At 47.7% G+C, this 71,545-nt stretch overlaps 2 protein-coding genes across 2 annotated transcripts in view; one reads left to right on the plus strand and one right to left on the minus strand.

The window, feature by feature from the left end:
- The first annotated feature begins 804 nt into the window (after window positions 1–804).
- Window positions 805–29,854, plus strand: wtip (WT1 interacting protein). Its single transcript, XM_069902010.1, has 8 exons — window positions 805–2,605; window positions 16,499–16,600; window positions 24,545–24,612; window positions 25,935–25,997; window positions 26,550–26,680; window positions 26,933–26,984; window positions 27,487–27,555; window positions 28,083–29,854. Exons 1-8 carry the CDS (start codon window positions 1,180–1,182, stop codon window positions 28,224–28,226), a joined length of 2,055 nt encoding a protein of 684 aa, XP_069758111.1. The 5' UTR covers window positions 805–1,179; the 3' UTR covers window positions 28,227–29,854.
- An 8,976-nt stretch (window positions 29,855–38,830) lies between these two features.
- LOC138745005 (glucose-6-phosphate isomerase-like) overlaps window positions 38,831–71,545 on the minus strand; it is a 34,602-nt gene continuing 1,887 nt past the window's right edge. The window contains exons 2-18 of the mRNA XM_069902011.1: window positions 68,398–68,488; window positions 56,450–56,518; window positions 54,345–54,464; window positions 53,476–53,559; window positions 52,071–52,217; window positions 50,693–50,764; window positions 50,046–50,090; window positions 48,994–49,047; window positions 48,459–48,519; window positions 48,310–48,353; window positions 47,625–47,777; window positions 46,925–47,054; window positions 45,083–45,159; window positions 43,089–43,217; window positions 42,908–42,983; window positions 42,002–42,068; window positions 38,831–39,225 (exon numbers count right to left, since the gene is read on the minus strand). Of these exons, the coding sequence (XP_069758112.1) occupies window positions 39,102–39,225; window positions 42,002–42,068; window positions 42,908–42,983; window positions 43,089–43,217; window positions 45,083–45,159; window positions 46,925–47,054; window positions 47,625–47,777; window positions 48,310–48,353; window positions 48,459–48,519; window positions 48,994–49,047; window positions 50,046–50,090; window positions 50,693–50,764; window positions 52,071–52,217; window positions 53,476–53,559; window positions 54,345–54,464; window positions 56,450–56,518; window positions 68,398–68,488 (1,543 nt within the window). The 3' untranslated portion in view covers window positions 38,831–39,101. The remainder of the gene's footprint in view (window positions 39,226–42,001; window positions 42,069–42,907; window positions 42,984–43,088; window positions 43,218–45,082; window positions 45,160–46,924; window positions 47,055–47,624; window positions 47,778–48,309; window positions 48,354–48,458; window positions 48,520–48,993; window positions 49,048–50,045; window positions 50,091–50,692; window positions 50,765–52,070; window positions 52,218–53,475; window positions 53,560–54,344; window positions 54,465–56,449; window positions 56,519–68,397; window positions 68,489–71,545) is intronic.

Here is a 71,545-nt window from a genome sequence, read left to right on the forward strand (position 1 = left end):
AGCTGACCAAGAGTGCGCCCCATACACAAGGTGTGGCCTGACCAAATCCCCACATAATTGCAGTAGGACCTCCATTCTGTGTGTCCTGGCCACTTCCTCCACAGACCATTCTATGCCCCGTGGAGAGTGCTTGCCCCAAACCCATTTGCCAGCTACAAAGTGCATGTCAGGTCCCGGGTCTCAGCGGGGGCGAATCCCCAGCGCCCGCGGTTAAATAACCGGCTGGGCACAGGCCAAGGTTCACGCAATGTAAAGTGCTGAGCTCAGAGGGGCAAAGTCCGGAAGGACACAGACCAGATACAGGGGAGGTGGTCACCTGCGGCGATACACCTGTTGGAGGCCGCCTTTTCCATCCTCCCCTGGGGGGGTGAGGGGAGGGGGGGGGCACAGAATCCCAGCTCCCTCCCTGGAATTCTCTGCATTTGTCTGCGCTACTGCAGCGTCCCTGAGCGGCGTTTGAAAGTTTCCCATCCTGCTCTCCCCCCGCCCGCCGGGACTCAGGCTCGTATTGTTTGGCCTCGGAATGAAGCACATTCCTGACGGCCTCATCGCTCCTCGTTGGGCGATGGCACTGCGCGCATTCCAGCGTCGGTCAAAGAGTGCACGGAGTTGGGGGCGGGGGGGGGTAGAGAGTGGGATCCTTCTCCCTCCTTCCACGCAGCAACCCCAGCCACCTCCTCACACCCAGACCGGGGGGGTGGGGGTCACAACTTCCACGCAGGGGAGCGGGAGGGAGGGGGTGCATTCTCGGAGAGACGCAGAGAGGCAGGGAGGGGCTCCTTCTGCCATCCGGATATTGTTGCTTCTCTCTGCAGATTGTTACACGTTCGGTTGAAATTAACAAGCTCGCCTCCGCCGCGCGCGCCATTCCGCTCGGTGCTGCGGCCCCGGCTCTCAACCTGACGGAAGGGTTTTTTTTTGAGGGGGAGGAGAAAGAAAGAAAGAATGTTTGTCTTTTGTGAATTTCAAATGCAAAGAATAAAATGCAGCATGCGGGAGAGGAAGAGAGATGGTCGATCGATGCACGTTTTATAAAATAAATAATAAATTAAAGAACAAAGCGAGGCCGGAGAGCGCTTGACAATTGTGGGAAGATTATGTTTTAAACCCCGCTTTCCGACTTTTTCTCGGAGCTTGACCGCAGTTCCGCGCATTTATTTTGGATGGACGCAACAAACAATGTCTAAATACGAGGAGGACCTGGCTGTGCAGGCGAACTTTCTGCAGGATCTGTCCCTGTACGAGGCGACCAACGATGGGCTGTACGGCGCACGGAGGGAGCTGCTGGTTAGCCCCGGCCTGGAAGAAACAAAGCGGGCCTTTCTGCTGCAGATGATCCCGGGACACCAGCCCCACGTCCTGCAGCTACAAGCCTCGGAGGCGGCGGGCAGGATGAATGGGGCCGGGATCGACGTTGCCCTGCACGACCGGAGTCTGGGGGGCACTTTGTGCAAACTCTCGGCAGCCCCCCGGGGAGTGAACGGCAATCGCGGCGGGTTGGAGACGGCGGCGCACCGGGGAGAGGCGCAGCAGGCGGGCGGCGATCCTGACCCGGGGGGCTACTACTTCAAGGGCCACGGGGCTCCGGCAACGTTCAGCTACAGCGCCGAGAGCCGCAGGTACAGCGGCGGCGGGACGGTTTATGAGCCGGGCCAGGTTTGCAGCCGCCAGGGAGGTTACGCGGTGTATTCCGGCGCCAGTGGCTCGTCCGGCCGCGGCAACAATGTATCGGGGCCCAGGGAGTCACCCGGTGCGGCCGCCAGAGGCAACCATGGATCGGCCGGCCGAGGCAACCATGTGGCGGGCGCGGGGCAGCCCCAGGACGCGCGGCTCGGCACCACCAGTCCCCGCTCCAGCCTGGCCTCCTCCTCCTCCTCTTCCAACTCCACCCAGGAGCACAGCAAGCACCCGAGCCCCCGCTCCAGCCTCTACCCCAGCCCCCGCTCCAGCTTGGTGGTGGGGGGTGCGGACAAGTACTCGAGTCCCCGGACCAGCCTGATCCAGTACGATGGCGGCAGCAGCAGCGCCCTCAGCTCCCGCTCGAGTTACGCCAGCACGGCCAGCGACACGAGCAAGCACTCGAGCCCCCGGGCCAGCCTGAATGAGGGGGGCAGCGGCGGCAGCAAGCCCAGCAGCAACCGCACCAGCGGCATCAGCATGGGCTACGACCAGAGGCACGTCAGCCCGCGCTCCAGCTACTCCGACTCCCGCTTGGCGCAGCCGGACGCCGATGGGCCGAGCGCCCGCAGCAGCATCTCCAGCCACAGCTCCCGGGGCTCCATGAGCGCCGCTTACCCCGAGCTTCAGCTGTTGAGCGCCGGCCTTCCGGAGGAAGGCTACCCTGGGCCCGAGACTCTATCGCCCTGCTCGGGGGAAGCGTGTTGCCATCAGCCGGCTGGCGCAGGTCCGGAGGCCGCGCCCATCCCCGTCCATTCCTACGGCTACAGCCCGACCAAAGGGTCGGCGGCGGCGCACAAGATCCGGCTTCCGTACCAGGTGACGCCGGGCCGGGAGAGCGGGCCGAGCCAGGCCGAGAAGCGGCTGGAGGCGCTCACCCGCGAGCTGGAGAAGGAGCTGGAGCTGCACGTCAAGAAGGAGTATTTTGGTAAGGCAACAACGGCCCGTCCTCGCCCCGGGGCCCCGGCCATCCCCTCCCGCGACTCCTCGGCTGGGGACGGGCTCCGGCGACAAGCCGGGATGGGTGGGCACTTGTGTTCCCTTCCCTGCTGCAGGATCTGCGGGGAGCGGGGGATCCCAGCCTCGCCGTCAGCGGCACGGTTCTCCGACAGGTTGTGGCTGAGGAGGTCAGCAGGGTTACACCACCAGTTCCGGTGTAACAGCACTGGGGTCTGTCACTGTATAACACTGGGATACAGTACGGAGGGGACGGGTCTGTCACTGTATAACACTGGGGTACAGTACGGAGGGGACGGGTCTGTCACTGTATAACACTGGGGTACAGTACGGAGGGGACGGGTCTGTCACTGTATAACACTGGGGTACAGTACGGAGGGGACGGGTCTGTCACTGTATAACACTGGGATACAGTACGGAGGGGACGGGTCTGTCACTGTATAACACTGGGGTACAGTACGGAGGGGACGGGTCTGTCATTGTATAACACTGGGGTACAGTATGGAGGGGACGGGTCTGCCACTGTATAACACGGGTACAGTACAGAGGGGACGGGTCTGTCACTGTATAACACTGGGATACAGTACAGAGGGGACGGGTCTGTCACTGTATAACACTGGGGTTCAGTAGCGGAGGGGACGGGTCTGTCACTGTATAACACGGGTACAGTACAGAGGGGACGGGTCTGTCACTGTATAACACTGGGATACAGTACAGAGGGGACGGGTCTGTCACTGTATAACACTGGGATACAGTACGGAGGGGACGGGTCTGTCACTGCATAACACTGGGATACAGTACAGAGGGGACGGGTCTGTCACTGTATAACACTGGGGTACAGTACGGAGGGGACGGGTCTGTCACTGTATAACACTGGGGTACAGTACGGAGGGGACGGGTCTGCCACTGTATAACACTGGGGTACAGTACGGAGGGGACGGGTCTGCCACTGTATAACACTGGGATACAGTACAGAGGGGACGGGTCTGTCGCTGTATAACACTGGGGTTCAGTAGCGGAGGGGACGGGTCTGTCACTGTATAACACGGGTACAGTACAGAGGGGACGGGTTTGTCACTGTATAACACTGGGATACAGTACAGAGGGGACGGGTCTGTCACTGTATAACACTGGGATACAGTACGGAGGGGACGGGTCTGTCACTGTATAACACTGGGATACAGTACAGAGGGGACGGGTCTGTCACTGTATAACACTGGGGTACAGTACGGAGGGGACGGGTCTGTCACTGTATAACACTGGGGTACAGTACGGAGGGGACGGGTCTGCCACTGTATAACACTGGGATACAGTACAGAGGGGACGGGTCTGCCACTGTATAACACTGGGGTACAGTACGGAGGGGACGGGTCTGCCACTGTATAACACTGGGGTACAGTACGGAGGGGACGGGTCTGCCACTGTATAACACTGGGGTACAGAACAGAGGGGACGGGTCTGTCACTGTATAACACTGGGGTACAGTACGGAGGGGACGGGTCTGTCACTGTATAACACTGGGGTACAGTACGGAGGGGACGGGTCTGCCACTGTATAACACTGGGGTACAGAACAGAGGGGACGGGTCTGTCACTGTATAACACTGGGGTACAGTACGGAGGGGACGGGTCTGCCACTGTATAACACTGGGGTACAGTACGGAGGGGACGGGTCTGTCACTGTATAACACTGGGATACAGTACAGAGGGGACGGGTCTGTCGCTGTATAACACTGGGGTTCAGTAGCGGAGGGGACGGGTCTGTCACTGTATAACACGGGTACAGTACAGAGGGGACGGGTTTGTCACTGTATAACACTGGGGTACAGTACGGAGGGGACGGGTCTGCCACTGTATAACACTGGGGTACAGTACGGAGGGGACGGGTCTGTCACTGTATAACACTGGGATACAGTACAGAGGGGACGGGTCTGTCACTGTATAACACTGGGGTACAGTACGGAGGGGACGGGTCTGCCACTGTATAACACTGGGGTACAGTACGGAGGGGACGGGTCTGTCACTGTATAACACTGGGATACAGTACAGAGGGGACGGGTCTGTCGCTGTATAACACTGGGGTTCAGTAGCGGAGGGGACGGGTCTGTCACTGTATTACACGGGTACAGTACAGAGGGGACGGGTTTGTCACTGTATAACACTGGGGTACAGTACGGAGGGGACGGGTCTGTCACTGTATAACACGGGTACAGTACAGAGGGGACGGGTTTGTCACTGTATAACACTGGGGTACAGTACGGAGGGGACGGGTCTGCCACTGTATAACACTGGGGTACAGTACGGAGGGGACGGGTCTGTCACTGTATAACACTGGGATACAGTACAGAGGGGACGGGTCTGTCACTGTATAACACTGGGGTACAGTACGGAGGGGACGGGTCTGCCAATGTATAACACTGGGGTACAGTACGGAGGGGACGGGTCTGTCACTGTATAACACTGGGATACAGTACAGAGGGGACGGGTCTGTCGCTGTATAACACTGGGGTTCAGTAGCGGAGGGGACGGGTCTGTCGCTGTATTACACGGGTACAGTACAGAGGGGACGGGTTTGTCACTGTATAACACTGGGGTACAGTACGGAGGGGACGGGTCTGTCACTGTATAACACGGGTACAGTACAGAGGGGACGGGTTTGTCACTGTATAACACTGGGGTACAGTACGGAGGGGACGGGTCTGCCACTGTATAACACTGGGGTACAGTACGGAGGGGACGGGTCTGTCACTGTATAACACTGGGATACAGTACAGAGGGGACGGGTCTGTCACTGTATAACACTGGGGTACAGTACGGAGGGGACGGGTCTGCCACTGTATAACACTGGGGTACAGTACGGAGGGGACGGGTCTGTCACTGTATAACACTGGGATACAGTACAGAGGGGACGGGTCTGTCGCTGTATAACACTGGGGTTCAGTAGCGGAGGGGACGGGTCTGTCACTGTATAACACGGGTACAGTACAGAGGGGACGGGTTTGTCACTGTATAACACTGGGGTACAGTACGGAGGGGACGGGTCTGCCACTGTATAACACTGGGGTACAGTACGGAGGGGACGGGTCTGTCACTGTATAACACTGGGATACAGTACAGAGGGGACGGGTCTGTCACTGTATAACACTGGGGTACAGTACGGAGGGGACGGGTCTGCCACTGTATAACACTGGGGTACAGTACGGAGGGGACGGGTCTGTCACTGTATAACACTGGGATACAGTACAGAGGGGACGGGTCTGTCGCTGTATAACACTGGGGTTCAGTAGCGGAGGGGACGGGTCTGTCACTGTATAACACGGGTACAGTACAGAGGGGACGGGTTTGTCACTGTATAACACTGGGATACAGTACAGAGGGGACGGGTCTGTCGCTGTATAACACTGGGGTTCAGTAGCGGAGGGGACGGGTCTGTCACTGTATAACACTGGGGTACAGTACGGAGGGGACGGGTCTGTCACTGTATAACACTGGGGTACAGTACGGAGATGACGGGTCTGCCACTGTATAACACTGGGGTACAGTACGGAGGGGACGGGTCTGCCACTGTATAACACTGGGGTACAGTACGGAGGGGACGGGTCTGCCACTGTATAACACTGGGGTACAGTACGGAGGGGACGGGTCTGCCACTGTATAACACTGGGGTACAGAACAGAGGGGACGGGTCTGTCACTGTATAACACTGGGGTACAGTACGGAGGGGACGGGTCTGTCACTGTATAACACTGGGGTACAGTACGAAGGGAACAGGTCTGCCACTGTATAACACTGGGATACAGTACGGAGGGGACGGGTCTGCCACTGTATAACACTGGGGTACAGTACGGAGGGGACGGGTCTGCCACTGTATAACACTGGGGTACAGTACGGAGGGGACGGGTCTGTCACTGTATAACACTGGGGTTCAGTAGCGGAGGGGACGGGTCTGTCACTGTATAACACGGGTACAGTACAGAGGGGACGGGTTTGTCACTGTATAACACTGGGGTACAGTACGGAGGGGACAGGTCTGTCACTGTCTAACACTGGGGTACAGTAATGGAGGGGACGGGTCTGTCACTGTCTAACACTGGGGTACAGTAATGGAGGGGACGGGTTTGTCACTGTATAACACTGGGGTACAGTACGGAGGGGACGGGTCTGTCACTGTATAACACTGGGGTATGGTACCGAAGGGGACGTGTCTGTCACTGTATAACACTGGGGTACAGTACAGGAGGGGACGGGTCTGTCACTGTATAACACTGGGGTACGGTACCGGAGGGGACGGGATGGATTTGTCTGTATAACACGGGGTACTGTAGTGGTGCGGACGGGTCTGTCTATAATAACACTGGGGTATAGTATTGGAGAGCACGGATTTGTCTGAATAACACTGGGTACAGTACCAGTGGGACAGATCTGTCACTGTATAACACTGGGGTACGGTACTGGAGGGGACGGCTCTGTCTGTATAACACTGTTTTAAAGTACAGGTGGGGACGGGTCTGTCACTGTATAACACTGTTTTACAGTACTGGTGGGGACGGGTTTGTTTGTATAACACTAGGGTACAGTACCCGTGGGAACGGCTCTGTCTGTACAACACTGGGTACAGTACTGGTGAGGCTGGGTCTGTCACTGTGTAACACTGGGATACAGTACCGAAGGAGACTGGTCTGTCACTGGGTACAGTACCGGTGGAGATGCGTCTGTCTGTATAACACTGGGTACAGTACCGGTGGGGATGTGTCTGTCTGGAAAACACTGAGGTACAGCACTGGTGGAGCCGGGTCTATCGCTGTATAACACTGAGGTGAAGCACTGGTGGGTGCAGGTCTGTCGCTGTGCAGCACTGTTGGGGCGGATCTATTGCTGTGTAGCACTTGGATCCAGCACTGGTGGGGACTGTTCTGTCACTTTATAACACTGAAGTACTGTGGGGACTGGTCTATCACTGTTTAGTACTGAGGTAGAGTACTGATGGAGATAGGTCTGTCACTGTATACCACTGAGGTAGTACTGGTGGGGATGGGTCTGTCACTGTATAACACTGTGGTACAGTAACTGTAGGAGTGTGTCCCTCGCTGACTAACGCTGGGGCACAGTACCTGTGGGAGCGTGTATGTTATTGATTAACATTGGGGTACATTACCAGAGGGAGACTGATCTGTCACTGTCTAACACTGGGGTATAGTACCTGTGGTGACGGATCTGTCACTGTAAAACCAGTTTACAGGACTGAAGGAGACTGGTCTGTCAGTGTTCAACCCCTGTGGGTCGTGTCTAACATGGCATAACATTGGGGTACAGTATTGATGGAGATGAGTCTCACCATACTGTAGTACTGTAGTGAAGGGAATCAGTTTTTCTCTAAATTACTGACTTAAGCAGAGCTAAGAGGAACATGGGACTGTGCAGTGGGAGACTGTTCATCTGAGACTCCATTGCACATGAGTTTAACCCTGTAATCCTGGAGTATGTTCCAGGTGTGGGTGGATTATGGTTGTATGCAGTGTTGGAGTTGATGGAGAGTTGTTCAGTGATTTGCCTTGGTGAATGACTTCTAAGTGTTGGCCCAGGGATGTTCTACCTTGCTCTCCTGTAGTGGGGACTGACTGCTGCCATGTCACGGGGCCTCACAGCTCAATTATCGCGTGGTTTAGTTGTAGGAGGATCATGTTTCTAATTTGGTTGTAACTTTCAGGAAAAATCAAAATGTTTTGAAAGTATCGTGGTTGATGTTGTGCACGTATGATGTTGGTTCAAAAAGGTGAGATCGCATGGGATCCAGAGCAAGTTAGCAAACTGGATCCAAAATTGGCTTGAAGAAGGGTTGTTTGTCCGTGACCAGAGGTGTATCACAATAATTTGGTTCTGGGGCTCCTGTTGGTTATGTACATTCGGGTGGAGGTAGGATCAGTAAAATTGCAGGTGACGTGAAAATTGGTGCTTTGGTAATCATGAAGAGATCCTTCGGCTGCAGGATGATGCTGACCAGATGGGGAAATGGGCAGCACGACTGCAGATGGTAACCGTGTTCAGCACATTGGGAAGAGTGATAGAGGAAGGACCTATGCAATGAGTACCCAGACCTGAGGGGTGAGAAGCAGCATGGACTTTACTTTCAGAACAGGGAGCTTGTCTCATTTGCCTGTGTTTGGCACACGTCTCTTTCCTTTCGTTTACCTGTTCACATTTTCTATGAAAGTTGAAATTGTACCCGCTTCCACCATGACCTGTGAGTCTGCAGCACAGAACCAACCTTTTAGCCCATCAACACTGATCCCATTTCCCTGTACTCGGCCTTTATTCTTCTATGCTTTGCCTCATTGTGTCTGTCTGAATGGCTCTTAAATATAGGAATTGTACAGTAAAACCCCTGCAATACAGCATCTACTGGGATTGGTAGATGCCAGATGAGTGAATTTGCCGGTTGTTTGAGGTTATGTGGATTGGCAAGTTGACTGCTGGGGAGGGGGTGCCAATTTTAAACGCTCATATTTTATACGTATTTACCGGTATTTTCTGCAATTTAAAAAAAAATTTGTTGGTTGCTTGAAGCTGCCATTGGCTTGAATTCCAGTTGATGTGGATTTTACTGTATCTGATTCCATCACCTCTATAATCAATGATTTAGATGAAAACATTCATGGCATGATTGGTAAGTTTGCAGATGGCACTAAAGTGCCTGATATTGGAGACTGTGAAGACAGTTGCCAAAAAGTGTAGCAGGGAACTTTAGAAGAGAATTGGACAAATCCTTGAAGCAAAATGGTAATGGGAAAGGGTTGGGACAGTTGGACTGACTGGGACCAGCACTGCATGATGGGCAGAATGGTCTTCCTGTGCTGTTACATTCTTGGTGTGTGTGAGTCACAAGGGATCAGGACCCCCATCCTCTCCCTGGTCGCTTGTTCATTCATTCATGCCAGTTACTGAAATCATTGCATCCTTTAGGGAGGAAATGTGGCCCCACAGGATGTAAAAAGGCCCTTCAGCCCATCATTTCTATGCTGACCTCCATGCTGCCAAGCCTTCTGTGCCATGGTGATGAAGCACTAGTCAGATGTGGGACCAGTTGTCCCCATGTCTTTAGCTCCTGTGCAGGTCTCCTGCGGCTACAGAACAGCTATCATTAGTTCATCGAGGTGTGTGGATGAATCTCTGTCTTGTAGGGCACTGATCTTCAGCAGACTAATGTCTGACCTTGAGTACTTCAAGCTGGCGGGGGGGGGGGAAATCATGCATTCTCAAGGTTCAAATTTACTGTCAGATTGCATGCATGACATCAAATACAACCCTGAGGTTCTTCTTCCTGCGGGTCAGGCAGAACTTCTACCAGTAACTAAACTGTACGTGAAGAAAGAAATGTAAACAACCTGTGCAAATACAGAAATATAAATATCCAGTAATAAATAATGAGCAAAGTAAGAGTTATTGAGTGTTTGAATGGGCCTGTTGTTCAGGAGTCTGATGGTGGAGGGGTAGTTTCTGAACCTGGTGGTACGAGTCTTGTGGCACCTATACCCCCTTTGTAATGGTAGCAGTGAGAACAGAGTGTGTCCTGGATCCTTGATGATTGCTGCTGCTCTCCCGTGGCAGCGATCCGTGTAGATTTTCTTGACGGTGAGGAGAGTTTTGTCTGTGTACTGAGCTGCAGGACTTTCCACTCAGAGGTATTAATCTCTCCCCCCAATACCAGACCGTAATGCAGCCGGTCAGCACACTTTTCACTACACATCTATAGAAGTTTGCCAGTTTCCATTGTTGCACCAAATCTCTGCAAACTCCTGAGGGAAGAGAGGCGCTGACATGCTTTCTTTCCAATGGAGCTAATGTTATGGTCCAGGAAAGGTCCTCCGAGATGGTGACTCCCAGAAATTTAAATTTACTCACCCTCTCCACCTATGGTTTCCCCTCCCACAATGATCATACACCTCTGGTTTTTCCTTCCTGAAGCCAACAATCAGTTTTGGTGATATGGAGTGCGAGGAGGTGGTTGTTGTTGGTGCAACATTCAGCTAAGTTTTCATGCCCCCCCACCCCCCCATACAACCCACCACCGTAGTTTCTTCAGCAAATTTGTAGATGGTGTTGTTGTCGTACTGAGTCACATAGTCCTGGGTGTAAAGCGAGTAGAACGTCCCTTTGGTGCTGCGATCCTAATGGAAATTATGGAGGAGATTCTCCCAGCAAGGGTTTGCACATTGGACGGACTGCACCTTGTGTTCCATCTCAGCAGTGGCCAACCAGATGGCATCAGTATTGACCTCTGATTTCTAATAACCCCTTCCCTCCTATCAGAAAGCTACCCTCAATCCTTTCCCCATCGCTTCTCGATTTCTTACCCCCCCCCCCACCTGTATCTACCTGTTAGCCTGTGCTCCTTCAGCTTTTCATTCAGACGTTTGCCTGATTTTCAACGCTCCTGACGAATTGTCATCTGCCTTTTTTACTACGAGACCAGCTGAGTTTCTCCACCACTTTAGAGTACTACATTATAACCCTTGGCACTGTGGGCTGTTTGGACAGTGAAGCATGCCCTCGGTTATGGAGTCCCTCTCCGACTCTCAGCATTAGACTAGCATTGAGCTAATTGCTTTCCTCTTCTTGCCAAGCATCACTTCATCTCTCATTGAATCTGGTTCCACCAGCCCAGAGGCAGCCCATCTCCAATCACAACTCCCTGCACAGAAAATAATTTGCATCCAGCAAGTTCCTGCGTTGTTTATTGTCATATGAGATACTGCAAAAGGCTTTGTGCGTGCTGTTCAGGCAAGTCAACTGATATTTAACCAGTGTAATAATAAAACAAAAATAGTGTTACAGTAGTTCAAAGAATATAGGGTCTCATGTTACTGGGGCAAGGTGAAGAGTATAGAGAAAAGCACAGTTGATTAGTGCAAGGCCATCATCTTTTCCCAATGAGGGGTCAATTCAAGAGACTGATAACAGCATGAAAGAAAGTGTGCTTGAGTCAGGAAATTTGTATTTTCAAGCTCATGGAGTGGGGAGGGGTGGAGAGGACATTGTGCCTGAGGTGAGCTGGGTCCTTTAAATATGTGGGCAGCTTTCCCAGCACAGCAAAGAGGAGTATTATGTGCAGTTTTGGTCACCTAACTACAGGAAAGATAGGAATTAGAGAGAAAGAATACAGAGGTTTACTTGGATGTTGCCCAGGCTTCAGGAACTGAGTTCAAGGGAAAGGTTAAACAGGTTAGGACTTCATTCCTTGGAGAGTAGAAGAATAAGGGGAGATTTGATAAAGGTTTTTAAAATTGAGGGGGATGGACAGATTAAATGTAGGTCGGCTTTTTCTACTGAGGGTAAAATGAGATACAAACCAGAGGTCACGGGTTAAGCATGAAAGGGGAAATTTCAGTGGGCACGTTAGGGGAATCTTCTTCACACAGAGTGATGGGATGAGCTGCCATTTGAAATGGTGAATGCAGGCTCAATTTTAACATTTAAGAAGAATTTGATCAGGTATGGAGGGCTATGGACTAGGCTCAAGTCGTTGGAACTAGGCAGAAAAATAATTCGGCACAGACTGGAAGGACCTGAGCTGTAATGTTCTACAAGCTTTCTGAACTTTTTTTGAGGACAACTTGCATGTCAATAATGATGAGTCAGCTGCTATTTGGATTTTCATGCTTTTGTCCCCACACTCTTCTGAGACTGGCAATTAGTTGACAAGCTGGAGACGGGATGGGTGTCTGTGGCTAATCCTTGGGGCACAGCAGGGATTGAAATTTGGCCCCCAGCAGGTCACAACATGGGCCTGTTGCTTGGGAGAGGGAACAGAATGCTGGCAAAGTGAGAGGGGGATGCGAAGGGGTTTCAGTGCATGAGCAGATAGCTGGTGGGTGCAGTGGAAAGAGGTTAAGGGTGTATTTGTGCAGCATGGGCTCGAGGGCCTGTAACTATGCTGTATCTTGAAATTAAATGTGAAGTTATCCACCACAGGAAAAATAAAAAAGACAATGGTTAGTGAGAAATTGGGAAATGCGAATATACAAAGAGATTTGGGTGTATTTATACACCAGTCACCAAAAGCAAACATATGCCAGTTTGTGGAAAATGGTATGTTGACCTTCACTGCAAGAGGCTTTGAAAACAGGAGCAAACATGTTTCACCACCATCCTGCAGCATTTTGGCAAGGCCACATCTGGAGTGTTGTGTGCAGGTCTACTCTCCTTGCCTGAGACAGAGGGAGTCGGTGTGTCATGAAGTTTGACAATACAAAGTGTCCATGCCAACCAAGTCCCATTTGCCTACTGTTTCTTTGAACCTTGATCCAAGACACCTGTCTAAATGTGGTGAACATTACAGTAGACCTGACCTCTGCCTCTCCCACTGGCATCTCAGTCCACACACCCTCCACCCTCTGGAAGAAGTTGCCTTTCTTTTAAATCTTTCCCCTCTTACCTTAAACCAGTGGTTCACAACTTTTTTCTTTCCACTCACATACCACTTTAAGTAATCCCTATGCCATCGGTGCTGTGTGATTAGTAAGGGATTGTTTAAGGTGTTATTTGAGTGGGAAGGGAAGGTTGAGAATCACTGCTCTCGACCTAGTTGTTACGGAATTATTTTGCTACAGAAAAATAGTAATTGGCCCATTTTCTTTGGAGGTATGAAACCATGCACATAACGAGTCAATGAGGTACGATTAAAACTGGTTTTCAAACTAATTCTTTCCACCCACATACCACCTTAAGCAATCCCTTACTAATCATGGAGCACCACTGGCATAGGGATTACTTAAAGTGGTATGTGAGTGGAAAGAAAAAGGTTGAGAACCACTGCCTTAAACCTATGCATCTAGTTTTAGACTCCCCATCTTGGTGGGGAGTGGTGGAAGAAAGCCTGTGACTTTTTAACTAATCCAGACCCCTCATGATCTCTATAAGGAACCCCCTTCCTTCACACTTGAGAGGGGTGTACAAATCGTTCACTGGATCTTGCTATGCCTGTTCTTGAGAATCTGCCTTCACCACTCCAGTACTGCCAGAGAACTGATCTGGCTCTCCTGAACACCCCACTCCTCCCAAATCCCATCTGATCTTGAAGTGAGTGGGGCACCTCATGAGAGGGGGGGGGGGCATTGGAGTGAGGAGGACATCCTGGAGGGGTGGAAAACCTGGGGCAGGAAAGGAGATGGATCACTGATGCTTTCTGAGGTTACATTGCACATGCACAGACTGGTTGGTGTGACATGTTTAGCTGCTGCACCAACAATAGAGGGATGAGACCAGACCCTCCAGTTAATCTGTGCCAGTTTGGAGAGGAAGATGAGTGGCGTCTGCTGTGGAACCTTTACTTGCTGGGTACAGGGAAATCAGTGGTGGCAAACAAAGTGTTAACCTCGCTCTCTGCACCCTCTGCATCTTGACGTTAACAAAATGCTTCATTCCAGATCCCCTGCAGGAAGTGAGTTGTCCCTGAGGAATGTGCCTTCTGCAGGCATGACTAAAGCACCTTGGGACACCAAGCACAGTTAGGCCATGATCCAATGAATGGAGGAGCAGGTTTCAGGGATCAATGGCCTCCTGCATCTATTTTCTTGTGTTCCTTCCAGATGATTAAAAACTGGGAGGTGTAGATAATGAGGAAGAGATCCCGTCACTGAACGCATCTTCACCTACCCATTCTACTTTCCACAGGGACCACTTCCTCGTCCTTTCTCACCAGTTTCCACCTCGGTACCTGCCCCAGTGTCTGCAGGAAATGCTACCTACCACCCACACCAACTCCCTCACCACTGCGGGACCCCAAATAGTCCTTCCAAGTGAAGCAACATTTTACTGCAGGGGTCCCCTACTGCATCCAGTGCTCCCGTTGTGAACTCGTCTACATCGGGGAGACTGAACGCAGACTGGGAACGTGTCCTGTGGGGATGGATGTCTCCTTAAGTATATCGGCTGCCTTTCAGGGAGACTGGGAAGGAGAGATGGATTTCGTGGGGAAGGAAGGTTGTGAGTTTGGAGTTTCTCCAATGGTTGGTTTTATGGCTCCAGCATCTCAAGTCTTTTCGATCTCCATTTAAAGATCTCCAGGGCTCCTTTGAATTTGGTGTCATATGTATTTAAAATGCAGTGATATTTTTGTTTCGCAAGTAGACGAGTTCACAACGGGAGCACTTGATGCAGTAGGGGACCCCTGCAGTAAAATGTTGCTTCACTTGGAAGGACTATTTGGGGTCCTGCACAGTAGTAAGGGAGGAGGTTTGGGTGGTAGGTAGCATTTCCTGCAGACACTGAGACATCTCGAGTGTGGTACAAACAAGACAGCCCAGAAGTGCAGAGAGAGTTCAGTTAGCACAGAGGAAAGGCATAATTTTACTTTACTTTATGGGGTTCATTCAGGAGGGAAAGAAACTGTCTTTGAATCTGGTGGGTGACATCTCTCACTTGTGAATTCTCCTGACGGCAGGGCAGTGAAGAGAGTGTTGCGGGGTGAAATGAGTCTTTAACATGTTTGGTGCTTTTCTGAGACAGGGGAGGTAGAGGTAGAGTGAAACATGAACGTCTGCAGATGCTGTGATTGTTGTCAAAACACAGAAATGCTGGAGGAACTTGGCCAGTCTCGCAGTGTCCAAAGGAGGTAAAGATGTTATTGGCATTTTGGGCCTGAGCCCTTCCTATAGTGGAGACTAACCACTTCCACAATATGCCAAGAGTAGATGGATGGATGGTGATGTGGGCTGACTTCTTGAGTCAGTGCCTCACATAGGGGTGTGTGCAGTGGACTGGCGGTGGGTGCCCAGGATGGATGTGACTTGGTTTGCCACTTTCTACAGCCTTCTGTGTTCCTGGCAGTGGAGTTTCCAAACCACGGTCTGGTGCAGTCAGTCCGTATACTTTCCCAGAGCACCTGTAGGTTTGATGGAGTATTCCGCGATGTACCAAATCTCCTCTGAAAGTAAAGGTGTTGATATGCCTTCTTCACGATTCTCTCAATGTGTTAGCAATGTGGAGGAGGGGTCCTCCAATCTGTGGACTCCCTAAAACTGGAAGGAGCTAACCATCTCCATCACTGTCCTGTTAATGAAGACTGGTGCGTAGTCCCTCAGCTTCCCCTCCCTAAAGTCCATGATAAGGACAGTATACCATGCATATGACAAAAACCTCAATGTATACGTGCATAAAAACTCTTATTTGGTGAAGCTCAACAGATACTTGGTAAGGAAAAAAAAAATGCAAAAAAGACAGCTGCAATCGAATAATAATTGAATGAAGCTCCTCATTCTAGTAGATGCTGAGAGCAAGATTATTCTGGTGCTTCTAAACCAGATACAAGCAGGGCATAGGGTGCTGGTGCTGGTGGGGTGGGGGCGGGGGGGAGGAGGATGGGAGGGGAGACATTAATGTGTGCCTCCTCTGCTTCCAGGTGGATGTCAGGAATCCACAGAGTTTGGAGATAATAAGTAATATTATTGGCTATTGTGCCTCTAGCATCCCAAGTGCGATTGCTGGCTGTCAATTCTTTGGGGTGTCCTGCGCCTGGGGAAGATGTTATAGAAATGTTGGTGCCCCAGTATCCTCTCTCTGGCCCTTCCCACTCCCCTTGGGAATGTTGGGGTGTGCTCAGACATGGGTAGGATATGCTGAATGTGTAGTGATGGGAATTGTGAGTAAGGGAGTTGCACTGGTAGAATGGGTTCAAGGGTCTGACGGCCTCTGAATGATCAAGGACTATTTTGGGATTGACTGCAGATCTGTGTGGCCTTTGTTTGCTTGAGTCTGAGGGTGGGGTTGTAGGGATTTGAACCACTTGTGCATTGCAGCTGGATTGAAAGGTCGGGCTCCAAGCCACTCGTGCAGTAAACGAGCTGATGTTTTTGTTTCCTGCTCCACAGGTATCTGTGTAAAGTGCAGGAAAGGCGTGTATGGAGCGAGTCAAGCTTGTCAAGCCATGGGCAATCTGTACCACACCAACTGCTTCATCTGCTGCTCCTGTGGTGAGTTGGGTACCCTGCCGCTGACCATTTTCTCTGCACCTGGTTTTCCCCTGTTGCTCCCTCTAACTACGTTCATCCCGAGTTGGCAATCACATTGTGGGGCTTAGCACTACCTGATCAACTGTGGGGGAGGGCAGAGCACGCTGACTGCGATTATTACATCAACCTGCTTTGAATTTGAGATGAAAGGGCTGGTCCAAGTTATGGCCAGGGTCAGAATGGGCTGTGTCCGTTGGAGGTATGGTGATGTCCCCACGGGACGTATGGTGGTGACACGATCAGGGCTGTGCTCATGGGACATACAGTGGTGACATGGTCAAGGTTAGACCAGGCTGTGCCCGTGGAACGTATGGTGGCCAGGGTCAGACTGGGTTGTGCCCCTGGGAGGTATAGTGATGTAGCCAGTCAGACCTGGCTGTGCCCATGGAACGTACGGTGGTGACACGGCCAGGGTCAGACTGGGCTGTGTCTGTGGGAGTTATGGTGATGTAGCCAGGGTCAGACTGGGCTGTGCCCATAGGAGGTATAGTGATGTAGCCAGGGTCAGACCTGGCTGTGCCCATGGGACGTACGGTGATGACATGGCCAGGGTCAGACTGGGCTGTGTCTGTGGGAGATATGGTGATGTAGCCAGGGTCAGACTGGGCTGTGCCCGTAGGAGGTATAGTGATGTAGTCAGGGTCAGACTGGGCTGTGCCCGTAGGAGGTATGGTGATGTAGCCAGGGTCAGACTGGACTGTGCCCATGGGACGTACGGTGGTGACACGGCCAGGGTCAGACTGGGCTGTGTCTGTGGGAGATATGGTGATGTAGTCAGGGTCAGACTGGGCTGTGCCCGTAGGAGGCATGGTGATGTAGCCAGGGTCAGACTGGACTGTGCCCATGGGACATACGGTGATGACATGGCCAGGGTCAGACAAGGCTGAGCCCGTGGAAGGCACAGTGACACGGCTGTTATGCTTGTGTTTAACACTTAACCGACTTTATTTTCCTTGAATGCTTCAACCAACTTCTAACCGACTACTCCTGTCATGCGTCACTTCCTGTTTCTGCCCAACTGCTTGCATTGCATGCTGGGAATTGTAGTTTTAAAAACATGCATAATAACACTATTCCCTTTTTTTTAATAAAAGCAAAATCACAATACCATGTCTACATAACAAAGTATCTCATTCCGTGGCCAGTCTTTTTCCACTAATTGTATCTGATGACTTCTGGCTTCATGAAGTTGTTCAAGTTCATTCAGGGCATCTGCAAGATTCAGCTGAAGTTCAGAAATCCGTGAAGAGGTTTTTTTCCTGCTCTTCCTTTACCTGCTTATCAGCAAGTTCACGAACAGTCACCGTTATGATACGTCACCAGATGTTGCGAAATCACTTCAGAGGAATTGCGTATGTCAACAGAACTAACTTCATCTTCACGTAAAATATGATTTCCTCGCGCATCTTCCAGTTCCATCAAAAGCTCCCTATTCTGTGAAAGATCTGATACTTGTATCTCTGATTCTCCATGTTGAGTAATGAAGCTTATTCGCCTCATCTGTGCATTTTTGTAAACAGCGAACTTCCCTCATGGTATCTTCTAATTTAGCTGAGAGATTTGCCACAGATTTTTGCACTCGTTCATATTCTTTACACTGGCGTTTCAGAAGCGGAGCTTTCCACTCCACTTCTTTCACAATTTCATCCAAACGTTTACTCACTCTCTGCTTCCAGGTGGATGTGAGGAATCCTGTTTTGCCAATAGCAATTGATCCTGGGATTTAACATGTCCATTATGCAACTGTGAATTTCATTCCAGGCTTCCTGCTGCAGTGGGCGTTGTAATTGCCAGTTCCTCTTCAGATAGTGTGGTGGCTCCTTTAAACTTTGTAGTTGAAAGAAGATGTTTACATTTTCCATTTCCTTATCAAGTTGTTTTCTTAAGACTTCAGATTCTTTAAATGATATACTCTTATCCTCTAATACAGCCATTCTTTCTTTTTGATGCGACTGAAGTCACTTATTAAAGTCAAGCTGAGTCTCTAAATGTCTCCAACGTTCTTCTCTGCTGCCATAATGCTCTTCAGCCTTTATCAGAGCTGCAATTAGCTGGGCAGGTTCAGCTTCTACTTCTGGTAATGTTTCTGCTCACTTCATTGTTTGCTGCAGTTTCTATTCAGCAAGTTCCAGTAACTCTATTTTTATCTTCTAGCTGGCATAAGAAGGCATCCTTATTTGCCAACTCCTTTTCCAGTTTGTCACTCATGTCATGTAATGAGGTCGATTCTCTCTGTACATTAAGGCATCGCTTCTCCAATGTATTTATCTTTCCTTCCGTGAGTGTTCTTTGCTTATCTTTGGTCTGTGAAGCCATTATGAAAACTCTTTTCACCAGGTTGAGCTCTTCACATCTTCTCAGATCTGATGTTGGCTGTACTGTCTACAATTAGTAGCTGTAACTTTAGGTGCTGCTCTTTATGTTTGAAGGTCACCATGCACCCCCTTTTACTGGAACGTTCCCTCCAGTCACTTTTAATTTCACAGGATAAATCTTGCTCTTTATGGTGAGGCTCTTGTAATCGTCCATAGGTGTTAAATTCACCCGGGCTCCGGTGTCAAGCTTAAATGGAATTACTGTCTCATTCACAGTCGCTGGAACGATCCATTCTGTTTTGCCAGTAGCAGTCTGTAGTGAATCCATGAAGAATTCCTCCATTTCTTCGACCACTGTATACACCTTTCACTTGGTATCCCCTGTTTTGCAGCATTTTGCAAAATGATTCTTCCCACATTTATAGCAGGACTTTTCATAGGCAGGACACACCTTTGGAATATGTCTGCCTCTGCACCTGCTGCATTTGATGCTTTAGCTTTACTTTATTGTTGCTCTGGGAAGCTCCCGGTGCACCTTTGTGTCTATCCTGTGCAGCTCCTTAGCTTGTCTCTACTGCCCTACACATATTCACAGCCATTTCCAGAGTCCATTCTTTTTCACGTAACCATCTTTCTCTAAGTCCATTATCTGGGATTCTACAAACTATTCTGTCCTTAATGAGTGAATTTTTCAAATCTCTAAATTCACAGGACTTACTCAGTGTGTGAAGCTCAGCTGAGTATTGGTCAAAGGTGAAACCTCGTTTCTGGTCACAGGAGAAAAACTTGAGTCTTTTCAAATGTGACTTTTTTTTATTTTTAATTTTTTTATTTTTCACACCATAAATCACATTAGCCATGATATACACAATTTCTTTTTCACACATATACAGTGACTTTTTCTCCCCCCCCCCCCTTTCCTCCCAAACCACCCCCCCACCCCCCCCCCCCCCTCATCCATTTTAGGTATACAATCTAGGTTGCATTAAGCCAGTCAGACAATGTTGTCATTCAACAAAATTACACCAGAAATTCTACTGAGTCCATTCTTTTCTTTCCTTCTCCTTCCATCAACTTAGGTAATGTTTGTCCCCGGTAGGTTTTCGCTATTGTATTTAATGTAAGGCTCCTATACTTGTTCGAATATTTCAATATTATTTCTTAACCAATATGTTATTTTTTCTAATGGAATACATTTATTCATTTAAATTTGGTAGTTTATTCCTTTTAATTTGGTTATGTATTCCATTAATATTTAAAGACATATAGTTCAGCGTAGCCCTTTTATATTTTGTTTATCTTCTCTTTCCGTTTTTCCATCATTACCTTTCCTCCTTTTCCATTTCTGTTTTCTTATTTTCAACTCTTTATAAGACAACATTCCTACAACATCCAACATTTTCCTTATTCTCCTATTTCTATCTTATTTATCCCCAATCTCCCCTTCACCTCCTGAGTTGTCCTTTATCCCTTGTCGGACAACCACATCTCCCCTCTCCATTTGGATTTGCGAATCCACTCGCAAGCGTCAACTGATTTTGCAGTGACCGCTATTTCCCCCCACCCCGCCTCCCCCAGAAAAGATTTCACTTTTCATATGTCACAAAGGTCACTCTTTTAATTCCCTCCTTATTCTCTCTATTCCATTACCTTCCCTTATTAATTCTTGTCTATACTATCTATATTTTCCTCTAAGTACAGATACATTCATGTATGCTCCTTGTCTCTATTCACTCTTATACCTCTTTACCCGCATACATATCAATCGTGATCATTTTTACTCTCATTACCCGTCTTCATCCCTCAGTCTATTTTTGTCTTTACCCACATACATATCAATTGTGATCATTTTAACTCTCATTACCCGTCTTCCTCCCTCAGTCTATTTTTGTAATTGTTCTGCAAATTTTCGTGTTTCTTCTGGATCCGAGAATAGTCTGTTTTGTTGTCCTGGAATAAATATTTTCAATACCGCTGGATGCTTTAGTATAAATTTATACCCTTTCTTCCATAAAATTGCCTTTGCTGTATTGAACTCTTTTCTCTTCTTTAGGAGTTCAAAACTTATATCTGGATAAATGAAGATTTTTTGCCCTTTATACTCCAGTGGTTTGTTGCCCTCTCTTACTTTTTCCATTGTCTTCTCCAGTACCTTTTCTCTTGTAGTATATCTTAGGAATTTTACTACAATAGATCTTGGTTTTTGTTGTGGTTGTGGTTTAGAGGCCAATACTCTATGTGCCCTTTCTATTTCCAATTCTTGCTGTAGTTCTGGACATCCTAGGGTCTTAGGGATCCACTCTTTTATAAACTCCCTCATATTCTTGCCTTCTTCATCTTCCTTAAGGCCCACTATCTTTATGTTATTTCTTCTGTTATGGTTTTCCATTGTATCTATTTTTTGAGCTAGTAGTTCTTGTGTCTCTTTAGTTTTTTTATTAGATTTCTCCAATTTCTTTTTTAAGTCTTCTACCTCCATTTCTGCTGCTACTGCCCGCTCTTCCATCTTGTCCATTTTTTTTCCCATTTCTGTTAAGGTCATCTCCATTTTATTTATTTTCTCTTCTGTGTTGTTTATTCTTTTTCTTAAATCCTTAAATTCCTGTGTTTGCCATTCTTTAAATGACTCCATGTATCCTTTAATAAGAGCAAGTATATCCTTTACCTTGCCTTTCTTTTCTTCTTCTATTTCACCATACTCTTCCTCTTCTTCTTCCTCTGGGTTGACCATCTGTTGTTTCTTTGTTGCCCTTTCCTCCTCTTCTTTCTTGTTTCTATTGTCTTCTGTGGTCTCTTCTTGCTGCAGGTGTTCTGCAGCTGTCGTTGCCGGCTGTGGAGATCGACTCCCCAGCTGGTCCCCCCTCCCGTCGGTGTGTTTTTTTTTCATTCGCATCGCGCATGCGCGAAACTTCGCGCATGCGCGGTTGCGCACTTTTACTCGGCTCTGCGAGCCATTTTTGTAGTCCATTATTTACCGACCTGAGGGAGCGGGTTTCTCTCTCCGCAGCGGGCCTCTTCGGACAGGTAAGGCCTTCACCTTTTTCCTCCTTTGTCTTCTCTTCCTCTCTTCTTACCGTTGCTTTCGATTTTTCTTTTTTTGTCGCCATCTTCTTTCCACCTTTATACTCACTTTTCTGTAACTTTTATTTCTGTGCCTTTGTGTTTTCTCTTGTTTTTCCCGACTTTTCTGGAGAGGGCTGGAGTTCACCGTCCGGCCACTACTCCATCCTTTTCAAATGTGACTTGGAACAAAATACTCCTCAAATTTTGTCATCAGAGTGTCCAACGTGAAAGCTGTCTCATCAGTTTGAAAACTGTTATAGATGTCCAAGGCATCTTCACCCATCACATTCAGAAACATCTTCCACCGGTCTCTCCCATTCCACCGGTCTCTCCCATTCCACCGGTCTCTCCCATTCCACCGGTCTCTCCCATTCCACCGGTCTCTCCCATTCCACCGGTCTCTCCCATTCCACCGGTCTCTCCCATTCCACCGGTCTCTCCCATTCCACCGGTCTCTCCCATTCCACCGGTCTCTCCCATTCCACCGGTCTCTCCCATTCCACCGGTCTCTCCCATTCCACCGGTCTCTCCCATTCCACCGGTCTCTCCCATTCCACCGGTCTCTCCCATTCCACCGGTCTCTCCCATTCCACCGGTCTCTCCCATTCCACCGGTCTCTCCCATTCCACCGGTCTCTCCCATTCCACCGGTCTCTCCCATTCCACCGGTCTCTCCCATTCCACCGGTCTCTCCCATTCCACCGGTCTCTCCCATTCCACCGGTCTCTCCCATTCCACCGGTCTCTCCCATTCCACCGGTCTCTCCCATTCCACCGGTCTCTCCCATTCCACCGGTCTCTCCCATTCCACCGGTCTCTCCCATTCCACCGGTCTCTCCCATTCCACCGGTCTCTCCCATTCCACCGGTCTCTCCCATTCCACCGGTCTCTCCCATTCCACCGGTCTCTCCCATTCCACCGGTCTCTCCCATTCCACCGGTCTCTCCCATTCCACCGGTCTCTCCCATTCCACCGGTCTCTCCCATTCCACCGGTCTCTCCCATTCCACCGGTCTCTCCCATTCCACCGGTCTCTCCCATTCCACCGGTCTCTCCCATTCCACCGGTCTCTCCCATTCCACCGGTCTCTCCCATTCCACCGGTCTCTCCCATTCCACCGGTCTCTCCCATTCCACCGGTCTCTCCCATTCCACCGGTCTCTCCCATTCCACCGGTCTCTCCCATTCCACCGGTCTCTCCCATTCCACCGGTCTCTCCCATTCCACCGGTCTCTCCCATTCCACCGGTCTCTCCCATTCCACCGGTCTCTCCCATTCCACCGGTCTCTCCCATTCCACCGGTCTCTCCCATTCCACCGGTCTCTCCCATTCCACCGGTCTCTCCCATTCCACCGGTCTCTCCCATTCCACCGGTCTCTCCCATTCCACCGGTCTCTCCCATTCCACCGGTCTCTCCCATTCCACCGGTCTCTCCCATTCCACCGGTCTCTCCCATTCCACCGGTCTCTCCCATTCCACCGGTCTCTCCCATTCCACCAGCTTCTAAGTAAATGGTGAATCATTTCCAAATATCAGTTAGATTGCCGGTAATCTGCATCAGTGTGGGAGGACTTAACTTATTCATGCTTACAAACTATTGTCTCCTCTTACTCAGACACTCCTGATACCATGTTATGCTTGTTCTTTCAGAAAAAAACAACTTTATGTGGATTTAACATTTAACTGACTTCATTTTCTTTGAGCTACTTCAACTGACTCCCCTCCCCACCCTCGTCATATGCATCTTCCGGTTTCTGGTCAACCACGCGCATTGCATGCTGGAAAATGTAGTTCTTATTTACATACATAATAACACATTGACCAGGGTCAGACTGGGCTGTGCACGTGGGAAGTACAGTGACGAGGCCAGGGTCAGACTGGACTGTGCATGCGGGAGATACAGTGACGTGGCCAGGGTCAGACTGGGCTGTGCACGCGGGAAGTACAGTGACGAGGCCAGGGTCAGACTGGGCTGTGCACATGGGACACACAGTGACGTGGCCAGGGTCAGACTGGGCTGTGCACATGGGACACACAGTGACGTGGCCAGGGTCAGACTGGGCTGTGCATGCGGGAGGTAGAGTGATATGGCTAGGGTCAGACATTTTCTCTGCCCATGTCTGTACAGACCCTGGGAGATGAGGAATTCTCGAGCTCTAGCCTCTAGCTGCTGTGTGAAGAATTGTACCTGGCAGAGAGGGTGAGATTAGACAGCTCCACTGTTCCGGTACTACGTGAGAATGTGTGCGCATGACTGAGGGTTCAGTGATTGTGTAGAGATACATCAGAGAAACAGGCCCTTCAGCCCATCAAATCTGTGCTGAACATCAGACATCTAGTTACACTGCCTCATACTTTCATCAGTCCCCTCAGACCCTCCCACTCACCCACATGCTGAGGGACAACGTAGTGGTCACCTGACCCACTGATCAGAGCTCCTGGGGGCAGGGGGTGGATGAGACACCTTTTCTCCCCCTTGAAATGTGTTCGTGAAGCAATGCCCCTAACTGTCTGCTTCTACCCACCCACAGGTCGGAGGTTACGGGGAAAGGCGTTCTACAACGTGAATGGGAAGGTATACTGTGAGGAAGACTTTCTGGTGAGTTTGCCAGCACGATGCCTGTGCGAATTCTCTACAATCTGTTTCTCCAGGGACCCCAACTTTGTATATTGTACCATGTGAGAGAGTGAGGAGGTGTCTCTCCACCTCCACTCCCCCTCTGTCACACTGCCCCCACCCTATCTCCACTTCCCTTCCGACAACACTACCACTTACGCCACCCCTTCTGTTAGCCTTGTCCCCACCCCCTCCATCCTCTCTGTCGGCCCTGTCCCCCTCTCCATTCCCACTGCTGGCCCTGTTCCTCCACCCCCCTCATCCTTTCACCCCTGTCCCCCCCATCCCATCGACCCTGCCCCCCATCCCCTCTGTCAACCCTGCCCCCCACCGCTCTCTCTCATCACACTGCCCTCCACCTCCACTCACATCAACACTACCATTTCCCCCATCCCCTCCATCAACCCTTCCCCTTTGCCACCTCCACTCCCTGTCCGTCAACCCTTCCACCTCTGCACTCCTTTTGCTAGCACTTCTACTGCCTGACCCCCTCTGAGCTGCGCTCCCCCTCCCCCCCTTAGTGCCCTCTCAAACTCCGCTCCATTCTCTTTCCCTCCTTGCAACCCTGCCTTCATTAGGCTCTGGAATTCCATCCTTAAATGCTGTGGTCCATGGCAGCTGCCTTGTGAGTGCCTAAACTCTCCAAGATTGGGGGCGGGGGTGGGGGGGGGGGGGAGGGGGGGGGGGGGGAGGTGGAGGAGGGATCTGCCCACAGTTGCTGGGATAAAATATCCCTGAACACCTTTTGAATATCAGTCATATCCAGTCAGGTGACCAGATTGCTCCCAGGGCAGAGTATCAGGTGGTCACACCCTGCCAGGGGCAGCTGTGTGGTGCATCTGCAGAACTGGAGCTCTGCACTTGAGTTGGGAAAGGGTGTTGACCTGGGTAGGTGCAGTGAGCCCCAAGGGTGGTCAGGGTCTTGGGACAGAGGGTGAGTTCGTGGAGGTCTTGGTGCACCAATATATAATTTAACTTAAAATCTAATTTAAATTTAGACATACAGCACGATAACAGGCTCTTTTGGCCCACAAACATGTGCTGCCCAGTTAGACCCAATTGACCCACAGCCCCTGGTACGTTTTGAATGGTGGGAGGAAACTGGAGCTCCTGGGGAAAACCCATACAGACACAGGGAGAAAGTACAAACTCCTTACAGACAGCGTGGTATTTGTACCTGGGTCGCTGGCACTGTGCTAACCCTGCTACCCCAAACTGTGCCACCCCACCCCAGCTTGTTTTGAGTTGAACTTGTGCCCAATGGTAATGCAGAATTTCTGAAGGGAACCTTTGTGTTTTGACAGTACTCTGGCTTCCAGCAGACGGCAGACAAGTGCTTTGTATGTGGACATCTGATAATGGAGATGGTAAGGAATGTAGGAATTCCCAGGAGGAAGAACTCCATCTGATGGAATCCTGAGCCTTGCATGGGCTTTCCTCAGCTCTGGAATGGCCTGGGCCAGTCAGTATACCTGTCAAAGGGCCTGGTCCTGGTTATCCATCTATTAATAGAAAGAGCCTTAGAAAGTAGCAGTTGAGACAAGGACTTAAGAAAGGAAAGAGTGGATCTTTCACAATTTATAAAATAATGAAAGTTATGCATAAAGTGGGCAAGGTTTAAGGTGAGAGGAGAGTGATTTAAGAGGGACGTGAAGGGAATCTTCACTCAGGATAGTAGGTATCTGGAACAAGCTGTAAGAGTGGGCACAGTTACAATGTTGCAAGGTATTTGGACAGATATAGGGACAGGAAGAAGAAAGGGGCTTTGAAGTTTTAATGACTAAAGTGGTGGCTGTGAGGGGAAGAACTGATGGGTGGGAGAAGGGGCTGGTGGGAAGCGCTGGGAAGGGGAGGGGTGTTTGGTTTGGCAGCTCTGAGCAGTGCATGGAGAAGACTAACCCTCTGGATTGACTGTATAGATCCTGCAGGCCCTGGGCAAGTCCTATCACCCGAGCTGCTTCCGCTGTGTGGTGTGTAACGAGTGTCTGGATGGTGTTCCATTCACTGTGGACCTAGAGAACAACATCTACTGTGTGAAAGACTACCACACGTAAGTAGCTCCCCTCTTCTACCCCATCCAACTGGGCGCGCAGAGCTGGGGGCTGGGACCACAGATGCGTGCCTAAGGTTAGGGGGGTGGGGCTGAGACTGCAGGTATGCGAAGGGCGTGGTGGGATCATGGACGGATTTGGGTGGGAGATGGGATCATGAGCACATGCAGAGAGGAGGTGGACTTGGGCGGGGAGGGGGGTTATCTTCTCGGGGTCTGTCATGTCTAACGTGCAGCAACTTTCTGTTCTAGGGTGTTTGCACCAAAGTGCGCATCCTGCGGACATCCCATTCTGCCGGCACAGGTACTGTCAGAACTCCACCCTCTCCTCTCCCCCACCGTCAGCCCTCTCCTCTCGCCTGCTGTCCGCCATCTCCCCTCCCCCGCCGTCCGCCCTCTCCCCTCCCCCGCCGTCCGCCCTCTCCCCTCCCCCGCCGTCCGCCCTCTCCCCTCCCCCGCCGTCCGCCCTCTCCCCTCCCCCGCCGTCCGCCCTCTCCCCTCCCCCGCCGCCCGCCCTCTCCCCTCTCCCGCCGTCCGTCCTCTCCCCTCCTGCCGTCCGCCCTCTCCCCTCCCCCGCCGTCCGCCCTCTCCCCTCCCCCGCCGTCCGCCCTCTCCCCTCCCCCGCCGTCCGCCCTCTCCCCTCCTCCGCCGTCCGCCCTCTCCCCTCCCCCCTGTCCGCCCTCTCCCCCTCTCCTCTCCCCATCCCCCCCCCCCACCCCGTTCAGCCGCCTTCTCCCTGAAGAGAGTGCATGGGAGGGAAGGTGTGGTGGTCTTGCGGGGCTTCCTCACTGTTGGTCTGATTTTAGGGTTCGGAGGAGACAATCCGGGTGGTGTCGATGGACAAGGATTACCATGTGGAGTGTTACCACTGCGAGGTCAGTCTCACACAGCCTTCCCTTGGGTAACTGGGGTTGAGGAGGGGCTCTGACTGAGGAGGTGTTGGGGATGAGGGGGCGTCATTGTGTGGTGGAATTGGGGTTGGGTGGGTGGGTGTCAATGATTTGGGGGGAATGGTCCTAGTGTAGGAGGGGTTTGCCTGAGCCCACCCTCTGACCCATCACTTCCTTCATTGTGATATCCACAGCCAGATTCCTGTCCCTGAGAGTGACCACAGCTCCTCGTGGACAGCAGGGAGGTCCCAATTGGAGCCAGGAACACGCATTGGAAAAGTGGATTAAACCCCTGAGAGAAGGGTGGGTGGTTCACAGTGCTCCCTATCTGGCCCTCCCTCTCCTTGCAGTGAGGGGCTGGGTGGGAGGAGGGTACACCAGGTTTTGGTGGTGGGGGGGGGGGGCGGAATGAGTGATAGCGGATAGATGGGGCTAATGGTTTTGGAGTTTGAAGTGAGCTCAAGTTCTCTCTCTACCTCCTGGATTAACCTTTTGCTTTCTCGGCCCCCCAGGACTGTGGTCTGCAGCTGAACGATGAGGAAGGCTGTCGATGTTACCCCCTGGAGGGGCACCTGCTGTGCCACAGCTGCCACATGCGTCGGATCTGCGTCCCACAGCCGGCACCCAGCTTCCAGCTGCATGTCACTGAGCTGTGACTGGCGGGCGGAACCCTATGTTGACCAGAGAGGAGCGGGCGTGCCAGGGAGACAGCCGAAGCACCCTGGACTGTGAGCTCTCCGACCCCCGCCCCACCCACCCCCTATCTAACCGCAACCCAAGAAACTCGCTGGCATCTTTTCCCCTTTCCCCCCCCACCCCCAGAACCCTGAGGACTACAATGTCCACCAGCCGGGACCTCGGAACATCACGAGTAGCTGCGGGTTTGGCAGAGAGAAGATTCACTGTGAGCGTGCCCCGGCTCGGGGCACTGGCCAATGCCATCCAGTGATGCTCACATTTCATGGGTGGCAGCCGGACCACCCAGCACCAATTGTGGCTCGTCAGTTTTGTCAGCCGATAGTCAGAGATTTCCGAACGAGGACCTATTGAATTTGGTATCTCCTGAGTGACCAAAGCCTGGTTGCCCCTATGGTAAGAAGGGGCTTCTGTGAGATACTTGTTTGCACAGCTTCCCTGTGCTCGCTCTTACCTAACATAGAAAGCCTTGAAACTTGACCTCTGTGTGATGGGGACCATGCACTTATTAACATGCCATCCAGCTGTTCTAATTAATCCTTTCTGTACAAGTCACAACATCCAGGCACATAGACTATGCAAAAAATCACAAGCATTTTATATTAAAAACTGCCCATCAGTGGCAGCGTACAGTGGGGCCAACTTTGTAATTTTGTAATAGTTTTTTAAATGTACGTCTTATTTTCTAATTCGGTACATTTTCTTGTACTGATAATTCAACAGGCTCGGATCTATCCCCTCCTCTCACCCTGACCCACCCCCACGAACTTTTCCATTTCCTAATTTTGTCCGAAGATCGAGGTTGTTGGCTGCCAGGTTTGCGATGGTCTCCGTCTTCTAAAGGGGAAGGCTTGTCTCACTCCACAAGGACCCTGTGGCTGCTGTGGACCAGTCAAGCGACTGAGGCTGGTCACCTCTCGCGATCGATCTCTCATCTCTCAAAACCTCCCTCCACCTTTTATTTATTTTTCCCACCCCGTCCCACCTCCGAGTCTGCCCCCATCCCTCCCTGGATGTCCTGCCCATGACCAGCTCTTCATGTTGCTTGGAGGTGAGGCTGTGGTCCTGGACTGACCTCAGCACCTACCTCCTTGTTGAGCTGCTTCCTCCTCTCCCCCCACCCCAGCCAGGCCCAGGTGCTCCTTGACTTGGCTGTTGATGGGTGTCTCTGTGAGGCCATCTCCCAACCCTGGATGCTGCCTTCTCTGACCCCTCCCACGGCTTCCCTTTGTGGTGGGTGGGGTGGGCCTCACACTTGTCCCTTGGACTCTGGCCCTGCTGGTCATCTGCACCCATGGAGCCAGCAGGAGTTGGTGCCCTTGGGTGGGAGGGGAGTGATGGGATCAGGAGGAAGTTTCCCAGAAAATTCTGGGCCATTCATTCCTGGTTCCGGAGCCTCCAGCTGGGGCTGGAGTGTGCTGAAGTTGGGTGGGATGAAGCTAAAGAGGGAGATGTAGAGTTATTTATCTTAAAAGTAAAGCCACATAATATCAACCTAAATTATTAAACCTGTAAATGTCAAAGGTCACTTAACCTTAGATATAATCTGCCTTTTTTTTCCAAATAAAAATTTTTTTTTGTAAGTTAACTTTGACCTTGAGTTTTCTGTGATTGGATGAAGGTGACATCAAATGTCTGAGGGAGAGGGGAAAGGAAAGTGGCCATTCGGCCCCTCCAGACTATTCCCTCTCAGGTATTGGCTGATCTGTCTTTAACTTTGAGCCCCTGCCTGGGAGTCCAAAGCTCATTCTCTTGGGCTGAAGGATGTATGAAGACTCACTCCTTCAGTGAGGGTGTGCTTTCCTTGCCTTTTTGGGTCTACATGTGACTCCAGGCCCACAGCAGATGTGAGGCAGGGTGCTTTGGTGAGAGGTTGGAAAGGTGTTCTTGTCGAGAACACGGATGAAGACAGAATTTGTAAACAACTGCTGGTAAACAAGTCTTCAGAGGCTGGAGAACAGGACCAATATACAAAAGTACTGGAGGAACTCAGCAGGTCACGCAGCACCCAGCAATGGGTACTTCTGAATCACTGAATGGCTGTTGCTTTCCATGGATGCTGTGTGGCCTGCTGGGTTTCTTCAGCACTGTGTGTATTGTACAAAGCAGAGGTAGCCTGGGGACTTGTTGGGGGCAGATTCTCTGCAATGGATAATGGGAAGATGATTTGACTTGTCCAATCAGCAAAGTTTGGGAGCTGTACACCATAGGGCTTTTAAGGCCCATTATTTCTATGCCAACTAATCCCATCCTTACTTCAAAAAAAAACACTAGAGCACAGTAGAAGCCTTTTCCAGGCTAGGAGCCTTGTGTATCCCAATTAACTGACCAACCCCATACGTTTTTGGAATGTGGGTGGAGCATCTAGAGGAAACCCATGCAGACAGGAGGAGAACATACAAACTCCTTGCAGATAGCAAAGGATTCGAACCTGGGTGTAACAGTGTCATGCTACACTAAACATGAAACCCTGCAGATTCCACATTTGTTTATATTTATCTCTTGTTTATATGTCTTCCTTCAGTCTGGTTTTTTTTTGAATGATCATTAAATAGATATTCTGCTGGGGCTGCAGGAAAAAGAATCTCAGGGTTGTATGAGATATGTATGTTCTGCTAATATTTTTGAATTTGGAACAGTGGTGGCATTTCCAGTTAACCCACTGACCTTTGTGTCTGGTCTGTGGAAGCCCATGTGGTCACAGAGAGAACAGGAAACCTCTGCACATGTACTGTTTCCAGCAGGTGGAGAGTAGGATCAGAGGCCACAGTATCTGAATGGAAGTTTCTTCAGCCAGAGGATGGTGAATCGATGGAATTCATTGCCACAGACTACTGAAGGTTAACAGGTTCTTGATTAATAAGGGAATAAAGGTTATAGGGAGAAGGCAGGAGAATGGGGTTGAGAGTAGAAATACATCAGTCATGATCTGAATGGCCTAATTCTCCATTGAAGCTCTGAGCCAACACTGCCTCCCTATTAACAGCATCCACGAAAAGGGCTGGATTGGCATTCAAGCTCCTCCACCATGGGTGTACCATGGCTGCACAGTGGATCTGTGTTCCCTCCATGTCAGGGACTGCTGTGGGTCCTGAGCAATAAGGTATTCAACATATTGCAGCAGTCCATCATCCTCATGGGTTTTAAGGCAGCTACCTTCTATCATCCCAGTACTAAAGAGGGTGACAGTAGAAGGCCTCAATGTCTACTGCCCAATGGCACTGGCCTCCACCATTATGAAATGCTTCGAGCATCTAGTGATGGATCAAATAAAAATGTACCTCCCAGAGACGCTGGACTCATTCAATTCACCTTCAGATAACCATTCTGACAATATCGTCCTGACCCACCTGGAGAACGACACCTTCAGTTCAGAGTTTAATACAATCATACCCCAGAAGCTGGTGGAGAAGCTGTCCTTGCTGGGACTCCACACCCCTCACTGTTACAGGATTCTGGACTTCCCAGCAGAAAGACGAGGATCAGAGTTGGCAGCAGAACGTCGAGCACCATCACGCTGAGCACTGGCGCACCTCAGGGCTGTGACCTCAGCTGGCTCCTGTTCATGCTGCTGACCCATGGCTGCATCGCCAAAGGCAGCTCCCACAACGTCACCAAGTTTGTAGATGACAAAACAGTCGTTGGCCTCATCAGCAACAACAGTTGCTCTAGAGAGTAGAGGTGGAAAATCCTGTGGAATGGTGCAAGATTAACAACCTGAGTCTCAAATGTGAACAAAACAAAGGAGATGATTGTAGACTTCAGGAGTGACCACTACACTTTAATAGCTAGATAGTGGAGAGCACCATGTTCCTCAGAAATGGCCTATCCTGGACACACATCTTGCCTGGTCTTGCAGCATCCATAAGAGGTAAAGGTATATAACTGAAGTTTTCGGCCTGAGTCCTTCAAGGTTTGAGAAGAAAACACACAGGAAACTGAAAAGGCTGTTGAGAAGTAAAGTAAGTGGAGTAGCACAGACCAACAGACAGAAGATGTTAATTGGATATGGATAATGATAGGAGAGAAGAAGCTGAGTGAAGAGCTGGGGAAAGGAGAGACACAGTGAGAAGAGAGGAGACATGGGGATAGATTGGGGGGGGGGGGGGGATGGGATGAGTCTAACAGAATTCAGAGAAGTTGATGTCATCTGGTTGGAGGGTGCCCAGACTAAAGGTGAGGTGTCGTTTTTCCAATTTTCTGATTGTCTGAGTCTGGCAGTGCATAAGATCATGGAAAGACATGTTGGCAAGAGTCTGGGGTGGGGAATTAAAATGGGTGGCCTCTGGCAGATCCCCGCTATTGCAGCACGACAAAGTGCACGATGTCGAGGAGACCACAGCAGGAGCACTGGATGCATTAGGTGACCCCTGCAGATTCACAGGTGATGTGTTGCTTCACTTGCAAGGACTGTTTGGAGCCCTGAATGGTGGTGAGGGAGGGGGGTGTGGGTGTGTGCAACACCTGTGATCACAGGGGGAGGTGCCAAGGGGGTCGATTGGTGGGAAGAGGGGAGTGGTCCCTGCGGAGTTGGAAGGGGAGGATGTATCCACTACTGGCACAGTACATAGCATCTCACTTGTCAGGAAGGTGCAACAGTGACTACACTTCCTTGGAGGGTTGAGGCGAGAAAGGCCACTGGCCACCGTGTTGTCAACCCCCACCCCCCACCCCCCATCAAACAATTAAAGATATGTATTTAAAGCATAGGATCAGTGTGTTATGTCTGTACAGATTTTGTGATTGCACTGTTTTTGCACCATGGAGTGGGGAATGCTGTTTCGTCGGGTTGTATTAGTTCATCTAGATGATAAATAAACTTGGTAAGTGCTTACTTTGAAAACGACATATCTGACCTGTAAATCAGGACCATAAATCAGGAGTGAGCTGGGAAATGAAGCTCCATCTGCACAGTCATGTCATGGACTCGCCAGATAGGGGCAGCACCGGGCTGATTGAGAGCTGGTGTCGGCTGGTTACTGCCACTGGTGTGGGAGCGAAGCTGAGAATCAAGGAGAGCAACTGTTTCCCATCTACTGGCCAAGAGGAGAAAGGACATCGTCTGATACCCAAGGTTGGTGTCGATGCTGATGGCTGTTGGGAGAGGCTGGGAGACATTGCGAGTGGGGTCTCAGGAGGCTGTTTTTGCTACTTGTCACAGAGAGAAGGGTTCTTCTGCAAGCAGTGTTACGGGCCAACTCTAACATTCATATAAATATATATCTGTATAAAGTAGAAGAACACAATTTCTAGAGCACGAAGTTGAAATGAAAACATTAATTATCAAAGAAGATGAAGCAGGACCTTGGGAACATTAACTGGAAACCAGTGTTTTCAGGGAAATGCACAGCTAAAATGTGGAGGATGCTTAGGGACCATTGGTGCAGGGTTCTAGATAGTTTTGACCCATTGAGTCAGGGAATGGAGGGGACAGTAAAGGAATCATGGTTGACAAGAGATGGAACAGTTACTCAAAAGGAACCATACACGAGGTTTAGGAAGCAAAAATCAGGACTGGGGTCTTGTGAATTACAAGATAGCCAGGAAGGAGATGAAGAAGGGACTTGGGAGAGCTAGAAGAGGACATAAGGATTAAGCGAGTAGGAGGTTGAATTGGGAAAATTTAAATAGGTTCTCCAGGAAAAGTACAGAAGCAATGTGGAAGATGTTTAGGGACCACTTGCATGGGTTCTGGATAAGTTTGTCCCGCTGAGACAGGGAAAAGAGGGTAGGATAAGAGAGCTGTGGTTGACAAAAGAGATGAGGCAGTTAAGGGGAAGAAGGAAGCATACACAGGGTCTAGGAAGCAAAAGTCAGGAAAGGCTCATTGAGAATTATATGGTAACCAGGAAGGAACTTAAGAAAGGACTTGGGGGAGCTAGAAATGGGCATGGGAAGGCAAGTAGGATTAGGGGAAACCCCAAGGTATTCTATACATACGTGAAGAACAGATGATTAGAATTAAAGGTAGGGCCACAAGGATAAAGGAGGGAATGTGTTTGGAGGTAGGGAAGGTTCTTGATGAATACTTGGCTTCAGTGTTCACCAGGGTGAGGGACTTTGATGAATGTGAGGTCCATGTAAAACAGGCTAATGCAAGGAGCATGTTGAGGTTAAGAAAGAATTCATGAAGGGACTTCTTTAAAATATTTGGATAAATTAGTGCCTCAGCCAGGGGAGAGTGGGAGGAATATACCCCATGTTACTACAGGAAGAGATTGCTGGAGCTTTGACAATGATATTTGTGTCCGATGCATGTATCAAATGTCTTAAATGTTGTCATTGTCCCCGCCTCTACCACTGCCACCCTTGGGAGAAAAAGTTGCCCTCCGATCTCTTTTAATTCATTTCCCTCTCACCTTAAACCTAGCCTGAGGGAAATCACTATCTACCTGTCAATCCCCTCAGTAAAACTTTCTGTGCACTGGGGAACCACAACTAAGTTCATCAAGATGGACGTGTATCCTGACAGTGGCAATGAGAAGGAGCAAGGTATGGGGTACTGCTTGTGGTCAATGGTGGAGTGTGCAAACTGTCATCACTGGGCCAAATGATTCTGACATGTACTGGGGAGATCTTGTAGCACAAATACTATGCAAATATAACTATTCTACAAAAAGGCATAGGCAGGCTAAAGGGTGTGGTGAGAGTGCGAAAATGATGATAATGAGTTTATTGTGATAGACACTGAACAGCAGTGGTTGAACTATCCCCTAAACTCACATTCCACTTTAAGTAATCCCTATGCCATCGATACTCTGTGATTGGTAAGGGATTGCTTAAGGTGGTATGCGAGTGGAAAGAAAAGGTTTGAAAACCCCTGCTGTACAGGGTACAACGGACTAAATTATGACTTGCAGCAGATGAGCGGGTACTTGGAAAGAAAAGCTATGGTATTAAACTAATTAAATTGAATTAAAAAGGCAATAAATGCATAACAGATATATTCACAGAGATGCTAGTGTAAAAAAGTGACTTGCAATATTGCAAACAGTATTTTTGTGGTGTCAGAGGACATGATGATGTGTGAACCAAGGGAAGGTTCAAGAGCTTGATAGGTATTGGAAAGAAACTGTTCTGGAACAGACGTGAGAAGAGGTTGTGACCAGGGTGATGGGGATCCTTTATGATGCTGGCTGCGTTCTTGAGGCAGTGCAATGGATGTGAGGTCAGAGCCTGTGATGGACCTACCTTCTGTGTTACTGGGCATTCAAGATTCCAACTTGATGCAGCTGGACTTCAGTTGAAGTTTAATGGACATGCCAAATCTCCCTGACTTGGGGAAAAAAAAGAGGCCTTCATAGTTGCCTCAATGTGCTGGATCCAACAAAAGTCTTCTGAGATATGGACTCCCAGGAACTAGAAGGTCCTAACTCTCTCCACCTCTATCTCATCAATCTGGACAGTTATGTGGTTTCTTGTTCTCTCCTTCTTAAAAGCAACATTAAGCTCTTGTGCTTGGCCGAGATGGTTGTTCTGGCACCATCGAACCAGGGTTGTGATCGCCATTCTGTATTCTGACTCAATTCCTGTTATTCATCTAACTACGGTGGTGACATTAGCAAATTTATAGTTGGAACTGAACTTAGCTATGCAGTTGGTGTACAGGGAGAAAGGTTGTGGACAGCCTTGGAGTGCCTGTAGTGATGGTCAATGAGAAGTTGGCGAACTGCACTGATTGAGGTCTGCCAATGAGAAAGTCAAGGATCCAGTTACAGAATCCTAGATCCTTTAGTTTGCTTGTGAGTTTTTCTGGTGCGATGGTGTTGAACGTTGAGTTGTAGTCAGTGAATAACTGCCTGACATTGAAAGGTTTCCATTAGAGCAGTGACTGCTGAACTTAAATGTCCAGATGAAAGCAGACACCCTGTTGTCTGCTTGTTTGGACTCAACTGACCTTTACCCTCCCTTCCCCACACTGGGATACAGTTAAACTGACTAACACCACATTCCTGGCTCCACCAAGGCCCTGTATGACTGTATCAAGACATCCTTGCTCTCATACTCAATAAGCTCTTGCAATGATGGGTGATGTATCATTTGCCACATTAAACAAAAACTTGTTCCAAATCAGTCTGAGTATAAATTCAGCTGCACAGTCCCATCCATTTGGATAAGCTCTCCCCTTCTGCTCACCCAGCAGTCTGAGTGCCTTTTAATTATTTTAACACCATTCTCCTACCACAGTCTGTGAGCACCTTTTAATTATTTTAACACCATTCTCCTACCTCAGCGTCTCACAGGAAGTACTACTGCTCTGGAAACAGGGCTACATCACACAGGGAATGGCTAAAGGCTCTGTACTGCTTAGAGTTGTACATGAACAGGGAAGGTCCCTCAAGTAGCAGTGGGCAAGGGGGAAAGGGAACAGAAGATGGAATTGAACCTGGACAAATAAGAGTTAAATTCCATTTATACCTTTGATTGAGGAGTAAAAAAGGATAAACCAGGAAATATCCATACAATAAGCCTCATATTAATGCTAGGGAAGCTACCACCATGACTACCAGCCCCCCCACATCTCCATCGGGCACACAAAACTCAAAACGGTCAACCAGTTTACCTATCTCGGCTGCACCATTTCATCAGATGCAAGGATCGACAATGAGATAGACAACAGACTCGCCAAGGCAAATAGCGCCTTTGGAAGACTACACAAAAGAGTCTGGAAAAACAACCAACTGAAAAACCTCACAAAGATAAGCGTATACAGAGCCGTTGTCATACCCACACTCCTGTTCGGCTCCGAATCATGGGTCATCTACCGGCACCACCTACGGCTCCTAGAACGCTTCCACCAGCGTTGTCTCCGCTCCATCCTCAACATCCATTGGAGCGCTTACACCCCTAACGTCGAAGTACTCGAGATGGCAGAGGTCGACAGCATCGAGTCCACGCTGCTGAAGATCCAGCTGCGCTGGATGGGTCACATCTCCAGAATGGAGGACCATCGCCTTCCCAAGATCCTGTTATATGGCGAGCTCTCCACTGGCCACCGTGACAGAGGTGCACCAAAGAAAAGGTACAAGGACTGCCTAAAGAAATCTCTTGGTGCCTGCCACATTGACCACCGCCAGTGGGCTGATAACGCCTCAAACCGTGCATCTTGGCGCCTCACAGTTTGGCGGGCAGCAACCTCCTTTGAAGAAGACCGCAGAGCCCACCTCACGAACAAAAGGCAAAGGAGGAAAAACCCAACACCCAACCCCAACCAACCAATTTTCCCTTGCAACCGCTGCAATCGTGTCTGCCTGTCCCGCATCGGACTTGTCAGCCACAAACGAGCCTGCAGCTGACGTGGACTTTTTACCCCCTCCATAAATCTTCGTCCGCGAAGCCAAGCCAAAGAAATGCTAGGGAAGCTATTGGAATAGATACTTGGATTTGGAGTGTAGGGACAGATCAGGGGCGGTAGTTAATTTGGATTTGTGAGGGGCAGAGATCTCTTCCCAATATGAGTGTTTTTTCTGAAGTGGTGACAAAGATTGTTGATGAGGGAGAATTGTTCACATGGACTTTAGTAAGATGTTTGTCAAGGCTCCTCATGGTAGGCTGATTCAGAAAGTGTAGATGCACTGGATCTGTAGTGTTGTATGCAATTGTGGTGCAAGGACGTTATTCAGACTAGAGGTCTGTGACCAGTGGGGTTCAACAGGTGCTGGAACTCCTGTTGTTTGTGATTTACAAGGACTTTTCTGAAAATTTAGTTGGTGGGTTAATAAATTTGCAGACAACACCAAGGCTGGCAGAGTCATGGACCATGTAGAGGGGTATCAAATACAACTGGATGTAGACCAGTTACCGATATGGACCGAGAAATAGCACCTGGAGTTTAATCTGGACAGGTGTGAGGCACTGAACTTTTGGGAGGTCAAAGATCTTCAGATGCCGGAATCACATTTTTCTATCATAGGGACAGTGGGCAAACGCAGGAAAATAGGACCAGCATTAGTTCAATTTGGCTGGCATGGATGAGTTGGGCCAAAGGGCCTCTCTCTTCAATGACCTTACCCAAAGAGCAGCACCTTAGCTCACCTGTCAGAACAGCATTGCAGGGAAAACCTACCCATCCCAACTAAAATGTCCCACCCACCTGATAACCTATGCCATAGGTGTTCTGTGGTTAGTAAGGTGATTTGTGTGTAAAAAGATTGAAAACCTCTGGTCTAAACGAATCCTATCCATAGATCTATCCAAATGTTGCTTAAGCATTACAATTGTACCAGCCTCAACCCCCCCCTCCTCCACTCTCTGTAAAAACGTTCCATCAAGTTCCTGTTAAATATTGTCCCCTCACCTTCAATCTCTGTCCTCTGGTTACTGATACCCCAATCCTGCGCAAGACTCTGTGTTCACCCAATCTATTCCTCGTGATTTTGTTCAATTCTATGAGACACCCCCTCATCCTCTTGCACTCCTCAGCCTGCTTGGCCTTTCCCTGTTGGGTTAGGGTCTGGTCCCACCACAGACCATCCCTGTGCTGAATGAGGGGCAACAGAGTCAGGGCATCAGCCTTGGAAAGGAGCAGGGAGGAGAAACCAGCAAAAAAAAAACCCAGCAGAGATATGATATGAAGTTTTATTTTAAACTGGTTTGTTTCTACATTGTGTGCTCAGGTGCAGAACCTAGCAGTAAATGAACAGCAGACAGACAGACTGTACCTTCATTGCGACTCACAGACTGACATGTCAGTGTGGTCAGCAATAGGTAATGTAAAGTGACCTTGGACACGACGGGCGAGTTAAACATAGGGTACAAAGCTGCACCAGGCAGCAGGAGTCTTCCTGCAGGAAGGGCCTGGTGTCAGGTCCATTTGGGTCTGAGCAGGTTAGAGTTCAGGTACGGTGCTTCTTGATGAAGGTGATGAGCCCATTCGTGGAACTGTCGTGTGAGGTCACAGGGTCAGCGGTGCTGAGTTCTGGCTCAATTACCTTGGCCAACTGTTTGCCCAGCTCCACGCTGCAAACAACCAGAGTTAGTTAATGACTGGGCAGAGAAGCCACTCTTCCTATTTCTACCTCATTTGCATCTAGCAGTTGATGTGTTAAAAGTCCAACGGTTCCTGGGAGTCAGTTATACTGCAAGGAAATAGGCTCTTTGGCCAAATGCACCCTTGTGGACCAAGCTAGTCCTCCCATTTCCTGCTGTTGAATAAAGACCATGGGGTACAAGTCCATGGTCCCCTAAATGTAGGATCAGTGGTGGTGGAAGTGTATGGCATGCTGACCTTCATTGGCTGACACAGTGAGTATAAGAGTTGGGACATCATGTTATATAAAAAAAGTATTGTGTACAGTTCTGGACATCCCACTTGATGGATAATAACAGGCCAGAGGGATAATGATGCTGCGTGGAGTGGTGGGCTTGAGTTATCAGAGAGATTGGACAAAGCTGGGACTATTTCGCTTTGAGTGGAGGTTGCTGGGTGACCTGATGAGTGATACAATGTTTGTGACAGATAGTGTTGCAGGCCAGTGTCTGCTTTTCGTGGAAAGGATGTTCAAACCGAAAGAGTACAGGTTGAGAGGGAGGATGTTCACAGGGGGATCTGATGGGTAAGTTTTTTCACTTTGGTACAATTCTGATTGCCCCATTACAGGAAAAATGTGGAGTCTTTGGAAAGGCTACAGAAGAGGTTTACCAGGATTAGAAGGTAATGAGTTATGGGGGAGAGTTTGGACAAACTTGGGGTGTTTTCTCTGGAGCATTGGAGACCAAGGGGAGACCTGATAGAGGTGTATAAAATGACGAGTAGCATTGATAGGGTGGACTGTCAGAGTCTTCCTCCTCAGGTAAAAATGACAAATACTACAGAACGCGCATTTAAGATGTAAAGGGGGTCGGGGAGATGAAGATGTGCAGGGTGTGTTTTTACACGAAGTGGTGGGTGCCTGAAAGGGGCTGCAAGGAGTGCTGGAAGCAGATAGAATTATCGTGTTTAAGAGGCTTTCAGATAGACATATGGATATGAAGCACACGGTGGGAAACAATCACATGGAGATAGTTTTTATTGAACTGGTACCATGCTCAGTGCAGGTATTGTGGGTTAGAGGGCCTGTTCTTGTGCTGTATTGTTCTGTGTTCACACAACAGGAATGAGCTTGCAGAGGTGGTGAAAGCAGGAACAATAATCCCAGTTACAAGCCCATTCTGCCCATGGGCATAACAGGGCTTGCAGCAACCTGCCTCAATATTGGCAGCCCTTCCAAAACATGCCTCTGCAAACTTAGAAAGTGATACTTTGCAAGTCACCGATAACTGAAGCCAGCACCGATCATGGTGGAACACCGTACTCCAAAGTGTGAACAGCTGGAGACATGCAGCATCTACAGCAACCTTTTCCCTTCCACTCACATCCCACTTTAAGTAATCGCTATGCCATAGGTGCTCTGTGATTATAAGGGATTGCTTAAGGTGGGATGTGAGTGGGAAGGGAAGGCTGAGAATCAGTGCTCTAGACCCAATTGTTACTGAAATATTTTGCTTGAGAAAAATTGTCATTGGCCCATTTCTTTTGGAGTTCTGAAACAGTGCACATAACAAGTCAATGAGGTACATTTCAAACAGTGGTTTTCAAACTTTTCCTTTCCACCCACATACCACCTTGAACAATCCCTTACTAATCACAGAGCACCAATGGCATAGGGAATACTTAAAAGTGTAATGAGAGTGGAAAGAAAAAAGTTGAGAACCACTGATCTATAGGAAGTAAAAGGCAGTCTATGTTTTGGGCCTGAGCTCTTCATCAGGAAGGAATAGGCTCAGAACTGAAAAGTTGGCTCCCCTTTACTTCCTATGTATACCATGTGAGTTGCTGAGTTTCCGCACATTTGTACACTGCAGTCGACCTCAGTGTTCGTAGACTTGGTCAGCGTGGTGGGCAAATACCAAAGGGCCAGTTTCCATGCCGTATGATTCCGTAACTATAAATTTGAATTTTAACCTGCCTGCTACCCAACAAACAATTCTAAACCTTGACCCCTTACTGGATACACTCAGTCTTCCCCACTAAACTACTATTTGGAACCCCTAAACACATTGACATTTAGTGCTCCAGCCCATTCACCCTTCGTTTCCACTTGCTGTTTGAAATCTACACTAACCAGTCTCTCTCCCTCCCTCCTTCGGCAGAGATTCTATTAAAACCCCTGATATCCAGCACCTACTGGTGAATTTTCTAGTTGCTTGAGATTGTGTGTTGCATGGATTTGCAAACTAACAGTGAGGAGCTATTTTTAAACTTCCGTAATTTTTTTAACCAATTAATTTTCCTTGATTTTTTTTTTTGCCAGTTGCTTGAATTCTGGATAAGAGGTTTTACTGTACTTTCTTGGGCATCTGGACAGGTACTTGAATGAAGCAGCGAGATGCAGGTAAGTGGGATTATTGAAGAAATGTATGGTGGTGGCACAGCCACAGCAGGCAAAGGGGCTTCTTTGATACTGCACCACTCTGTGGCTTTATGATGTTAAGCTCTCCTTGTTCCCTGGACTGTTCTAAATTTCTACCAATATTCCCTCTGTGCATTTATTAACCAGTGTAAGTGGACTCCTAATATCTCCACTCTAGATTCTTTTAAAATGCTCAGCTGTCTGGACCAAGGACTTTATCCTCTTTTGTAACTAATCTCATGTTATTCTTTCTCCTTGGTCTGTGCTGAGCGAGTGGCATTGCCTGGACACCTAACACTCCCATTTCTACAGCTCCAGAGTACATTCAGGCTGATTGTCCTCACCCCCACTGGTCGTAGCTGTTGATGTCCCAGATGACTCCCTGCACAAAGATCTTGTGCTCGTACATTGCTGCCAAGAGAAAAACCACATTGTCAGAGGCAAGAACAAACACCCCTCCATAGGCAAGAACACAACACCCCTCCACACCCCCACTAATGCCACACTCTCAAAATACACCCAGTCCAACAACCACAGTCTCAATGAAGACCAACTGCAATCATGCAGTTGAAATAGCAGAAGCAGTGTTTTCACCTCAAAAGCTTCATAGAACACGACAGCAGAGAAACGAACCCTTTGGACTATCTAGTCCATGTCGAACTATTATTCTGCCTAGCTCCATTGACCTGGACCATAGACCTCCATTCCCCTCTCGTCTATGTAACTGTCCAAATCTTTCTTAAATGTCAAAATTGAACCCCACATTCTCCACTTTAGCTGGCAGTTCATTCCATACCCTCACCACACTCTGTGGGAAGTTCTCCCTAATATTCCCTTTAAACATCACACCTTTCACCCCGATCCTTTGCATCTCGTGGTTGAAGCAAGCCCCAAACCTTGCCACTCAACTCTCTCAGTTACTTGGGCAAAATGGGTGTGCAGAGGAGGCCAAGGGTCTTGGCTTTGCACGACCTGGGAGCAGTTGGAAAAACACCGGCAGAATGCCAGACTGCAACCCTCGACCCGATTGCAGAGAATCACCACCCACATCTTCCACCGCCTCTTTAATAGAGGGTCACTGGGAAAGCCAGCATTGACTGCTCATCTCCAGATGCCCCTTGATGAGGTGCGGGAAAGCTCCATGGAATCCCTGCCATCTTCTGGTGGAGGTCTTGGATCATGCTTTTGGGGAGGGGATTCTGGCATATGGACCCAGCTATAACAAAGGCCCTGCAAGAGACTCCACTCACCAATTAGGGCTCCCAGCATGAATGGTGTCAACTTCTTGAAGACAATGGAATTGGTGGGACGATTCCCCTCAAACACCTGCAGAGAGCAGTGGAGGGATTAAAAGGGCACAGTATTGGAGGAAGGAGGGGGACAGAGAGGACAGTCTCCCAGTGTGGGACTGGATTGGGCACCCTACCTTACCTTATGAGGAAGTAGCTTCTCCAGAGTCTCCCCACTGAGCCCAGCTGCTTGCAGCTCCTTACGAGCCTCTTCTGATGTCTTCCCCTTCATCAGCGCCTCTGTCTGAGCCAGGAAGTTGGCCAGAAGAATCTGAGAAATGACAGGAGACGTGTTGGAAGCTGAATTTTGACAGCGCCCATCTCCACCCTGGCTGGACCTGAGACACTCCCACACCATGGTGCCTGATCAACCCCAGGCTTAGAGATCCATTGAGAGTCTCAGGTGAAAGGCAGGTCATGTAGGGGCAGTAGCAGCTAACCTGGGGGTGAGCCAAGGGGAGCACCATGGGGTGAAGAGCATCACTGTGGTTGGTGAGCCAGCATTAACCCGAGTGGTACCATACTCTCTACCAATTGGTTTGGCAATAAAGGGACATTTTTCCCAGCCAATCAGATAATCCCTTTACCCCTAGTAAATCATGAAAATCTGTAGAAGTAAAAACACAAAATGCTGGAGTAACTTAGTTGGTCAAACAGTATCCTTTATGTCGCAAAACTCTCACCCGGATTGGTTGGTGTCCTCTCCTCCTGGAGACCATTTTTTGTTCTAGTTTTTAAAGACAGTGCTCAAAAGTATTGGAGTCTAGAATCTTTTGAGATGTGGAAAACACCTCAGACGTGGGTGCTGAGGAAATAAACAACCCCTGCATCAGTGAAGAAGGGCAATCTTCCCCCTCGCCTGTAAACCACCCACTGGGGCCAAGGTGTCCATGCAGAGGTTACACTGGAGACCTGGGATAGGAGCTGGTCATCTCTCTCACCGAGTGACAGTGTGAAGCAATGTCCTTTGGGAAGTCATAGACACTGTAGACAAACACCAAAATTCTTATTTGCTGCAATTAGGTACTTTGCAAAAAAATGTACTGTATACATGACTGAATTAAAAAGAAACAAGATAGTATTCGTTATCTGACAGTAAGAAAAAGGTGACAAAAACAGTGAAGATGGTCCTTTTGTGGTGTTGGAGCAGTTAATTAGTGTAACAAAGCAAACCAAACTATTAGGGCTATGAAAATAGAAGGCAGAAGGGGCTACACATCTTGTTGGCAGGGCAAAAGAGGAGCAAGGCAGACACGGTGACATGCAATTTGGGCATGTGAGAAAGTGAAAAAATTTTGGGAAGATCTAAACCAGATATTAAATAAAATCACAAAAAGCAATATACCAAAAAACCCAGAGATCTTCCTTCTAAGTAATATAAGAAATAAAGAATTTGGACTCGATTTGGATGGAGCACAAAAAAGATTTGTTAGGATAGCCCTAGCTGTAGCAAAAAAATGTATTATGTCAACCTGGAAATTAGAAGACAACTTGAGAATACAACAATGGTATATAGAAATGTATAAATGTATTCCATTAGAAAAAATAACATATAATTTAAGAAATAACATTACAATATTCGAACAAATATGGGAGCCATACATGAAACACATTAGAGAAATCCTACCACGGACCTCCACCACCTACAATGACAGAAGGAGAAGACAACGAAATGAACTGACTCAGTATATAAAAGATAAAATTTCTTTTTTTTTTATTAAGTGATGGCATTGTTTAATGGTTTTAATGTATCTTATAGATTGAACTTTGAATAAATGGGAAGTGGGATGAGGGAGGGAGGGAAAGGAGGGGGGAAAAAGGGGAGAAAATTACACTGTATATATTCAAGAGAAAAATGTCTGTGTATTTTGGTCAGTATGGTTTACAGTGTGAAATATTAAGAAAAAAAAGATCTTGGTTACAGAAAGAGATCAACAGTGATCCCAGGAAAGCAAGGGGAAAACTGCAGGGACTGGAGTGGGTCAGGCAGCATCCATGAAGATGGTCAGTCAACACTCTGGCCCGGGACTCTTTGTGTTTCTCACTGTTGTGCTTCCTCGTCACCCTCGGTTTTGGGCACAACTCTGCGGTTAATCCCTCCCTATCGCACCAACTGGTGAGCACTCAGATACCTACCTTGTGATGCAACCCATTCCTGATTGGGTTCTGTGTCTGGACAGGGATGAGGAAGTCAGCAGGAATCATCCGTGTTCCTGTGGAGAGTTGAAAAGAGGAACATGGTGGTGTGATCAGAGCTCGACAGTGAGTTCAGACCCAGCTATCCCACGTCCCCCCAAACACAGCAATCATCTCACCCCTCCCAACCGAACACAGCCCAATGTTGTGAGCCTCTGGGCAGTGAAAGAGCAGATCGGAGCTCTCCAGAGCAAGTTCTGTCATAGAATACAGAAACGGGCCCTTCAGCCCAACTCCATGCTAACCATTTACATTTTGAGCTTATTTTCCCCCATCAGTCTGCCCCAGATTCTGTCACTCACCTATACAAAGGCTATTAACCTACCAAGCCTATCTGACCCCTCCACAGTGGTTAATGCTGCTGCCTCCCAGATGGATGAGCTGGTAGAAGGCATGTTGCCCATTGGTGCCAGGCTCACCCCACACCATGGGCCCAGTGTTGTAGTTTGTCCGTGTCCCGCTGCTCGTGATGTACTTGCCATTGGATTCCATTGTAACCTTTGGTGCTGACTGTGTGGAGTTTTCAGTTCTCCCTGGGCTTCCCCCTTGGCAATCTGGCTTTTGCCCGTATCCCAAAAACGTGTGGGTCAATAGGTTAATCAACCTCACTAAATTGTCCTTAGTGTGTGGATCATTGGCAAAAGGATTCAAAGGGGTGACGATAAGTTGAAGGAGTGCAGGCCCCGTGGGGGGCGAAGGCTTTGCTGGGAGGCAGACTGGGGCTGGTGGTCAGAATGGCCTCATACCACTGACATGGGTAAACACTGCAGGTCTCCACAGGATGATTTAGGTCAGAGGATCCAAAGCCAGATGGAGGTGGAGTGCCCAAAAAAGATTTGTTAAGATAGCTCTAGCCGTAGCAAAAAAATATATTATGTCAACCTGGAAATTGGAAGATAACTTGAGAATACAACAATGGTATATAGAAATGAATAAATGTATTCCATTAGAAAAAATAACATAATTTAAGAAATAATATTGACATATTTGAACAAATATGGGAGCCATACATGAAACACAATAGAGAAAACCTACCGGGGACATTTACCACCTAAAATGACAGAAGGAGAAGGAAATGAAAAGAATTGACTCAGTGGAATTTCTTGTTTATTTTTATTGAATGACAACATTGTTTGACTGGTTTAATGTGTCTTAGATTTTGTACTTTAAATGAATGGGGGGGGAGGTAGGGAGGGTGGGATGGGAGGAGGGAGGGGGGGAAGAAAATTACACTGTATATATTTGAAAAGGAAAATGTATGTATCTTGGTCAGTGGTTTATGGTGTGAAAAACAAAAAATTTAAAAAAAGAAAAAAAAAGAGGTGGAGTGCCCGAATCAGGAGGCAACTCCAGGGAGGGAATCCCCAAGTTGGTGGGGGAGGGTGGGGGGGGAAGAGGCAGGCAGCTGATGACCAGCCAGGGACCTCAGGTTTCCAGAGATTGGTGGTGGGGGTGATTAAATTGTCTCTACACTCTGAGATCAGTCTGTGCACGAGTGGTGGAAGTGAACCAGAACCTTGGCCACCCAGTAAGGAAGTTCCATGGACTCAGCAGTACCAACTGGATTAAACCTGTGAATGATTCCTCTCTCCAACTCACTTTGGGAAACTCCTGTTGAATCCATGCCTGGTCCTCCCCACACCCCAGGGCATGAAATCCTTCCCTCCTCACCCTATGTCACCCTTCTGCCAGTTAATGCTGCCCCCACCTTCTGCTCTCTCCCTCACCTACCTCTCTCTCCTCCCCTACCCCCAACCCGAGGGCATCCTGGGCAAGACATACCCTGGTGGATGAGCTGGTAGAAGGCATGTTGCCCATTGGTGCCAGGCTCACCCCACACAATGGGCCCAGTGTTGTAGTTTGTCCGTGTCCCGCTGCTCGTGATGTACTTGCCATTGGATTCCATGTCACCCTGTCAACCAAGAGAACAGCAGGGAGTGGGTGAGGATCAACCAATTACAGCAATAGTGGATACAGATGGGTGCCCATAGAGTCAGGTCAGTGAAGCAACACTCTCATGTGGCACTGACAGGCACCATTGTTGTGGTTTTCTGGCAAAGTGACATCAGAGCGCAACAGCTGTGTACAACCCATTCTGGTGCACGGGACAATAAACAATTCACTTCAGACTGCACCAGACCCAACACTAACCCTCCCTTAAAAAGTGTCATTCATAGTCAACTGTCCTGTCTCCCTCACCCCCCCCCTTAGTCACCTCACACTCCAGATTTTCATTCTGATGGCACTGGTACACCAGGAGGGGGTTTAACCAGTATCGGCAGTTCTTCCTCCCTTCACCACCTGCTCAATGCACTGCAAGCTACATCACACCCCCAACCCTGCAGTCAAGCTGGGAAAGCAGCAGGAAAATTCCCCGACCACTGATAAAGGGCACCAGTCCATTTACAGACACACAATGTTGGTGACACACACATGGGGGCGTGCGCTGGAGGGGAGCCAAGCTGAGCTGGAGCTACTATACCTGCTGGAAGTAAGCAGTGAATCGATGCATGTATTGATCGTAGGGCAGGAGAGCGTGGGTCTCCATGTTGTAGAAGTTGATGTACCAAATCCCCAGCAGAGCCAAGAGAACAGGGGCATTCTGCTCCAGAGGTGTGTGCTGGAAGTGTTGGTCCTTCAGGGAAAGAGTCAGACCATCAGCAGTGATCAGCAAACATCAATAACAGTGTTACAGAAACGGGCTGGCCAGCAGGGCAAGTTGGGCCAAAAGGTCGGTTTCTTTAGAGATACGACATGGTAACAGGCCTTTCTGGCCCATAAAGCTGCGCTGCCCAATTACATCCGTGTGACCAATTAACTCACCAATGCCATATGGCTTAAGAACATGGGATGAAACCAGAGCACCCAGGAACACGGGCAGAATATACAAGCCCCTTATAGAAAGGTCAGGCTTCAAATGCAGGTCACTGACATGGTTATAGTGTTGCGCTAACCGTGTTGTATGACTGAGGCAGAAACACCAGCCTGCCCTCCAATCAGTGGGATTGAGGCCCACTTGGGACCTTCAGATCAAGCTGAGACCACCCGTATCAGACACTTTGGACCAGCCCTAGGCACAGAGAGGGTTCCCCTCAAGGGTAGGTGGGAATGGGGAAATGCCCCACTGTCCTGAGAGAGAAAAGGATGGAAAATCTATCACTACTTACCATCCAATGGGCTCCATTCAATAACTGGGAAAAGTTCTCAAATCCTGGAAGACAGAGGCAAGGATTACTGTGCCAGGAGTTTCCCAGGACAGGGGTTGGGGAAGAATATACCAAATACTAGCACGGCTGTGAGAAATAGCTGTGCCTACCTATGTGTAATGCAATGGACAGTCCGATGGCTGACCAGAGAGAGAACCGTCCGCCAACCCACTGCAAAAAGAAAAAAACAAATGTGAGTGGCCACATTCGCTCCAGTCCCAATCCAGCATCAACGGCTAGAACTGAACCCTGATAGAGCCTATGGTGGAGAAGAAGGGTGCAAGTGAGAGGGCAAAGAAGGACATGGGTGTCTGGGAGCAGAGCAGCCCGTCTCCCTGGCGTTACAATGCTCAATGCCAAGCACCTTTCCGGAAAGGTAGGTGATAAGAAGAGGAAGCAAGGAACGTAGCATCCCTCCCCCTGCCCCGGATCTACCTTCTCTCCCCATCACACCCCCCCCAACCCTCGGCATTGGGCAGAATGCCAGAAAGCTGGCGTCAATGGTGACCATCGATGGACAATTCCCAACTCCACCCAACGGGATACGCATTCCAGGCAGAGCACCCTGGACCACCCTTCCCCAGGCTTGCTCCTCCTTGCAACATTGAGCATTCAGCTCCAACACCAGCAATGTCACGTACTTACATCCCAGAACACAAACATGTTGTTTGGGTCAATTCCAAATGCCTTTACTTTGGCCTGTGGAACAAGCAAAGGTCCAGTCAGCAAAGGGAGACAATTAGAGGTAAAGGACAGCATCTCCAGAATCCTCTCCCTGGAGTGGGGCTCCCAGATTTTGGCAAAAGCAGCCACCCTTTACTGTCACCAGAAGGTGAATTTGAGCCATCTTCTGGAGCACTGCAAGACTGGTGAAGGAACTGCTACAGTTAGAGGACTTTGGCCCATTGACAAAGAACCATCAACGTTTCCAAGAGAAGAAATGGTCTAAGGCTTGTAGGGGAAACCACGGTTGGTGGGGATAGTGTGTGTATAACTGGTGTTCGACCGGAGAGTAGACAGGTTCGGGGGGTGAGGTAGGAGTGGGCTGGGGAAACACCTGTAGTGCATTCACTTGGACAGTCCAGACTGTAGCCCCTGTGAATGTTCAGGAATGGGTGTGGATTATTCCCAGTGCTGAGGTTACTGAACCGGGTTGGGGGAAACTGTCCTCACTCAGGTTCCAGCCCCAATTCAACCCTGTCATCTTCTGGCTGAGTCATAAACTGAGACCTGGATCCATACCAGGGTATGGCGCAAACAGAGAGGAAGGCCTTCAGGAGTCGTGCTTAGTCTCAGGATGTTAGGCAGCAAACTGTGGGGGGAAGACACTTTCATGTAACTCCCTTTGCTGGAAATGGGGCCACCAGAATTGGCGAGCCAGCACCTGTCTGAGACTGCCAGTTAGTGTGGCCAGCTGGCAGAGGGTCATTGAAACTGGAGACTCGTGGTGAACATGGCAGACCACTCCCCCTCCAACAAATTCATGGGGGACGGAGAGATCTCCTCGACACCGATCACTGTTGACATCTCTGTGAATGAGGATATGAAGCCCCTGCTGTGGGAGAGGGGATTAACTAGGCTTAGGGGTGCTGTTACCTAGCCAGGTTGCTGGGGGAACGTGGGGGGTTGGGGCGCAGAGGTCACAGACGCCAGGTGAGGGGGGCAGCGAGGAGAGAGTTGGGTTGATGACTACTCACTGTGTTGGTTGACAGGGCCACGAAGTGCTTGGCCACGGCAGCTGGCTGTGAAGAAAGAAGGAAACATAGACCTGTGCTCCCACTGGACTCAAAGTCGGGAGGGGGAGGCACCCAGGAATCTCACCACCCCCTGGACAACACTCCCAGCTGTACCCCAGACAAACCTCACTGGCACGTAAAAACTGTCTCCATCTTAGAGGTCTACAGCTCAGAAACAGGCCCTTTGGCCCATCCTATTCATGGTGTCAGAGCTAGCCTCATTTACCTATGACTGGCCCCATTCGACACTTTTCTGGTTGATACGTATGACCAGTGATATGCCAGGCAGTGTGATCATTTGATATGTCACATCAGGTCACAACCCCCTGCACATGTTGTGCTGGCCTGGACTGCAGCCAGGATGCCTGGTCCTGAACAGAAGTGCCCCAGTGTTCCTGGGACCTCTGGAGATCAACACTTTGGGTCCATCATCCATAACTCTCCTCGTCTCCAAAACCCTTTGTTCCACTTCCAACCCCTCCTCATAGCTGTCACGTCTCCCCCTCCCCTTTCTTCTAACCCCACTAGCTGTCTTGTCTCCCCTGCCCACTCCCATTTAACCCCACCCCTGCCTCATCTCCCCCTCCTCTCCCACGTGAGTTACTCACATCCTTCGCTGCCTGCAGGAACCACTCTTTAGCTGATTCTGCATTGGTGATGGTCTCCTGGGTGGTGAAAGTCTGAAACACAGAGACAGTCATCAGTAGCTAGATCCACCCCAACTCCCACACAGCCTGGGGTGGCCATTTCCAAAAAGGAGGACATGCAGGATCAGCATCAGAACAAGTTTTATGGTGACATTAGGGTGACTGCAGGGTCGGTGGGGGGGGGGGGGGGGGTGGTGGGCACAAACGGATCTTCCAACTCTCTAGCAAGGAGGGCTGTGCTTATATTGAGTTCTGACATTAGTGACACTAGTGCTGCGGGTGGGTGGGGGACACAATAACTCATGGGGGGGGGGGCAATGCTCGCAAATGGCCTCCCCATGGCACTGGTCTGGAGGACATGGTCATGGGTTACTATCTATCTATACATCTATATAAAATTTAAACCATATTGCAAAAACAACAAATGCAAACAGATGATCACCTTAATTATTTTATTAAATAAAAATTCTAACAGGAATCCTTTTTTTTGCTTGTATAAATCCAGCTAAAGCCTAGCTATTTCAACATAGATCAGTGATTTTCTGCTAGAGCCCTTTTTCCTATTCAGTGATTTATCATTCTGTATATTATGTACAATACATGCATCATACAGTAGAAATAAAAAACTGAAAGAAATTAATATTGAGCTCCTTCAAAGACCGTCACTACTCCACTCAATGGCGGCAGGCTAGCGCTGGCGAAGATCACATCAGAACTATATACCTGTACTAAAATTTCCAAAACTCCCCGTCTGCAGGCCCACCGTGCTCATGCTAACCGGCCCCAGTACACTAACCCACTGGGCATGCAGCGGCCAGCCGGCACTCACGCATGTGCGCAAGAATAAATATGGCCGCGCATGGCCTACAGACCCGGGACACCACATCTAACAAGTGACCCCTTCCTTGCCCTTTCTTCCCCTTAATTTGTCCTCCATTGGGGGGGGGGGGGGGTTGTAAGGCCTACATTTCAAAATAGAGGATAAATTAACTCCCGCTCAAGGTGGCGCTGGACGGAGGTCAGAGTTCTCAAAAGCCAGACTGTCCAGCCCAAAACCGGACATCTGGCCACCCTAACACAATCCCTCACCCCAACCCCAGAGACTCTCACTCCTCTGAGACCATAACACCCTCTACTGCACAGCCCATCCTCCTTTCCTGACACTCAACCGACCACCAATGATCCTTGGTGACCACAGGGTAGGTCCCATACCCTGGTGTTCACTGGTGCAGTAGGTGGTGAGAATGGTGACCACTGACCCCGGAAGCAGCAGGAAAAACACGAGGTGGGGGTGGAGGGAAGAAGAAAAATGCAAGGTGGGGGGGGGCCACACACCCACCTTAGAGGCAATAATGAAGAGTGTGGTCTCTGCGTTCAGCTCAGCCAAGGTCTTTGCCATGTGAGTGCCATCAATGTTAGACACAAACCAAGCCTTGGGGCCACCCTTGGCGTAAGGTTTCAGAGCTTCAGTGACCATCAGGGGACCCTAAGACAAAGAGCACAGATTGGTCAAGCAGAGAGGGGTGAGGGGTCTATAAATCACTCAGACCCATTCACCACACAATAAGCATACTCCCCGTGTCAAAGAGGAAAGCAAAGTAACCCTCCCCAGCAGACCCATCTCTATTAGTACTGTACTCTAGTGTAATGCAGTGACAGATCTGTACTGTACCCCAGTGTTGTGCAGCGACAGACTCGTCTCTACCAGTATTGTACCCAGTGTTGTGCAGCGACAGCCTCATCCCTACCAGTACCGTACCCAGTGTTGTGCAGCGACAGACTCGTCCCTACCAGTAAGGTACCCAGTGTTGTGCAGCGACAGCCTCGTCCCTACCAGTACTGTACCCAGTGTTGTGCAGCGACAGCCTCGTCCCTACCAGTAAGGTACCCAGTGTTGTGCAGCGACAGCCTCATCCCTACCAGTACCGTACCCAGTGTTGTGCAGCGACAGCCTCGTCCCTACCAGTACCGTATCCAGTGTTGTGCAGCGACAGATCCATCCCCACCAGTACTCTACCCGTGCTGTACAGTGACAGACTTGTCCCCATCGGGTACTGTACCCCATTGTTGTATAGTGACAGACCCGTCCCCACCGGGTATTGTACCTCACGGTTGTATAGTAATAGACCGTCCCCACCAGCACTGTACTTCACTGTTGTACAGTATTAGATCCGTCCCCACCAGTCTGGACCTCAGTGTTGTACAGTATTAGATCTGTCCCCACCAGTCTGGACCTCACTGTTGTACAGCATTAGATCCGTCCCCACCAGTCTGGACCTCAGTGTTGTACAGTATTAGATCCGTCCCCACCAGTCTGGACCTCAGTGTTGTATAGTATTAGATCTGTCCCCACCAGTCTGGACCTCAGTGTTGTATAGTATTAGATCTGTCCCCACCAGTCTGGACCTCAGTGTTGTACAGTATTAGATCCGTCCCCACCAATCTGGGCCTCAGTGTTGTATAGTATTAGATCCGTCCCCACCAGTCTGGACCTCAGTGTTGTACAGTATTAGATCTGTCCCCACCAGTCTGGACCTCAGTGTTGTACAGAATTAGATCTGTCCCCACCAGTCTGGACCTCAGTGTTGTACAGTATTAGACCGGTCCCCACCAATACTTTTCCCCAGTGTTATACATCACGTTTGCTCCCCTGGATCAACTGATAACCTGACCAGGGGTTGTCTTCAGCCTCCCTTGTGCTATCACTGCTGATTGAAATCTTCAGTGAATGAAGATGTGCTCACCAGATCTGACCCTCCGATGCCAATATTGACAATATCAGTGATGGCTTTGCCCGTGAATCCCTTCCACTCTCCGCTCCGCACTTTCTGAAACAGATACATCTTGGTAGGTATCATTGCACTGATTCACCCCCTCCCCCACCGAGCACCAATCACCCTCCAGCCTGGTCGGAACTGACCAATCAGATTCTTACCTGGAGAGGATGTGACAGCATTGTCTATCACACACACCCCACTGGATGATGCCGAGTGCCAGCTCCCTCACCCAGGCAGACTCAGCAGTCAGAGGAGAGGAGAGGAGAGTCGCGCCTTATTGCAGAGCCTGCCTAACATAGGGTGAAGAGCAGTGAACTCTGACCCTGCAGAAGATCGTCGTACCCCAACGGAAGTCCATCCATCCCCAGACAATGCTGATGGAATCACTGCCCTTTGGAAGGGAAGGAGTGGGGGTTGGAGGGCATCGGTGGAAATTTAGGGATCCCAATTTCCCCTACATTAAATGTCACTGCCCCCTCTCCCCAACCAATTGTCACAGAACCCTGCTCCCCCACCAATGAGAATGGTTATAAAGTGAAGTCTCTTGAGTGCATCCATACTGGCTTCCCTGTTGAGTCTGAGCCAGACAGAAACAAGGGAGCTGACGGGAAAGAGAGAACCCTTCACCTGTCAAACTACTGCTAAAAGACCCCAATGACCACTCAGAGCGTCCTGGGAACTCAACGTCTTCCGATGAGGACTGAGAGCTTTCACCAGTAAGGAACAGGTGATAGGGAAGGAGGATCACCAGAATTGGTCATAGGGAATGAATGCATCAAGCCTGGGTTCTGGTGCTCGTGAGTCACACCGGGTTCCTCTCTGCCATGGGACGTTACCTTGCAGAATTCCTTCATCTTCTCCAGCACAGCAGTCACCTCCGGCATCACATCCTTGCCCTCGACCAGGATCGGAATGTTGGGACGGTTCCTCAGAGCAACGTGAAGGACAGCCCGATTCTGTGGGGGAGAAGCAAACAGAAGATAAAAATCCAGCAGGGACACCATACCTGGAACGAGCTGCCAGAGGAAACTGTAGAAGTGGGTGCAATGTTGACATTCAGAAGTCATGTGGACAGCTACATGGCTAGAATGGGCTTAGATGGGCCAAATGCAGGCAGATAGGGCTAGCCCAGAACTCCAGGCATGGGCAAGTTGGGCCAAAGGGCCTGTTCTGTGTTGTCCACGTCTATGACCAGGAATGGGTAATAAATATCACCTCCCATCACATTGGAATGCAGGAGGAAACAAGACCACCCAGAGGAAACCCACGTGGCCACATGGAGAATGAACAGACTCCTTAGAGAGCGCCCAATTCTCTAGGATAACTGGCGATATAATAGCATGGCATTAACCACTACGATAACCGTGGCACCTAGCTCTCGTATCTGTCCACCTCGGCCTTCAAATTCTCACAACTGGATCCTAGCTCAAGGATCTGCCTTGGTCTGGGATTTCCCTCAAGCCTGGCACTTCCTACTCTTTGGCAAGGCTCCATGTGGTCCCAAGTTTCCCTGCACTCCACTCCTAGTGAGAGGTGAGCTGGTGGCTCACTGAGACGGTCAACCCCTCCAGTGTTGTAGTGAGGGAGAGCTGCACTGCTGGAGAATCGTGCTGAGGTCGCATCACTGGAGATGTCTGAGGGCTGCCAGACCACTGCAATGTTGCCTCTCTGCAACCATGCAGGGTGACTCGTGTGATACCATGTGGTGAAGTTGCCCTGTCCAATATCTACTCATTACTATCAGAAAGATGATTTGGTCACTGTTTGGAATCTTGCTGTGCAGCCCGCTGCAGGGGCTGGACTGCAGAGTGAACTTCACTGGTTGGGTGATGTGGAACTGCCCAATCCAACTCCCCCAAGACCTGGATGGAGCGGTGTGTAAACGGAGCAGACAGTCCACCCCAGGGTGCCAACTACTCCACTCCCTCACAGTTCTGGTCAGTGATGTAATGGTCAATCTACACACAGCAAGATCGCACAGGTTTACTGCTGCAGATACAGGCTCAACACCTGGTCTCATGGCACCCCACAGCTCCCTCATGGGATACCGTGTGTGGCATCACTCAGCTCTATGCTTCCCCTCGCCTGGGGGAAATGGATTGCAGGGCATCCTGGGAGGTACAGGAAGACCTATGCAGGCTGATCCTCTCACACGTTTGCCCTCTCGAGCACCCACATGGCTGATCCATGGCTGGAGCCTCCCATTTAATCTTGTACCATCTGGCATTGTACAACTATAATGTCACAACCTCTGGTTCCCCACACTGCGGTCTCGGGGGGGGGGGAGAGCTTTCAACAGCAGCAGAACGGGTGACTGCAAGTTCCTCCCCAGCCCCCAAACACAAAGTAGCTCCCCTCTTTGTGAGAGCCAGGCAGGGAACACCAGTGAGCTGTTCATTTGGGGAAGATGTTGCAGCTGCCTTTGATCTGGGTCCCAGCAGCAGGTCAGCACACAGCAGGAAGTCAAGCCCTCTCTCTCTTGAGCTGGGTTACCCCATCATAGCTCCAGGCAGACTGCAGCCTACAGAACTCAAGATTTAGCCCACTTTGAAAGAGCAGAACAGAAAATCCCCCTCCCCCACCCCCCATTTGCCCTGAAAGAGGGAGTGGGAAAGAGAGGACACAGTTCTGTGACATGAATATGGGGCTGGACAGATTGAGAGAGCCAGTGACTGCAAAGAACAAAGTTCAGGTGCCTGCTACATTTTGGTTATATGTTGTTGAAGGGCTCAAGCGCGAAATGTTGGTTATGTATCTTTATCTTAGCTATATAAAGTACACAGTTTGACCCGCTGAGTTTCTCCAGCATTGTGTTTTTACACAATAAATGCTGTCCTTGCCAGCCAAGGGTGTAATCACAATAAAGGAATCCAACAATCAATGACACACGGGCACATTTCAGGTTTTTACAAAATTCTCAGTGAGATGAGATGCCACCTACCTCCGTAAAGTTGATCTTCTCTCCAGTGAACATGCGTCTTCTGGCTTCCTCCACACCCCTGGACTTTGCCTTAGAGGGGAGAAGAGCACAGCAAGATTTAAATATCTCTGGTTTGTCAGTACTGCTTCACTTTTTTAAATATTTTTTTAATTTTTCACACTGTGAACCATATCAACCAAAATATATAAACATTTCTCATTAAATATACACAGTGGCATTTTCTCCCTTTCCCCCCCCCCACCCTCCTTCCCACCCACCCCTCTAAAACCAATAAATATTCAACATATACAATAAAACCATTAAACAATGTCATCACACAATGAAAAATAAACAAGAAAAATGTGTCATCTACTTTTACATACTGGATCAAGTCGTTTTGTCTTCTTATCATTTTAGGGATGGAGGTCATCGGCAAGCCCTCTCTGTTATGTTCCATGTATGGTTCCCAAATTTGTTCAAATAATGTGACTTTACTTTTTAAATTATGTTATTTTTTCAATGTACCATTATTCATTTCCATGTACCATTGCTGTATTCTCAGGCTCTCCTCCATTTTCCAAGTTGACATTATACATTTTTTTGCTACTGCTAAGGCTATCATAATGAATCTTTTTTGAGCTTTATCCAATTTGAGGCCTAATTCTCTACTTCTTATATTACTTAGAAGAAAGATCTCTGGATTTTTTGGTATGTTATTTTTTGTGATTTTATTTAATATCTGATTTAGATCTTCCCAAAACATTTTCACTTTCGAACATGCCCAAGTTGCATGTAATGTTGTTCCCATTTCCTTCTTACAGTGAAAACATCTATCCAATAATGTTGGATCCCATTCTTTTAATTTTTGAGGAGTGAAATATACCCGGTGTAAGTTCATTGTTCCAGAACATAACTTTTCCCATACTTCATTTTTATCTTTATGTTTAAATTCTTTTCCCACTTTTGCTTATTTCATCATTTTCCTTATCTTGCAGCTTAATGTACATGTTCGTTATAAATCTTTTAATTATCATTGTGTCTGTAATCACAATTTTTTTTAAACAAGAAAATATTTATTTATTTTTATAGATATATTACTTGTCCAGCATATGTATTATTTGTCCGTATGTGTTAACATAACATAACAATTACAGCACGGAAACAGGCCATTAGGCCCTTCTAGTCCGCACCGAACCAAACACCCTTTCTAGTCCCACCTCCCTGCACAATGCCCATAACCCTCCATCTTCTTCTCATCCATATACCTGTCCAACCTTTTCTTAAATAATACAATTGACTCCGCCGCCATTATTTCTCCTGGAAGCTCATTCCACACGGCTACCACTCTCTGAGTAAAGAAGTTCCCCCTCATGTTACCTCTAAACCTCTGCCCCTTAATTCTTAACTCATGTCCTCTTGTTTTAATCTTTCCTCCTCTTAACGGAAATAGTCTATCCACATCCACTCTGTCTATCCCTTTCATAATCTTAAATACTTCTATCAAATCCCCTCTCAACCTTCTACGCTCCAAAGAATAAAGACCTAATCTGTCCAATCTCTCCCTATACTCTAGATGCTTAAACCCAGGTAACATTCTGGTAAACCTTCTCTGCACTCTCTCCACTCTGTTTATATCCTTCCTATAATTAGGCGACCAGAACTGCACACAGAACTCCAAATGAGGCCGCACCAACGTCTTATACAATCTCAACATCACCTCCCAACTCCTATATTCCATGCAATGATTGATAAAGGCCAGCATACTAAAAGCCTTCTTCACCACCCTATTCACGTGAGTTTCTACCTTCAGGGAACGATGTACCGTCACTCCTAAATCTTTCTGCTCTTCTGTATTCCTCAATGCTCTCCCATTTACCACATATGTCCTATTCTGATTCTTCTTACCAAAATGAAGCACCTCACACTTATCAGCATTAAATTCCATCTGCCATTTTTCAGCCCACTTTTCTAAGCAGCCCAAATCCCTCTGCAATCCTTGAAAACCTTCTTCATTATCCACTATTCCACCTATCTTAGTATCGTCTGCATATTTACTAATCCAATTTATCACCCCATCATCTAGATCATTAATGTATATAACGAACAACAATGGGCCCAATACAGATCCTTGAGGCACACCACTGGTCACCGGCCTCCAACCTGACAGACAATTATCCACTACCACTCTCTGGCCTCTCCCTTTCAGCCAATGTTCAATCCATTTGACTATCTTAAAATTTATACCTAAAGACTCCACCTTCCTAACTAACCTTCCATGTGGTACCTTATCGAAGGCCTTACTGAAGTCCATATAGACAACATCCACTGCGCTGCCCTCACCCACATTCCTAGTCACCTCTTCAAAAAATTCAATCAGATTGGTCAAACATGACCTTCTTCCCACAAATCCATGTTGAGTGCTCCTGATCAGACCCTGTCTATCCAGATGTTTATAAGTACTATCTCTAAGAATTTTCTCCATTAATTTACCTACCACAGACGTCAAACTTACAGGCCGATAGTTGCCAGGCTTCCTCCTTGAACCCTTTTTAAATAACGGAACCACATGCGCAATGCGCCAATCCTCCGGCACTATCCCCATATCTAATGACATTTGGAAAATTACCGCCAGAGCCTCTGCTATTTCCTCCTTCACTTCTCTCAATGTCCTGGGGAAGATCCCGTCTGGTCCCGGATACTTATCCACCTTTATATTCTTCAAAAGCCTTAAAACTACACCTTTTGTAATCTCTATATTCCCCATATTTACCCAACTTGCTTTTTTTTATCTCACATCTCCCAATATCCTTCTCCTTAGTGAATACCGAAGAAAAGAAACTGTTCAATATCTCCCCCATTTCTCTAGGCTCCACACACAGTTTTCCGCTCTGATTTTCTAAGGGACCAATTTTGTCTCTAGCTGATTGTACATCTTTTTTAATTTTTTACACTATGAACCATATTGACCAAAATACACACAAACATTTCCCTCTTGAATATACAGTGTCCTTTCCCTCCCCCCCTCACTAAACGTTCAACATATACAATACATTAAACCCATTAAACAATGTCATCACACAATGAAAATAAACAAGAAAATTGTCTCATCTACTTTTACACACTGGGTCAGTTCATTTTGTTTTCTTCTCATTCTGTCATTTTAGGGGGTGGAGGTCTGCGGTAGGACCTCTCTGTTGTGTTCCATGTACGGTTCTCAAATTTGTTCGAATACTGTGATGTTATTTCTTAAATTATATGTTATTTTTTCCAATGGAATACATTTATTCATTTCTATGTACCATTGCTATATTCTCAGGTTATCTTTTGATTTCCAGGTTGACATTATACATTTTTTTGCTACAGCAAAGGCTATCATAATAAATCTTTTTTGTGCTTCATCCAAATCGAGGCCAAGTTCTTTACTTCTTATATTACTTAGAAGAAAGATCTCTGGATTTTTTGGTATGTAATTTTTTTTTGTGATTTTATTTAATACCTGATTTAGTTCTTCCTAAAACTTTTCCACTTTCTCACATGCCCAAATTGCATGTTCTGTTGTTCCTGTTTCCTTCTTACAGCAAAACACCTATCTGATACTGTTGGGTCCCATTTAACTTTTGGGGCGTGGTGCATAGCCTGTGTAACCAATTATATTGTATCTTGCGTAACCTCGTGTTTATTGTATTTCTCATTGTTCCGGAGCATAGCTTTTCCCATGATTCCTTCTTTATCTTTATGTTTAGATCTTGTTTCCACTTTTGTTTGGGTTTACAGCTTATTTCATCTTTCTCTTTCTCTTGCAGTTTGATGTACATGTTTGTTATAAATCTTTTAATTATCATTGTCTGTAATCACATATTCAAAACTGCTTCCTTCTGGTAACCTCAGCCTGTTTCCCAATTTGTCCTTCAAGTAGGTTTTCAGTTGGTGGTATGCAAACATTGTACCATGAATTATACCACATTTGTACTTCATTTGTTCAAAAGATAATAAATTATTTCCCAAAAAACAATTTTCTATTCTTTTGATCCCTTTTCTCTCCCATTCTCTAAAGGAAAGGTTATCTATTATGAAAGGGATTAGTTGATTTTGCATCAATATTAATTTTGGTAGTTGGTAATTTGTTTTTTTCCTTTCTACGTGAATCTTCTTCCAAATGTTGAGCAAATGGTGCAGTACTGGTGAATTCCTATGTTGTAGCAGCTTTTCATCCCACTTATATAGTCTATGTTCAGGTACCTTCTCCCCTATTTTATCTAGCTCAAATCTGGTCCAATCTGGTTTTTCCCTTGTTTGATAAAAATCTGATAGGTATCTTAATTGTGCTGCTCTATAATAATTCTTAAAGTTTGGTAGCTGTAAGCCCCCTTGTTTGTACCATTCTGTTAATTTATCTAGCTCTATTCTCGGTTTCCCTTCTTTGCAGAAGAATTTCCATAATATTTTCTTTAGCTCATTGAAGAATTTCTCTGTTAAGTGAATTGGTAACGATTGAAATAGGTATTGTATCCTTGGGAAGATATTCATCTTAATGCAATTTACCCTTCCTATCAGTGTTAGTGGTAAATCTTTCCAATGTTTTAAGACATCTTGCAATTTCTTCATTAATGGCTGATAATTTAATTTGTATAGATGGCCTAGATTATTATCTAGTTGAATACCTAGGTATCAGATTGCTTGTGTTTGCCATTTAAATGGCGATTCTTTCTTAAACTTTGTGAAATCCACATTATTCATTGGCATTGCTTCACTTTTATTTGTGTTGATCTTGTACCCCGATATTTCTCCATATTCCTTCAATTTCTTATGTAATTCTTTTATTGATAATTCTAGTTCTGTTAAGTATACTATGACATCATCTGCAAATAGACTGATTTTATATTCCTTCTCTTTTATTTTTATCCCTCTTACTTTATTTTCTGTTCTTATCAGTTCTGTCAAGGGTTCTATAGCTAACGCGAACAGTGAGGAAGATAGTGGACATCCCTGCCTAGTTGACCTGCTTAATTTAAATTGGTTTGATATATATCCATTTACTGTCACCTTCACCAATGGTTCCTTATATAATGCTTTAATTTCTCTGGTAGGTTGAACCTCTGTAGTACTTTGAATAAATAATTCCATTCTACTCTGTCAAAGGCTTTCTCTGCGTCTAAGGCAACCGCCACTGTTGGCGTCTTGTTTCCTTGTATTGCATGGATTAAGTTAATGAACTTACAGATATTGTCCGTTTGTCTTCTCTTAATAAATCCAGTTTGATCTAGTTTTACTATTTTTGGTACACAGTCGGCCAATCTGTTTGCTAATAGTTTAGGTATTATGCAATCACATATTCAAAGCTGCTTCCTTCTGGTAATCTCACTCTGTTTCCCAATTTATCCTTTAAATAAGTTTTCAGTTGATGATATGCAAACATTGTATCATGAGTTATTCCATATTTGTACTTCAACTGTTCAAATGTTAATAAATTATTTCCCAAAAAACAATTATCTATTCTTTTGATTCCTTTTCTCTCCCATTCTCTAAAGGAAAGGTTGTCTATTGTAAAATGGATTAGGTGGGTTTTGCGTCAATAGTAATTTTGGTATTTGGTAATTTGTTTTTTTTCCTTTCTAAGTGGATCTTCTTCCATATATGAAGTAAATGATGCAATACTGGTGAGCTTTTATATTGCACCAGCTTTTCATCCCACTTATATTTATTGCTACCCTCGGTTTCCCCCCTTTCCACAAGAATTTCCTGATTATTCTCTTTAGTTCATTAAAGAATTTCTCTGTTAAAGGAATTGGTAACGATTGAAATAAGTATTGTATCCTTGGGAACATGTTCATTCTAATGCAGTTTACCCTCCCTATCAACGTTAGCGGCAATTCTTTCCAATGTTCTAACTCTTCCTGCAATTTCTTTATTAGTGACTGATAATTTAGTTTGTACAGGTGGCTTAAGTTATTATCTAACCTGATACCTAGGTATCGGATTGCTTGTGTTTGCCATTTAAATGGTGATTCTTTTTTAAAATTCTGTATAATCCGCGTTACTCATTGGCATCACTTCACCTTTATTTGCGTTGATCTTGTACCCTGATATTTCTCCATACTCCTTCAATTTCTTATGTAATTCTTTTTTTGATATTTCTGGTTCTGTTAAGTATACTATGATGTCATCTGCAAATAAGCTGATTTTATACCCCTCCTTTATTTTTATCCCTTTTGTTTTACTTTCTGTTCTTATCAGTTCTGCCAATGGTTCTATTCCTAAAGTGAACAATGAGGGGGATAATGGACATCCCTGCCTAGTTGACCTACTTAATTTAAATTGGTTCGATACATATCCATTTACTGTTACCTTCGCCAACGGTCCATTATATAATGCTTTAATCCAATTTATATATTTTTCTGGTAGATTGAACCTCTGTAATACTTTAAATAAATAGTTCCGTTCTACTCTGTCAAAGGCTTTTTCTGCATCTAAAGCAACAGCCACTGTTGGCTTCTTATTTCCTTGAACTGCATGAATTAGATTAATAAGTTTACAGACATTATCTGCTGCTCGTCTTTTCTTAATAAATCCAGTTTGATCGGCCAATCTGTATGCTAATAATTTTGCTATTATTTTATAATCTGAGTTAAGTAGAGATATTTGTCTATATGATGTTGGTGTTAATGGATCCTTCCCATTACTGAAATTATTGCTGTCTTACATGAATCTGGCAAGTTTTGTGTTTCTTCTGTCTGGTTCATTACTTCCAGTAGAGGAGGAATTAATAATTATTTAAATATTTTATAGAATTCTATTGGGAATCCATCGTCTCCTGGCGTTTTATTGTTTGGCAGCTTCCTCTATTTCAAATGATTTTATCAGTTCGTTTTGTTCCTCTTCTTCCAATTTCGGCAGTTCAATTTTAGTTAAAAACTCTTCTTTTTTTAATCATCTTTCCCCTCGTTCTCAGTTTGGTATAATTGTTCATAAAATTCCTTAAAGTTCTCATTAATCTCTATTGGGTTATATGTAATTTGATTGTCCTTTTTCCTTGATGCCAATACAGTTCTTTTAGCTTGTTCTGTTTTAAGTTGCCAGGCTAATATTTTATGTGTTTTTTCTCCAAGTTCGTAATACTTTTGCTTTATTTTCATTATGTTCTTCTCAACCTTGTACGTTTGTAATGTTTCGTATTTTATTTTTTTGTCCGCCAATTCTGTCCTTTTCGTTATATCATCCCTTTTTACTAGTTCCTTTTCTGTACTTACTATCTCCGTTTCCAATAGCTCTATTTCCCCATTGTAGTCCTTTTTCATCTTAGTTACATAACTTATTATCTGCCCTCTAATTAAGGCTTTCATAAAACATACTCAAGGATTGATATGTTTTTGTTGTTGGCCCATATTCAAGGGAGAGTCAGGAAAACAAAATATAAAGCTAGATTGTTATCTGATCATTCATCCCTGTTATTAGCAATAGAACTGGAGGACATCCCACTAAGAACATATAGATGGAGGTTAAACTCCACGTTACTTAAAAGGCAGGAATTTAGAGAGTTTATTGAATGCCAAATTAAAACATATTTTGAAATAAACATGGAGTCAGTGAAAGACAAATTTATATTATCTTTGGCTTGGCTTCGCGGACGAAGATTTATGGAGGGGGTAAAAAGTCCACGTCAGCTGCAGGCTCGTTTGTGGCTGACAAGTCCGATGCGGGACAGGCAGACACGATTGCAGCGGTTGCAAGGGAAAATTGGTTGGTTGGGGTTGGGTGTTGGGTTTTTCCTCCTTTGCCTTTTGTCAGTGAGGTGGGCTCTGCGGTCTTCTTCAAAGGAGGTTGCTGCCCGCCAAACTGTGAGGCGCCAAGATGCACGGTTTGAGGCGTTATCAGCCCACTGGCGGTGGTCAATGTGGCAGGCAACAAGAGATTTCTTTAGGCAGTCCTTGTACCTTTTCTTTGGTGCACCTCTGTCACGGTGGCCAGTGGAGAGCTCGCCATATAACACGATCTTGGGAAGGCGATGGTCCTCCATTCTGGAGACGTGACCCATCCAGCGCAGCTGGATCTTCAGCAGCGTGGACTCGATGCTGTCGACCTCTGCCATCTCGAGTACTTCGACGTTAGGGGTGTAAGCGCTCCAATGGATGTTGAGGATGGAGCGGAGACAACGCTGGTGGAAGCGTTCTAGGAGCCGTAGGTGGTGCCGGTAGAGGACCCATGATTCGGAGCCGAACAGGAGTGTGGGTATGACAACGGCTCTGTATACGCTTATCTTTGTGAGGTTTTTCAGTTGGTTGTTTTTCCAGACTCTTTTGTGTAGTCTTCCAAAGGCGCTATTTGCCTTGGCGAGTCTGTTGTCTATCTCATTGTCGATCCTTGCATCTGATGAAATGGTGCAGCCGAGATAGGTAAACTGGTTGACCGTTTTGAGTTTTGTGTGCCCGATGGAGATGTGGGGGGGCTGGTAGTCATGGTGGGGAGCTGGCTTGAATATGAATATTCCTTCTCTCTTGGGTGCTACCTCCTCCATATATCTATAAGTTTCATTTCCTGCATTGATTTAACCATAAATTTGGCACTTTATTCTTTTTGCTTGTGTTTAGTCCAGTTTTATCCAACATTGGATCCAAATTAAAATCCCCACCTATCAATATTTCCTTGTGTATCTTGTATAAACTTTTAATCCTCTTCATTAGGTGCATATATATTGAGCAAATTCCAAAATTCTGAATATATCTGACACTTTATCATTACATACCTGCCTGCTGGATCTATTATTTCCTCCTCTATTTTGATTGGAATATTTTTATTAATTAATATAGATACACCTCTAGCTTTTGAATTATATGATGCTGCCACTACTTGTCCTACCCAGTCTCTCTTTAATTTGTTATGTTCTACTTCAGTTAGATGCGATTCCTGCACAAATGCTATATCTGTTTTTTTTTCAGTAAATTTAATAGCCTCTTCCTTTTAATTTGGTTATGTATTCCATTAATGTTTATAGTCATATAGTTCAACATGGCCATCTCATATCCTGTTTACACCTCATTTCTGCTTCCTCACCACCACCATCCTCCTTTTCCCCATTTTCATCTCTCAGTTTTCCCTTTTTAAACTCAATGTATGACAACACATTTAAAACATAAAATACTCCAGCAACTTCCACATCCAATATTATCTTAACCCCAAATATTCCCCCCCCCCCCACCGAGTTGCCCCTTATCCCTTTCCATTTGGATTACGAGCCTGTTCACAAGTGTCAACTGATTTCGCAGTGATGGTCCCCCCACCCCCCAGAAAACACTTTTTTTAAAATACATATAACAAAGTTCTCCCTTTTTTCCCTTACTTCCTTCCTTCCCTTCTTTAGTTCTTTACATATACATTGTTTTTACATCTTTATATATACACTTTATCGCCGTTCTTCATTCTTCTTACATCTCTTCATCTCTCCTTCTGTCCTGCAGGCATTCTGCAAATTATTGTGCTTCCTCCGGATCCGAGAACAGTCTGTTTTGCTGCCTGGGGATAAATATTTTAAGCACAGATGCATGTCTTAACACAAATTTATAACCTTTTTTCCATAGGATCGATTTTGCTGTATTAAACTCCTTCCTCTTCTTTAAGAGTTCAAAACTTGTGTCTGGGTAAAAAAAATATTTTTTGACCTTTGTATTCCAATGGTTTATTATCTTCTCTAATTTTATTCCTTGCCTACTCCAGTATATTTTCTCTTGTCGTGTATCTCAAAAATTTTACTAAAATGGATCTTGGTTTTTGATGTATCTGTGGTTTTGGAGTTAGTGTTCTGTGTGCCCTTTCTATTCCCATTTCTTCCTGTATTTCTGTCGTTCCCAGGACCTTCGGGATCCATTCTTTTATAAATTCCTTCATATCTGTGTCTTCTTCTTCTTCCTTTAGGCCCACTACTTTTATGTTGTTTCGCCTACTATAATTTTCCAACATATCAATTTTCTGAGCTAACAACTCATGTGTCTCTTTAATTTTTTATCACTTTCTTCCAATTTTCCTCTCAAGTCATTTACTTCCATTTCTACAGCCGTTTCTTGTTTTTCCACATTTTCTACTCTTTTCCCTATTTCTGTCATGACTAGTTCCAATCTTTGCATTTTATCTTCTGTTCTTTTCATTTTTCTTTTAATTGCACTAAATTCTAATATCAACCATTCTTTTAATGCTCTCATTTGTTCTTCAAAAAAAAGCTTTATCTATACTCTGTCCATCTGTTTTACCTTCTATTTCTCTGTGAAGATCTTGGTCTTCTTCTTCCTCTTCTTCTGTGTCTGTATCTGTATTTGTGTCTTCTTCTCTTTGTATCTGTGTCTCTTCTGATTTTTCTGATGAGTTGCTTGTCTCACTTTGTCGGGCCTCTTCTTGCTTGGCCTCTTGCTGTGGGTCCTCCCCTTCTGAGCTGCTTATCTGTTGGGCCTCCTACTGCTGCTCCTCTTGCCGTTCACCCTGTTGACTTTCTTTCTCACCTGGTACTTCACTCCCTCTCCTGCCACTTTCCTCATCTTCCAGCTGAGAGCCCTGGTGTCGGGTGTCCCTCAGCTGGTTGTGCAGTGATTGCCTGCTCCTCGGCTGAGCCCCTCTCCCGTCGGTGTTTTCCTTTACCTTAGATTGAGCAGTTGCTCAGAGTGCCATTTTTGCAGTCCACCAGTCAGGTGGGTCGCAACTCCACAGGGCCGACACCAACCTCGGAGATCGGGCGCTCTTCTCCACCACAGCTCCCTGTTCCTTCGTGCAGGTAAGGCCTTCTCCTTTCTTTTCCGGTGTCTTTTTTCTTTTTTTCCCCGTTGTTGCTACTTTTTCCTTCTTAGGTGCCATCTTCTTTCTCTTCTCTGCAACTTTATCTTTTATTTCTTATATTTTATATTTGTTGAACTTTGTCTTTTCTTGACTTTTTTTTCTTCTTTTCTGGAGAGGGCTGGTTTTACCCTACCGGCCACTACTCCATCACGTGACTCCTCCCAGTACCGCTTCTCGAAGGGCACAGAGAAGGCAACAGTCTTTCCTTCGCAGTCAGGGAGTCTAACACCAAAGGGCGGTGGGGGTGTGGAACAAGTTGCCTGAGGGAGATGGGAGGAGGGTACAATTGCAATGATTTAAAGAGGTTTAGACAGGTACATATGGGAAAGGTTTATATGGACAGGGGCCAATGCAATGTCGTTCGGCCAAAGGGCCTGTTTCTCTAACTACGATCAGGTTCTGGGTGAGTCCTTGCATGCAACAGGTTTGGTAGGAGCTCACTATCAGCCACCATTCCCTTCATACAATCACCATTAAACCTTATGCAAATTTCTATCAGAGCCCCACTGATGGATGAGACACGTGTGGCAGCCACCCAATACACATCAGAATACCAGCCTAGTTGAGGGAGGAACACTGCAGGCCCAAGGAATTACTACACACAGTTGGGGAGATTGGGGACAGGCCAGAGCTATGGCCTCCATCCCCAGGCAACTCAGGACACCAAGAGGTCTGCAGGCTCTGGGGGGGGGTCAATGGTGAGCAGATGTGGGGGAAGCAACTTAATTCATCACTGTTCAGTGGTGTTGGCTGCTGAGCTCGTGAGCTGAGTACCAATTAAACCACTCACATGCCTGCTCTCACAAGCACCTTGAGAGAACAATTACTACCTCGCAGCTACAGGGACCTGGTTAATCCTGACCTCTGGTGCTGACCCTGAGGAGTTTACACACTCTCCGTGACATTGGTTTCCCTCTGAGGTGCGAGCTCAGTGGGTTATCCTCAGTGTATCGGTGAGTCTGAAGGGGGATAATGTAGGAATGGAGTAAGTGGATGCTTGACATGACGGTCTGTAGGGCTCATTTCCGTCCGGCCATTACGAGAGGAATCTCCTCCCCCCCCCACCCCACCCCCCACCACATCAGGCAGGTGGGACGCTGATGCACGGCAGTGAGCGAGGAGAGACCACCACTGCCCACTGTGCAGACACTCACCAGGTCAAACAGCAGCTTCATCACCTCTTCAGTGACCAGGTTCTTGGAGTAATCCAGGAGCATGTCTCCATCGTCCGTGCTCAGCTGAAGACTGTGGGCAGAGAATGCACAGGGTTAGCATACAGTCTACTGCACCAACCCATTCCACCTCACCCCCACCGTAGGGATTGTGGCACAGGGGGGGTACCGGCCCAGCAGCAATGTCAGTGTTGAGGGGACCTTGTCCAGATGTGCTCAGTTGTACAGCAGCTGGCAGCATCTGACTGAACAGTGGGGATCCAGTGGACAGTTCCTGCATGGGGGAATTAGGGGAATCGGAGGTTCTCTGGGAGAGGATCTGAGGATTCAGTGAAATACGCATGGTGTATTTGGCCCATCAATCTCTTTCCTTCTGAAATCATTCACCCTTTCCCTCCAGAGCAGGGTGCCACAGGAAAGGCTGACCCTTGTGCTCTGCAGGTGCTGCCCCACACACTGAGATGCTTGTTTACCGTCCGGGTGCTGACTGCCTCCAACCTCACCTCACCCAGCGACCAAGGTTAAAGCGAAGCACCCCCTGTGGGTGAGGCAGTTTGTCTTCCCCTACACACAACTCCAGCCCCGGGAGGTGCTGGCCGGCCTGTGGGATCTCGAGACAAACGAGTAACACAGCAGCCAACCACACCCCTGAGTTCACCTTCCGAGGAAGGTTGACAGTCCACACTGAAAACTGGATGGGGGTCGAAGAGCGAATTGGGTGATTCCGTGACTGTTCAATTCCTCAATCACCAATAACTATCATCTTCAATCCAAGGGCCACATTCACCGTGGTACAGTGAAGACCAACAGTCCAGCTAATAAACGCCGAAATTGTAAAGCAGTAAAACCACACCACAGTTACAGAAAGAGATCAATGGGGACACAACAAAGGCATCTGGTGTGGGGCTCATTCAGGAGTCTGATAAGAACGGTCCTTAAATCTGATCTCACACTTGTGAATCTTCCTAATGGAAGGAAGGGGAACAGAGTGAGGCTTTAATCCATTGGCTGATTTTCTGAAGCAGTGGGAAGTGTAGACCAAGTTGATGGAGGGGAGAGGGTGATGGTCTGAGCTGCATTCACAAGTTTGATCACAAACTTGGCATTGTTGATCCAAGGCATTGCGTGAAGCGCAACTTCGTGCACCTCAAGATCCCACAGGCTACTTCTGCTCCCACACAACCAGTCTCCAGGGAACTGGTTCTGTACCTGATACCGTTCACCCAAATGAAGGGAAGGCAGGCAATCAGGTAACAGGAGCTATCCATTTAACGCCAACACTCCCACCAACCATCCCCAGTCAAATGAAAGGTCAGATTCCAGCAATACACTGACCCAGCTTTGCTCCCGAGCTGCCAGACGCAGCATTGGACAGCTGTAGCTTAGAGATGACCAGCTGCCACCACCCTTGGATCAGTAAAAGGCTGACCCAACAAAGAGCTGCACTACTGAAAGGCTGGTATCAAATGATTCTGCTCACTGGGCCAACACAGAATACAGGCTCAGGTTACAAGGAGAAATTGGATAGGCTGCGACTTGGTCGAGACTTCGAAAATCAAGAGGAGCATAGATAAGGTGAAAGGTCAGTTGAGGAGAATCTAAAACTAGAGGAGTACAAATTTAAATGGGACCGAAGGTTACGCAGTGTGGAGGGTATGTAGAGCAAGCTTATGGGGAAAGAGAGGAGTTGAGGCTGTTACAACTTTTAAAAGAATTTATTCAGGTTCATGGACAGGAAAGGTTCAGTGGGATGGGGTCAGCATGGACAAGTTAGGCTGAAGGATCTGTCAGTGCTGAAAGACTATCAGCCCCAACTTGCAGCAAAGCCATCACCCTCACCCTCACACTGAGGGCAGCCACTTGTAGACTACCCTTCATTCCACCAAAGCAGATCACTACTGTTCCTGGTTACCCTGGAATCCCCTCCCCAACGGCAATGTGGGAGCACCTGCGGCAGGTCTCTGGGGCAGGTCTCTGGGGCAATTAGGGTTAGGCAATAAATAACATACCACACACACATGGACGAAGGAGACTGGTGCAGACTCCCCCCCCCCACCCACCCCCGCCAGAGGGTGCAGCCTCCAAACCCCTCCCCCACCTCCAGCCAGGGTGAGGGGGGGCACACCTGCCAACCCCCAACCCTGCTGGGGAGCACAGCCACCAAACTCTACCTCCCCTCCCCCCACAGGGCTATGCTCAACAATGTGACAGGCTGTCCTTCATTAAACCACACCTTTCCAGAATTTAATCACAAAAATCAAAGCACGTCTTGAACAATGCAAACTTCAATCACACAGAGAAAAACCCGACAGCTCTTGTGTCATAGTTCTACAGCACAGAAACAGGCCCTTAGGTCCAGCTTGCCTATGCCATAGTCTCATTTATCTGGGTTTGGCCCACATCCCTCAATCTTTCCCATCCATGGACCTGTCCAAATGTCTATTAAATGTTACAATCATCCCCACCTCTACCAGTTACTGTGACAGCTTGTTCCATGTCCCCATCACCCTTTCTCGGTGTATAGAAGGTGCTCCTCAGGTCCCTTTGAAATCCTTCCCTTCTCACCTTCAGTCTATGCCCTCCAGTTTCAGATTCAGCCATTTACCTTGCCTATACTCATGATTGTATAAACCTTCATAAATGTCCTTCCTCAGCCTCCTACGCCCCAGAGAGAAAAGTCTTTAGAATTCAGGCCTACCATCCCTGTAACATTTTCCTTAATCTTGTCTGCTCCATTTCCAGCTCTCCCCTGCTCAGCTCCTGTATTCAGGCTCTCCACTCCCTTGGCCAAACTAAAAGGTGGGGCTGGGCGGAACATTGCTGGTGGTCTCACCTCCTGACATTTCAAACCATTTCTGTAGAAACCTGATTGCCTTTCAGTGCACAGAGGAAACTGGACAAGCTGCAGGAATGTAGTCCAAGAACTATCCAGCACCTGCCATTCCACCCCATCGTCCTGGACTTCACAGGACAGAGACAAGGGGAAGAAACAGGAGCAAGCCATTATCTTACTAAATGGGTTTTTTTTTTAAATTCTTCCCACATTCTCCATATGAAGAAAGGTTGGATAGACTAGGCTTGTACTCTCTGGAATTTAGAAGATTGAGGGGGGATCTTATAGAAACATAAA

The sequence above is a fragment of the Narcine bancroftii genome, chromosome 10, assembly GCF_036971445.1.
Source record: "Narcine bancroftii isolate sNarBan1 chromosome 10, sNarBan1.hap1, whole genome shotgun sequence".
Lineage (NCBI taxonomy): Eukaryota > Metazoa > Chordata > Chondrichthyes > Torpediniformes > Narcinidae > Narcine > Narcine bancroftii.

Bases quoted from the DNA above. Each gene is read 5' to 3' on its own strand.
- wtip (XM_069902010.1), top strand. From the start codon at position 1,180: ATGTCTAAATACGAGGAGGACCTGGCTGTGCAGGCGAACTTTCTGCAG. The intron at 16,601-24,544 runs GTGAGTTGGGTA...ACCCACCCACAG, and splicing joins CTTCATCTGCTGCTCCTGTG to GTCGGAGGTTACGGGGAAAG. The intron at 27,556-28,082 runs GTCAGTCTCACA...TCGGCCCCCCAG, and splicing joins TGGAGTGTTACCACTGCGAG to GACTGTGGTCTGCAGCTGAA.